The sequence below is a fragment of the Melospiza melodia genome, chromosome Z (genome assembly GCF_035770615.1).
Source record: "Melospiza melodia melodia isolate bMelMel2 chromosome Z, bMelMel2.pri, whole genome shotgun sequence".
NCBI classification, from domain to species: domain Eukaryota; kingdom Metazoa; phylum Chordata; class Aves; order Passeriformes; family Passerellidae; genus Melospiza; species Melospiza melodia.
The window spans coordinates 33,048,876-33,120,964 of record NC_086226.1 but is presented as its reverse complement, the minus strand read 5'-3'; the positions used below and the strand labels follow the sequence as shown (position 1 = coordinate 33,120,964).

General features: G+C 40.5%; 1 protein-coding gene across 4 annotated transcripts; it reads right to left on the bottom strand.

Moving 5' to 3' along the window:
* Positions 1-33,059: 33,059 nt before the first annotated feature.
* GPBP1 (GC-rich promoter binding protein 1) lies at positions 33,060-68,254 on the bottom strand. Of its 4 annotated transcripts, none has more exons than XM_063181513.1 (13): positions 68,093-68,254; positions 66,622-67,666; positions 65,769-65,836; positions 51,449-51,567; positions 47,461-47,584; positions 46,773-46,996; positions 46,076-46,142; positions 43,873-44,057; positions 42,806-42,931; positions 42,177-42,341; positions 38,474-38,658; positions 35,112-35,214; positions 34,032-34,441 (listed from the first exon to the last, which is right to left on the bottom strand). In XM_063181513.1, the coding sequence occupies exons 4-13, from the start codon at positions 51,509-51,511 to the stop codon at positions 34,208-34,210; spliced, it is 1,476 nt and encodes a 491-aa protein (XP_063037583.1). In that variant the 5' UTR covers positions 51,512-51,567; positions 65,769-65,836; positions 66,622-67,666; positions 68,093-68,254; the 3' UTR covers positions 34,032-34,207. The 4 variants fall into 4 exon arrangements, with proteins under 4 accessions (XP_063037586.1, XP_063037585.1, XP_063037583.1 ...); XM_063181512.1 differs by lacking the exon at positions 68,093-68,254 and adding an exon at positions 67,787-67,894; XM_063181516.1 differs by lacking the exons at positions 34,032-34,441; positions 68,093-68,254 and adding an exon at positions 33,060-33,999 and having other exon boundaries at positions 66,622-67,852.
* Positions 68,255-72,089: the final 3,835 nt, after the last annotated feature.

Sequence of the window (72,089 nt, the reverse complement as noted above, 5' to 3'; positions counted from 1 at the left end):
CAAAAAACAACAGTTTTCAACAGCTGCTGAAAATAAATACTAATCATAGCAAGAAGACATAACCACTCACTATGCCCCAAAATCATTAATAAGTCAACATGCACATTCAGAGACAACAGCAACAATAAATGGTATCCTGTTTTGTGTGTGTGTTTTTAACTAAACAGACTTTGCCATCTGTGGTTAATTATTCTGGGATCATTGCCATTATTTTATTCAAGATTTGCTATCCAGTTTTAATAAATTAATGAGGTGTTAGAAAAATCCTTATGTGAATGGAGAGAATGCATCATGACTGTTTATGTAGCAGTCCTAAAATCCCAATATTAGCTGCTGTTCCTCTCCTTAGAAGACATCGTAAGTGACTACTAGCACACCATGTACTTAATTCCCTTACTAACCCTCCTCTAGGAAACAATGCCTGCTTATGCTCCCCATTTCAGCTTTCCCAGACAGACTGTTCCAATTTAAATCCTCAATACTGGATAACTGTTACAGTTGTTCTGGAATTTTTCAGTAAAACCCGCCATTTCTGTTTGAGAAGAGAGGTCAGGGTAAAAGAAATCACTAGAACTTGGTGAATCATTCTTAGAAGACACCTAGGATCGCAGCCAATTATGAGAGAGAGATAAAGAAGAGAGGATGAACCTTGGTTACTTGGAATGCTTTTGCGGTTCATGTGGACATCTGTCCAGACTGAAGCAGCTTGCAGACCAGAGGCTTGCTGTGTGCTGTGGCTGCTCACATCTCCAGCTGCTGCCCTAGGAACAGCTGCCCTCTCTGCTGCCTTCAGCGAGGCTGGGTCAGGGTGCTCCCTGGTCGGGATGGGGCATTGGACTCCTGGGCATCAGGCAGAGGTGGCAGTCACCAGTGGAACACCTTGCTGATCCTCACATCAACTGGAAGAAGCAAGGTTTGGACCAGCCAGCTGGAGAGGCCCCATCAGATGAAGGGCAGGGGACCTGACCAGGACATGTCTGGCCTGTTAGACATCCCCTAAAGCCATGTAAATAAGGCTGATGCTAGAAAAAGAAGCCTCATCTGGTCATCTTTAGTGAGTATTCAGAGCATCTGGGCTCTCCATACTAGAGAAGGCTGAGTGCCTGAGTCAAAAGCAGGATATGTCTTCTTGTAATTAAAGATTATGATTTTGTACTGCGTGTGCTAAATAAGGCTGCTGAAAATACTGCTCAGTTTGGTGTACCTTGCATTGTAAATATTTAATCTTGCAACCTAGGTATTTCCTAATATCTCTTTTTTACTTTGTTTTTGTGTCAGTGCACTGTTACATGTAGAAAATACATTGATGTACTACTATCTAAGTACTAATAACTGAGGTCAGTGGCATCACCTGAAAATGGGGGAATGGAATACAGACAACAGGGCTGGTGACCCAAGGAGGAGATGGGAATTACTAGCAAAGCATGAGTTACCTTAGAAATACTTTGGAATGAGGTTACCATTTCTTTAGCAGGGATGGCTGTGAATTTTAACATTGGGGGTCTGGTTGTAATCTGTACAGCGTGGAGAGAGGAGAATGAGCCCTGCTCATAAGCTTGGTGCTATGAGAGCACAGAAGTCTCCCAGTATTAGGCAAAAGCAGCAGAAGGAATTAGACTTTCTTGTTCAAAAATTATAAGCATGTCATTCAGTCAGATCACCCTTGAGCAGAACTGAGCATCCCCACTGAAGCAGCAGTTTTTCTCAGGCTGGCTCAATTTTGTGTAATCCCCTGAATCTATTCAACTAATACCAACTGTCAGACATCTTTCAACATGTTCTGCTCTCTACATGCTCTTTTTATGCTTGCGCCTAAACAGTGTGCCATCTAGGGTATTGTTTACATCAAATATTTTTGCTTTGTACCTTAAATTAATCTGAGGCAAATTATGTCAAACCAATACATTATTCTACATCATGGGGTTGAGTTGTACAGTCTGATGGGGAAGCCAATAGTCCTTTTTTTCAAGTTAGCAGTGGAGAGCAATTAACCCAAACTCTTGGACTGTCACGATGACTTGTTCTAACAGGAATAAATGCAATATACATTGATGATGCCTTCTATGCCACAGCACCAAAAACAGAGTGCTGTGCCCAGTTCTGATCCCCAAAGTTCAAGAAAGACAAGGAGATATAGGAGAGGGCCCAGAGAAGGGTACAAAGATGATGAGGTGTCTGGAGCATCTCTCTTATGAGAAGACACTGAGGGACATGGGTCATTTTGCTCTCGAGAAGACTGAGAGGGGATCTTGTTAATGCACATAAATATATCAAAGGCAGGTGCAAAGGGGATGATGCCAGATTTTTTCCCTTTTTGATGGTGTCCAGAAACAGGACAAGAATCAATGTCCATAAACTAACACACATGGAAGAATTTTACATTGAGGGTGGCACTGGAGGAGGCTGCCCAGAGGGGTTGTGGAGTCTCCCTCTCTCTGGAGACACTCCACACCCACCTGGATGTGTTCCTGTGTCACCTGCTCTGGGTGACCCACACTGGCACAGGGGTTGAACAGGATGATCTCCTGACGTCCCTTCCAACTCTTAACTGTTCTTCAATTCTGTAATTCTTTAAATCAAGACCACAGAGACTTTACTGCAAGTATGACCATACTCAAATGGAAAACAAATAGAATAAATTTTAGTTCACCTCACATGTGACTTAGATGAAGCTTAATTCCTTTTAGAATGAAGTGAAAAAACCATGTGTTTTCCATGTAATTTCACCATCCTCCAGAGCAACTCAGAGTTAGAGTGAAGGGAAATATTTACATACTCCAAAGTCTGAGTAAGTGTATTACTCAAGACTGAACTTCTATAAATTAGCATAAAACATGAACAAATACTAAACTCTGAGAAATTATTACTGGACGAAGCTAATGCATAGTAAAGCAGTTTACTGGCAGGAATCAACACACACCCAAACATGCACTCACATGTACAAAGAAATGAGTTGGGTATCAATAATTTCATAGTTAGTCAAAGAAGCTGGCAAGAAAGAGAAAAGACTGAAGAGGAAACAATGTTTTAGAAGTAAATATGCATGGTAACGATGTGAGAAGTTTTGAGTTTGGGTGTGACATTTGAACTGCAATTAAACTGGCTACTTTCAGCTACATAAGTCAGAAAAGTTCTAATACTACAGGGATGAATAGATAGGACCTAAAACACATTGAAATCAGAAATAAAATATTGATTAAGGAAGATGCCAATATAGGCAGCAATGAAGATAGGACTAAGGGTATGAACATTCAAATTATCTCAAATAAAGTGGAAGCACAACTAAAAGATTTTGTGCATGCTTGATTGAAGGAAACTATTGACTGAAGCAAACTGAATCCCAAAACTCTTGAAGGCTTTCCTCTATGGAATCTTGGCTTTGATAGCAAATATTTTCTACAACTTCTTGAGTCAGTGAAAGCACAATATGAGTGGATAATATGAAAAAAATTGTCCATGTTGAAAGAAGAGGGAGGCCTAGTGAACTAGGAACAACAATCTGTATTCACCAAAGCTCAATGGTATTTAAGGTTTATAGAGCAAATTAGAAAAAGCCATCTAAGGAAGACAGAGTGAAAGAGAAACTGCAAAACACAAAAGACAAACCCAGGCTGAAGTTTTCTTTTTCCTTAGGAAGAAAACTAAAAGCTTCTTAAAAAGCAAGCAAAGGAAACAGACTTTAATAAACACCAGCTAAAAACATGTGCAAGACTACATGCTCAGATGGAGGAGGGATTATTACAAGAACCCTTAAGTGTGTAGGCAGCTTCAGGAGAGCTGACTGTAAGCTGAGCTGTAAAGAGAACTGTCCCTCTGGAGGGACTGTCCCCTCACTTGTGTCTTAGGGCATCCATGTTGTTAATTCACAGTCTCCTTAATGACCTCGGGATAAAATTATGCAGGTAGGACTCCACTGGTCAAACCAACACAAACCTGAGGAATAGGAGAAAAGCAACAGGATGTGCTTCAAGCAGGAGGTCTCACAGCTTGAGTAACCAAAACTGACCCTTCTAGCTCAGCATTTCCTTGAGCTCACGGTGTTGAGGATGCCTTCCTGTTTTGTGAAGCCAAGATTCCATAGAGGAGAGCCTTCAAAAGTTTTGGGATTCAGTTTGCTTCCATCAATAATTTCCTTCAATCAAGCATACACAAAATCTTTTAGTTGTGCTTCCACTTTATTTGAGATAATTTGAGAAAATTGAGAAAATATCTGGAATCAAGGACAATGGGTGTACACTAACCCAACATGGAAAGAGAGGAGATGATTTGGAAAACATCAGCGCTGTTTCACAAAGGTACACCCTCCTCTACAAACGTCTCTGAGTTGTCTGGACAGACACACAATTGTGTGGAGGTCTATGTATGATTGTTAGATCGTACATAATTACTATATAATAATACATCTCTGCATTTATAACACTATCAGCAAGGTCATCCACCAAGGATTCCTAGACATTCTCCAAGGTTTTGCACTGGGATTTGTGGCATAGAACAAATTTAGAATGATGTGGAAACACCAATGTGGTGATATTACTGATGTTTATTTTTCAGGGTAGTTGAAAAGGGCAATCTTCAACGATTTCAAGAGAACCTCATGAAACTGAATGACTGTAGATAATAACAGCAGAAATTCAGGACACATAATAATAAAGTCAGTCTAAAGGGTAAAAGACGATATATCCTAGTTTCCAAAGTAAGATGAAGTTTTCCAAGCTAACCATTACCACTAAAGCAAAATTTTGAGATTATGATAAATAGTTACATAAATACAATTCAGTGCTCAGTAGAAGTCAAAAGAGCAAACTGAATAATAAGAATTCTTGGAAACGGAACAGAGACCAAAAGCAAGATCATTATGTCCCTATATAAATCCAGGGTTTATCCATAAATTGAATACTGTGTGCAATTCCATTACCCTCATCTTCAGCAACCCATAATAAAATTGGGAAGGGTTCAGAGAAGAGGCACAATGTTCAAAGGTGTGGATTATTTCCAGCTAAGTAGGAAAAGTTTGGGGTTTTATGGTTTCAGAATTCTGAGTCTGAAAAAGAAACAACTGGGGAGGACAAAGATAGAGGCCCACACAGGGATGACACCCCACAGGGACACAAGCACTGCATCTGGCAGGCAGCTCAGAGAAGGCATTTGGGGCTGGCTGTCCTGGAGGGGCATTGTAGCATTAATCATAAAAGAAGCAATTTGGCTAACCAAAGTCTGCAGGGAGAGATAATGCCTCATTAAATCAAACACTATACTTGGGGAAGAGATGACAAATTTCTGGGTATGCCCATCCTTCAGGTTATTTGGCATCTACCACGCTACACATCTGGCAAGAAAATATCTCTTTCAAGTCCAGTATTGAAATGTCTTAGACCTTTCCCCTTTTCTAATGACTTGATTGCTATTTTGTTCACAGAGCACAGCACATATCAGTTGTTTTACTGTCCTCACAGTGTCCATGTACTGGCTGAAGCCCACATGATTTAGCTGAGGTGGGAATGGGAGCTCACAGAACGGATCCCCCCCACCCTTCTCCTGCTCACTGCTTGGGGAGCTGGGGCCTGTGGCTGAACATTATATACTACTGTAGCACCTACATTAACATGAACACTAGCCAATTCAGGAAAACCTTAGTCACCTCTGAGTTTTGGTTCCTTAATTAGAGACCTTTTTTTAATGAAAAATAAAACAATCCAAACAGGAAGGGCGCTTCCCACTGTAACAGGAGTGTTTAACAGGGTGAAGATAGAAGGGCAGCTGTACATTCTCTTTTTTTCTTGCTGGCAAGACAAACATGTAAGTGATATTATTCAGCAGTGTCAGTGCATCTGCTCGTGCCGCTGTGTTACAGGCTGATAAGGAAGAAATGCCAGGATCTAGGAAACTGCTGTGGCTGAGCACTCATCTGGGCTGCACGCTGTGATGGTATCTTCTCTGATGTACAGTCCAGAGTATTCAATTTTTATTATACACAATCAGGAAGCAGGCTGCATTTTCTCTCCTCTGTAGTAATCCAGTGGAACAAGGGCTTTTTATCTTACAATGTCTTCTCTGGCACTCATGGAAGAGAAATCCTTAAGGTAACAGAATGATAGAATATCTGTTAAACGCTAGGCTACTGAGTACAAGTCATTTGTCCTCGTGGTTATTATTCCATTATTGGAAGTTAAACACGTTTGCCATGCCCTGTTACCTCAATGACCTAAAGAACACGTCAGCAGAGCCCTGCTCACGCTGCTGTCACCTGTGACCTCCCTGGAAGTTCCTTTCAAAAGCAGCAGCAGCAAGACAAGGAAACAAGAACGGCCCAATAGAATCAGTGGAACTCCCACAATGCACACTGGGGGCAGAGTCATTAAAACGCTGGAGAATTAGTTTCAGTCTGGAAATTGTCCGTGACCTAAATGCCTTTTATAGATTACCAATCCTAATGATGTTTTGCCCATTGGCACATTAAAAGCAGTTTTCCATCATTTGTAATTAATTGTTGAAAGCAAACAAATACCCATATGTTGGAAAGCATAGCCTCAATTCTGTAAACCAAGGTAAGAGTTTAATTTTATTCACACAAGTAGCTCTTTTAACTTTGTACATACAAAATTCCAGGAAAACAACTACATTCATCTGCACTAGCAAAATCAGAGCCAAGGATCATTGCCAACCTTCTCTCCTCAAAAAGCAAAACACATACTTTCTTTTTGTTCCAGAGCACTTGTGGTAGAGACTGGTTAATCTCTTAGTTGTGAGGTCACAGTGTGGGAGTGGGAGTTGGGAGGGAATGTGTGGAAAGAAGAAGAAAAACAATAAGGTAAACATTTCACAACAATCTCCAATAAAAACCACCACAAGACACGCCAGCACTGCCAGATGGATTGGGTAAATATGAATTTAAACAGATTTTCCTCAGAGATGCTCTTCTAGCTTGAAAAGCTACCCTGTGAGTTGATTGTTTATGGTTTGGATTTATTGCGTCTCAGCAGCTTCAGCCTAGATATATTCCATTTAACTGAAAGAACACAAAGCTGAAAAAATCCCTTTCTTAAGAAAAAATTACATCCCAGAGGAACAGAATGACTGGACTATCTGACACAAATTTTTCATATTCTGCCTTACAAATATTCATGAAGTTTTATTACTTTTCTTCCTTTCACATGGCCATTCAAAATTTAGTATTGCTCTACAAGTTTAATCAGCTGCTGTTTACAAGGGTGAATACAAATCAGCAGGGTGCAGTGGTTTCTGTGCATACCATGCACAAGCAGCTATACAGCACTGGCCCACGAGATATGAAACTGCAGGCAAGTAAAGAATGCATCACAGTTAAGCATCACATCTATATCTGGGGTTCAGCAGCTGCATGCCTCGTCAGGGCTCTCTGGAACCACAGCCCAGCAGATGAAAGCATACACACACTGAAGTATTGCCTGAACCCCTGCACCAAAACCAACCACAGTAAGTTTCTGAGAGCAGACATTTCAGAGCTGCTTCTGAAGAGCTGAAGTGTCCTTCAGACCTGCAAGCTTTTATTCTGGGTTCTTACCACTAATTAACTATGTCAAAACTAGGTCCTTTCAGTAGAACAAATATAAACATAGGCTTATAAAAGAAGCCACAGGCCTATTGCTTTATATGTTATTAGTGAAGGGGCATAGTTTGGCAGCCTGGGAAAACATTTCATTAAAATACCCAATGCAAGCTGAATGCTGGGCTCAGTCGAAACTGCTTTGCTACCAATTATTATGGCAAAGCAGCTTTGGCAACAACAAAGTCTTCAGACATCTCTGAAAGTAGTCTCCTGCCTGTTCAGCTGCAGCTGCAGGTGCACCATGGCATTCTCATGGGTCCTTCTGCCCTTTTCAGAAGGAGCTCATTAGCCAAGCATCACGGCCAAGTCTTTATCACCTGCCATCTGCCCTGGACCAGAGGCTCCCACACAGTGTTTTCCACCTCCACTCTGTATTTCCATTCTGTTCCTGTCTTTCACAGACAAAAGAGATAAGCAGACCTTTGCTGTGAAAAGCTGAAGGCAGCTGAGCCCCACAGTTTCAGCATAACCAGAATTACAGCCCCCGGACTTCCATCTGCACAGTGTCCTTCCAGATCACACTGAAATGCAGCAGAAGACTGTTATTAAGAGTGAAAAGCCATCATGGGAAAGGTAAAGAACACCAGAATTCGAGTTGCATTCAAAATGCTGTTGGGACACAAATGTTTTTACCTAGCCAAGACAAGACTGTTGCTTTGGAATTGGTTCTCAGCTTGATTTCAGGGTAAAAGTTGGTGTTCTGAAAATTACTATTGCTTTATTATTTGTTTTGTTTTAATATTTTCAGAACATTTTGTTCTAACTTTGCCGTTTTCATTCATTAATTCTTTCATAAGAAGTAAATGCTTAGGGCAACATTGATTTGGACTTTAAAAAAAGAAAACAAATGAAAAAATCCAAATGTAAGTTTTATCTCTAAATGAAAAGAAAAAAGTGGAAATTGTGGGCAATTTTTTAAGTTTTTACCCAGAACTATACAATTCGAAGATGCTGTAAACTAGTCCTTTCCCTACAAAAATTTTTGCTCAATCCGTATTTCTGGTTGTCCCTGTGGATGATATTATTTACTGACAACTATTCAAACCATACTCAGACAACATAATTATGTTGTTACCCTGACACTGAACTTCACTGTTCTTCACCCCCACTGCCCCTTCCCAGGCTCCACAGGAGTGTCCTGGACCTTCCTGCATGACCTTGTCCAGCTGTGACCTCCCCTTTTCCTACCACAGACAAAATATTCTTGTCCCAGTTATATATTTTCCTTTAACACCATTTCACAGCCACTGCTTCACTTTTTCCTGCTCACCACAAAGTATTTTCATTTCCCAAGCCAAGCTAACCATCACTCACTGGAAGTCTGCAGAAACAGAGGCCGGGATGGAAAAACAGAAACCTGGAAAGGTGGAGCTGTCCCCAGACACTCGTACCTCTCTCCATCCAGCATTGCCTGCCTGTAACATTCAGGTAGCCGTGGGCAAAGCCTTCTACACACTCCATCAAACCCCTTCAAAAGCACACACACAGTTCACCTGAGGCACACTCACAACACCCACTATTTCAACCCATGCAGTCAAAGTCTACTGAAGTAACAAGAAACTTAGTTAAAAAGAAATAAAAAGTCTTCTAAGGGAAACCATTAAACAACTTAATAAATAAAGCAAATTTTTTCTGCTGAAGGAGGAGACAGCATTTCTACAACACGAGCCTGACTCCTCTTCTTAGGGGATATGTTCCCACATTTTGCCTCTCACTCTACCTGTGTTTATTGTGCTTCCTCCCACTCCTTTAATCTCTCATGTTCCCTCCCATGTTATCAGCAAAATCTCACTGAAACAGACCAAGGCCCAACTCATTCTCTTCTTTTGTGGATGAGAATTCATTGTGTCATCTCAAGAGCAAGCTTGGGTATCCATGAAGTCATGGCAACTGATGTCAGCTCTTTTATTTATCATTAGTTCATGGCTTTTAGGAATATAAACTAACATATTTTACCTGAGCAAGATAAAAATTTCCTTCTCCTTTAAAGTGAGGATTAGAAGGAAGCTCTGCCATTTCTGGAACACAGCAGCGCACACAGCACAGCAAGACTGGTGACCTGCTGCTAGCTAGGAGGCAAGGCTGCTCCAGCATCTTCAAATCTTGCTTTTGTGTTCATTAAAAAGTGTCCTTAGGGGTGTTAGATTAGAAAAATACCTACTCTGGGCAATTAGCTGTTATCTGATTTAATTAAAGGGCTGTGTGCTGATAACTGCACAGACAATGGTAAACATCCACAGAAGTTACTCATTCACCCATCTTTTTTCCCACCTTAGAAAGTATTAGAAGCACACATGAACCAAACAGTTCATCATCTCCAAAACAAAAAAAAAAACATACTTTGCTCCATGACCTCAATTAACAATTGCAAAATAAAAGTGATCAAAAAAATTCTGAGACCCTGATATATCTACCAAGAATCTGAAACTCAGAAATCTGGCTTGAAAATAATTTCCCATGTGAACTAAAGGACATCTAATAATGAGAGAAGTTATTGTGAATTTAAGGACTCAGATACAGTACATTAAGAAGAAAAAGCTAAATAAATCAGCATAAATAGTGGATTACAAGAAAAAAACCTTTAAGTGTAGAGACCCAGGGGGTGCAGGCTTTAAAGCAAGATTAACACTCCACCTTGAGCCCAGTATGTATCAGAATGAACTCAAAACAAGAGAAGAGTGCAAGTAGCATTTGCAAAACAAGGTAACCTTTTTGCACACAACATTTGCAATAATTTGTTTTCACTAAGCCTGAGGGCAGTGCTCTGCTCTGTGGAGAGCCAGCCTCCAGGAGAGCAGGACTTCAATCCTGTGTCCAGAAAAGAGGATGTCACTAGCACTGACCCCTGCACGTCCTCCACCATCTGCTCCCTGTCCTGCCAAGCTCAGCACAAGGATCACTCACAGGCACTGAGAGGCTTGAGCAGGGTCACATCATCACCTGGAGCCCCATAACAACAGACTGCACCAGGCAACTGACAGGGAAGTTATGGAAAATCAAAGGAAGATTATCAAGTAGTCCTGATCCATTCCACTGTCTGAGAGAAAACTCTCATTGACCTCTATACAAACCAATTATTACATTTAAGAAATTACTATCTGCTGTCCTTTTGTCCTCTGCCTTCCTACCACACACTTTTCCTAATAACCCCGATTGCACAAATTGCAAAGAGCTTTGGAAAAGTGAAGCACATAAAAAATTGTTGAACTGTGTTTGCTTTGTTTGATTTTAACTACTTCATTACATAATATTAAAAAGCCTTTGTGTCCATTAGCTTAAAACAGCAGAAAACAAACAGTGATGAGCTTTGTCAGGATGAGATGCACAAGAAAGACCATTTTATTTCCATCAACCATTTCCAAACAACACACTATTTGTGTGCACTTAGTATGCTTCCTTCTGGCTCAGCTGGTTTCAGATACATTGGTGATTTATGAGATGCTGCACTGACTGTTCATGCTAACGTGAAAGCATTTGGAACAGCTGCAGAGCTGCAGCAATAACCTCTTTTCTGAAGAAAAATAAAGTTCAGCAGGAACTGCATGCAAACAGATTGTATGAAAGCCAGGGAGACATTTTAAAAGATGGGTCAAGCAAACACCTCATACTCACCAGAAGACAGCATTTCACTTTTCTCAGAAAGGATCAAATAGACTTAGGTGGTTTTTTTCCCAATTCAAAGTGCTGAATCAGCTTACCAAGGGATCAAGGTCATCTGAGCCGATTCATGGGGCGCTGGGGTGTGGAGAACCATGTAGCCAGCAGGCAAACGCTCCAGAGCTAAAACCCTTCCCTGACAGCAGTGATCTGGTCGATGTGCTTTGCCAGCGCCAAAATCACACCCCCATTTGTACCATAAACTCAGAGTAGCAGAGATCATTTTGGCCAGTAAATGGATGAAAGATAAGGGGCTGTCTTCTAGATGGCAATGTCTGGCTGATCCAGGAGGATGGTTAATCACGCAGCAGCAGAAGTTCCCAGGCAGAAGGATAAGCACAAAGCCCGCATTTTCCTGGGCAGTATTTTATGTAGGAAACTTCAGAACCACCACTGCCACAAAGCAGAGGCATACAGCAATAGGTAAAGTATTTGCTGCCTCTCAGCAAAGTGTCATTTTTGTGAAAAAATTATGAAAAGGCAAAATTAATTAGAAAATACAGTTTTTGAAGGTGTCTGTGATGTGCATGATTAGCAGCACTAGATTGCAAAACCTTATGGTCCTTTGTAACTCACTACCTTAATCAGTGCTTTTTTCCTGTTTTCTGGTATAGAAGATCTGGACCACAGACAAAAGGAATCACAGAGCACACATAAGCATTGATATGCACAAGAGGACCTATCTGGAAAAAATTACACTATGAGTTCTCAAATTAACATAACAGAAATAAAGTCCTTTCCAAACCTCAGTGGAATTGTCTTTGCAGTTGTCTGAGGTGTCATTTTCCTTTCCTAGGTCCACTTTTGCAGAAATTAGGGCTCACTGATCAGTCCTTGAGAAGCATCCAGTAACAAATCATTAAACTTTTCAAATCCAAAATTATCCTTTGATAGGCATATGAGACTTGACTTTGGCTCTTCATAATCCAAGTCTTATTGAAACGGAAAATTTTAAGTCACAAAAAGAGTCTTTCCAGAAAGAAAGATTTCTCACAAACTGCAAGAGCCTCTTTTTCTAGCTGGAGTCTATGGCATACACCTGTTCCCTTGAACACACAAACTTCGGGAAAAAAGGTAGAAAAAAAAAGACCTAATTTGAGTGCAAGCTCTTCAGATTCATTCCTCTAATCCTGAAGACAACCTTGATATAGCTCATATTTCACAAATAATTTAATGTGGTTTCTAGAATTCACTTACATAAATAAGAAAACTCAAATATACAGAACTCCCCTGCTCCCACCATCCCAGGAAGGATGATAGAGTTAAAAAAAAATAACTTGAAGTTTCCTGTGGAGATCTGATCATTTTTATAAATGCAGTGGAGAAAAGCTCCATTTCTGTGTCTCTATTCCCAGGTTTTCCATTGACTGAGCATGTGACAACTCTACAAGCAGGATTTTCAGCTGCTTACATCCACCCTGTGATATATTTAGAGACCAGAGAGCTCTCAGTGTGCCTGCTGTGACGACCAAACTGAAGTCCATAACTAAACAAATAGGCCTAATGCTGTGCTTCACACTTACTTACTTACTTCAGACTAATCCAGTGTCCAGTTCCTGCTATCCCTTTCAATTCTGTGCTTAATTTGGAAATTAGAGGAGCTATCTTTTGTAGCTAAATTTACTTCAAGGAGAAAGTAGCAGGGCAGGAAAAAAACTCAAATGAAAGCATCCTAAAAGCATTATTGCCAGGATTATCTGATTTCAGTTTTAAAAGCCAAACCAAACATGAGCTATTTTGGTTCAGAAAGATCATCAATAATCTTTGAACTCTTTGGTTGTCCTGTGGGTTGGGATCCACAACCATATTTCAAACTCCTTTCAACCATCTTGACTTATGAAAACAGAGGTCATATAATACAAGAGTGTCCAAAAGGGAGTAAACAGCAGTAATGTAAAAGGAGAAAAAGGCACAGAGACTGCCAGAAGCTACTACAGCTGAATTTGTGAACTCAGCTGTACAGACACTGACACATACTGACATATCCTTGCACCCTTTTACTCTATACTCCCTAATGCATCTCCAAATAATTTTCTTCCATGGACTTCACTGATCTCTCTCCTCTTTACTTGCCTTCATACTGTGCTACCATTTTGCTAGGCATTCATGCTGGCTTTAATACCAAACAAACTATTTTAAGAACCTCAGACCTTGATATAGTTGCAGGATGCCCGAAGCATAAAAATCAGTGCCCCCTTCTAAATCCCAGTAATGCTAGACAAAACATGACAGATTTCAAAAATGCCATAAAGTCAACTAAGTACACAAAACTCTAGTCATTTTTATTAATTTAAAACTCACCAAATCTACCCATATGAAAAACTTCATGTTTGGACTAGGTCCAGCTGGGCACTCTGGCTCCCCAGCAGCCAGGAACAGAAACATGAGTGCAAGAATGGCACCATTGTGGTAATTTCAGTGGACATTGTACCTACAGGCTTCCCTGAATCAGAGTTTGTGTATTCAGTCTACATCCATTAATTTTACCAAGGACTTCTTGAACCATTTAAGCTCAGCAGTTACTTGTTTTGTTCCAATCTAGCATCAGGTTGCTTTCCTGGTGCTGTTACAGAAAACAGAGAGCAAATCTACATTACTGTGGCGTCACTTATAAAGCAGAAAAAAAAGAAGCATAGGGACCAAAATAGGAATACACAGCCAACCTCAAGGTGAACCAAACCAGCAGGGTGATTTTGGATACTCTATTTTATGTTTTAACTTTGGCATCTTTCTGCTTCACTTTCATGTGGGGAAGAAACCTGGCAGGAGAAAAGAGAGGCAATGACTCTCACTTCACTCTGAGATTTGGTTGAGTTTTGTCGCTCCAGGTGAAACCTGAATGAAGGGAGGGGAGTCCCAGATCAAGTTCTCCATGCACTTCAGACATCACTTTTACCCTAACCAGTCTCACAACAGGACTGTTCAGGCCTGGTATTAGGGGATGGGATCTCCACTGCTTCAGGCCATGCTTGCAGTTAAGGGATGTGGAAGGGGGGTTAATACCCACTCCCACAGCTCTGACCCTTGATTCTGTGTTGCTTCAAGCTGCTGTTATCACCTAATTTGATACCAGTGCACTTTGATGAGCACATGTTGGTAAACAAAGCGGCAATGGAAGGACAGCATCCTGTTTATATTTCACTGCAGGATGATTCATTTACAGTTCTTTAGAAGGGCAGAGTCTGTAATCATGCAAAAGGTCAGCAGTTTCTGCTAGGGCTTTTGCATTTGGTTAGATACTGTTTAGGTTTAAAAAAAATCTGGTGTTGATACAATCCTGCTGGACAATCTTCATCTTTCCTGGAAATCAAGAGTTTGACGTAGATAGAGCTTCTTTAATTTAAGGTATGGAAAACTACTCCCAGTGTTTCAAAAGGAAGTTGATTGTCTCTGAGTACATTTAATGTAATCTGCCTGCAAACTGGCAGGCACTGGCAATGTGCCACCTCCCACAGATCTCCAAAACCAGCACTGCCAGACTTGCAATGTGAAAGAGTAAGAAATCACCCTAAGCATTAATGTCTTCTATTAAATGGAGCTGGGGGGAACTCTGCCATTGGCTGGATAAATAATTACAATAGCCAAATAATCTAAAACACTTGCACTTCTGTTATAAAGCACATGGCCTTCAGGATCAGCCACTGAACTTCAGCATCAAGATATGGAACACAACATCCAGCACAGTAGGAGCACATCCATTTCTGATGAGCTATGACTTCTTCACACTTAGCATTTGCCTGGAATCTTATCTTCCACCCCAGTCACTGAGCTGTAGCTTTCACATTCATTATGTAACATCTTTTCATGGTGAGACCTTACTGTGAGAGCAACATATGTAGTCAGTGCTCGTCCCCATCTCTGCAGGAGCACGCTTCATGAAATCCATGCGCGAGCTCCCAGATAAGTTATTGATTTAGAACTTGACACCAACTCCTAAATATAGCAAACCGTCCAAAGGTGTATCCTCTTCAAACACTAATCTTAGCTCCCCTTTACCAGAATACACACAAGGAATAACCTTCCCCAGAGTCTGACCTTAAAATGCTGCATTATTTATGTTACAATCAAATAAACATGGCCTCTGAGAAGATAGGAGCTACTTGTTTCTTTCCAAAAAGCAACCCTCACATAAGCACTTGGAAGCCAAAGATGTCCTTAAATCAGTAACTACTTCAACAAGCCCTCGAGGAACTAGGATGTAATTATTACAGCACTAGCTCCTGATTAAGGACTTGTTTGAAAAAGAGTTCATTATCTTTCATGCACATCTGATTGACTGTGTTGGAAGGGAGTAGACAGAGAGCAAGGCACTGCTTCCCCTGCACGTGCTTGGAACATCAAATACCTGTCTCTTAGAAGAATTCTAAGTCACCTGTTCATTTTCCACCTCTGTTATACCATAGCCCCTAAAACCTCAGATCTCTCCTTTTCTTGTTGACCAAATTACTATTAATAGTTCAGTGCAGGTCTGTCCAGATTGTAAAGATATTCACAAAAAACAGTGTTTCAGGAAAGTCTGACCTGCTTCCAAAGAGTGCACAACAGGAGGGAGGGACACCAGCATGGCTGTAGAAATTACCTGCTGCCTGTTTTCCCCTTCATTCCACTGCTATGTAAAATACAGCCATCTTATAGTGACACAGGAAGTGACTCTGTGCAACTGCTAATACCATATTAAGGATTGCTTGAGAAAATGTGTATATAGCTCCATTTTATGAGTACATTTTAATAAACAGAAAGATTTAACTGCAATCTTACCTCCACTGTGAGAAAGGTATTAACTCTTAAAAAGAGCGTATGAGCTTTATAACCCAGATCTCTGCAACTGAATTATTACAGACCAGTTGGCCAGACTTACCCTGGAAACCAGAAGGAAGGCAGCTAAAATTACCTCACTGCTTAAGCAGACAAAGGCCACTGAGGCAGGAACTACAGGAACAATGAGTACACGGGAGTACACTGGCCAATTTAGCTGGCAATGCTCCCCAGCATCAGCTGACAATGCTGCAAACCCAGGGGAAGGAGGGAGCCCCACATGCAGGGAGCCCAGGTGCCAGAAAACAGTCTCCCTCTCAGGTTCCACCCCTGCACACATGAGTAGTTACTTTGCCTCCAGTTTCCCAATACCTGACTACAACCTCACTTGGAGTACCCTGGAGCTGGCTCTATTTTGATGGTGCATTCTGTGAAAAAATGGGAAGAAATGCTGTAGGAATGTCAGGAAGGCTCATTTTCTTCATGCCCTGGAACAGCTGAAATGCAGAGCTAACATGTTTGTCCTTCCAGTTACTTATATACTTCTTCAATTTTTATGGTATTCAGTATTTTAGGTCAGACACTAATGCTGCTTTCAAGCAAGTGGCACAACTTACAGACAAAATTCTTCATGTTTTTAATTCTAGGGAACTATGCCTTGAATAAATAGTTGCAAGCTGTCTGGGAGCAATACCTGTCCCCCGCCCTCGTTGAACAGTGTTTGACATTGTCAGGCATTTAGCTTGTTTTAACACACAAGTTTTTCACCTGCTGCTGATTCCAGCCATTCATAAGGGGTTTTTTTCCCAAAATCCAGAATTTGTTTTGGTTTTTTTTGTTTTCTGAAATATCCATTTGCTTGTTTGCCTTAGCAAAACCGTACCTGTGTTCACAGTTGAACTTTCAAGAATCTGGAGGAATCTAAGAAACAACCACCTTTTTCTCCATGCCCTGAAAGTGATCACATTGGCAGCTCTTACCACGCTGCTGGGCATGGGATACATCTTCCCAAGGCCTGCTTCTCTCTAAGGATCAATTCTCACACTCCTGACAACACAGAACTATTGGATATCTTGACTCTGGAGAACAGCTTCATCTCTAAGAGGAGGTGCTCAAATGCCAGGTATTCAGGCCTGCTAAAACTTTTCCTCCAATTACTGTACAAAGGCTGTTCCTCTGCCTTCCTATCCACTGTGCTTCAAGTCTGCCTCCCCTGCTCTGAGTGCCTTTGCTGCCAGTGATGAACACAGAGGATGGACAGATAGCAGTGAACACAGGCAGGCTCCACTGTCAGTAGTCATCCAGCACTTAGCAATCACGAAGGGCTTGGCAGGGTGGCCAGAGACACACAACCCTGTCCTGGCAAGGAGCCCTTCCCCGGCACTGCCAGGCTCCGCAGGGCGGCAGCCACAACTGACACACTGTGGGCAATCCCACCTGAGGAACTCCAGAGACCAAAGAGGCTGGCAAAGATGACCCCAGCAGTCCCTGAAAGCCTCCACCATTCCACGATTCTGAAATCTGAAGTTCTGTCAGTTCCTACTGAAGAAAGCTGTGTAAATCCTGCTTAGCTATGCATAATATTAATAAAAATTATGTGACCAACTCCACCCAGTACTTTTTTTGAGCATTGTAGAAGCAGAATAAAATAAGACTTTAAGACTCATAAAACACAAATCAGCATACTTACATGAACATTGCCAGCTGGCCTTAGATCCAAGAAAATCTTGATTTTCAGTAGAAAAGATATATGGTTTAGTCAAGTTGTCCCTGTATGGCTGCAAATTAAATATTATTTTGGTGCATGGGACCTTTGCAGTTTATAAAACCTGTGTATGGAAGTACTACAGAGATCCAGAAAGAAAAGTGAAATTTGTTTAAATCAATATGAAAATGCTCAAAATCAATAAGACATGAAGTCAATTACTTGCATTTCTGAATAAACAGAAGAAAATGAAGATTTAAGACCTACAGGTAACAAGTCATATAAGTATTGGTTTTTAAAAAATTGTTTTGCCCCTACCCTTTTATTTTATTCATGTGATGGTTTAGAAAGAGTATAATAAATAATTTCAACACAAAGCTAATTACTACAAAAGTGTACTTGCATTCCATTTAGGAAAAATCTGATACACGAAAGCCAAGAGCTGCTGATTGATGCTTTTGTTTCCCAAATGTAAACCCAAGCACACTGTAAGCTCTACAAAACCAACAAACAAACATGATGAGTTCATTGGACCAAGTGTTCACTTTAACCCCAGAAGATATTAATCTGCATGCACAAACACCGTGTGAGAAGAGTTCTCTGTTTCTCAATTACACACCATGTTTTTTAGACATATGCTAAATAACCTTTGGAAAGGTTGCCTCTGATTTCCCTGCTTAGAAAGTCAATTCACTGCTCAAACGTAAATATTAATCACATACTCCTGCAAGAAGAAAACTGGTTTTCTTGAAAAGTCCTGAAGAGGGGAACCATTTCTCCTGTGCTTGGTGGGTGCCCTGGCATCAGTGGGCCCCCAGCAGCAGCCTCGTGCCCTGCAGTGCTCCTCACACTCGGGAACGGCCTGGCAGAGGGACAGACCACCCTCCCTGCCCTGAGGGGAACTGCCTGCCACATTTAAAAGCCAACGTGTGGTTAAGTAGTACTGAAAAATGAGTGGCCAGCACAAGAACTAGCCATTGAAGAGGTGCTTTCAGAGACCTGCAGACATTATGCCTGCACAGGTGCCATCTGCAGGTGATGGAGTAGCTAGATCAGGAAGGAGACAGCATAGTAATACCCAATCTTCTCTTCCAGATCCTCATTTAGATTTATTTGTTCCATACCTACTACACTTGAAAATAACCTGTGAGTGTTCAGGCCTTAGAAGAGACTTTATAGTTTGGTTCATCAAGGCAGGATTTTTATCAATAACAAACATAAACAGTAACTTATTATTACTCTCAAGAGGTAGTCCCAACCTGGAGGGAGGATAAGGATGTATTCTGCTTACACAAAGCAGCACAAGCTGCAGTCAGGCACTCCTCTGAACTTTCTCAGGTTGTGGAGTGAGACACCTTCAGCAAAAGCTGCAGGTTTTCCCACTACAACCACTTATGTACCTTTGGGTACCTGGGGCTTAGAGCCTACAGCACAGCTTAAACTTCTAAACTGTCCTGTAGCAGAGAAGGCAGAAAAAATGAAACATTCCACAAAAAATGAGATTGTTCAAAAAGGAACTAAGGACTGAAATACAATCTGTTCTCAGAGTCGTTATACAACTAAAGAATTCTACATATGTGCCTATACACACATACTCAGATGCATTGGTTTTAAGAGTTTTCTATGGGATAAGAAAATAAAATTAGAAAACTCAAAATGTATTTTTAATAGATTTCATATTTTTACTACAACATCTCTAACAGAAGGTCATGGAAACTTTAACTAGAAGAAAACTTCAATACTTCTGCTGAAGAAAATTCTATTTCCTACTTAAAACTCTCACCACCAGACCCAGCTGCACACTTACATCACATCACAGAGTGACGTTTGTGAGAGGGTTAATTACCTCTCCTGTATTTCACCTTGCCCTACTGTCCATCCACTTTAAGCCCAAATGTCCTCCTTCAAGCACCTCCTGTCTCAGCAGCCTGATCCCTCATATTTTAGTGTGCTTCGTGTATTCTGCCTTTATCAGCACAGCAAGATAGACTCCAAAATGTTCTTTCCTATAAAAAAGAATGATTTGGGCCTGTCTTAGAGGCAATGAAAATGATTTTATGGGTCTGGAGCTGTTAGAATTCCCTCTGCTGCACAGCTCTGCCTCAAGCACTGCGGCACAGCGATGCCATCTGCTTACAGCAGCGAGATGCACCCACCGTGCAGAGCCCAGCCTCTGCACCACTGCTGCCACCACCAACCTGTGAAAGATGTAATCTGCTCTGCCTCTGGCATGGTGGGGAGGAATCCTCAGACTTGAAACACTCGGGGTATTGCTGCTGAGTGAAGGGAGAACTGAAACGCCCAAGCTCTTCTTAGGGGCAAAAAAAGCAGCCGAAGAATTGGAAGATGATGAGGCAGAGGATTTCTTTCAAATTACCATTTGAAAGTGTGGCTTGGGTTGGTCTTTTTTCAAAGGTGTGAAAATCTGGGCCCTGATTTGAATGGTGAACAAAGAGGAAGTTTGCATGAGAGAGAGAGCAAAAACTCTTGTGTGGACAGGTGGGGGATTAATTCTTCCAGTATAGAAGTAACATGAAAAAGGTCTATGGATTTACTTTCTCATTCTTGGATGGATACCTGCTGTTTTCCAAGATAGAGTGGGCACCTTTATTTCACTTGGGCCTATATGAATTCCCAAAGCCCTATCATAAAAGAGATTTGTGCTGTGTAAATGCTTGACCTCCATTATATATGTAGCCTGTGGTTTTTATTTATAAAAATGCTTAAGCAGCTGTCTGGCCCCACAGAGAAGGACATGTCCACAACTACTGACAGATGTGATTGAGGGACTGAAGGTCATTTAACCGAGGACACAAACACCTGCAGCATCTCCTTGTCCAATATTTTGATTAAAGAAGAAACTATGGAGGTGTGTTGCCCATCTCCCTGAAGAAGAGAGGCAGTATCACCTCATACCTGTAAGGACAGGCTGGCACATTAACACATCATATTGCTTAGCTCCCTTAGGTATGGATAGCTAAAGGAAAGTTTCTTCTAATTAAGAGCCTAAAATCAAGTAATGAAGTATTGTTTTCAGTCATTGTATCTATTACTGCCGTTGCTGGACAGCAAAGGATTTGCTCTCCATCTCTGAATGAGGCAATTACATCTCCAATTAAAGGTGTCTCAAAATTGTTAGCCCCTCAAAATTGAAGATTTTGTCCAAAGATTTCAAAATTGAAGATTTTTGTCCAAAAGCTACAAAAACATCTTATAAGTGCTCATGGCTCATTTCCAGCAAGCATCTTCAGGGCAAGACAGAGATTAAGACTTATAAAAATCCACTGGAAAAGAAAACTTCTACAAGTGAGCTTCATGTTGCAGGCTACAGAAAGCCATATCATCCCTCTCCTCGTGCTCTGAGGAGAAGGCATCTAGCTGCAAATACAAATATGAGAGCGTGTTTCAACCACATCTATTCTGTCCTCTAGTGTCAGCTTTTACTGATTAACAGAATCAGAATAAGCCTTACTCTGTGGTCCATTTTAACTGGCTTTTTTAAAGCAAAATAGTACCTGTCCTATTGTGAATTGGCAAGCATACATCTCAAAAGAGGCCAAGTTTTAACTGGAAAACATCAGCTTCACCCAAACCTACCTGCAAACTTTTAAACAGCATCATTTCAGTACATAAGACAGCCTGAAAACCACAAACAGGGGATTTACCTCAGGGGAGAATCACAGCAGAACAGAGAACACAACTGATTTTATTTCCAACAATTTTTCTTTAAACTAATGCTATTGTATGCAGAGAGTTTGTGTAGCTAAAAATATGTCAGAATGGTCTTTCCCTCCTTGATTTACAACAGACCTATCCATGCAGGCTGTTCTGCTTAAGAACATGATTAGCCAAATTCCCCCTTACAGCAGACTGCCATTTCATGTATTTTATGAATACAGCATGTATTGTATCAAAGTAGTTCCATGAACAGGGTAATTTTCTTTGCATTTAGGTGCTGCCACAGTAAAGTATTTTTTAAAAAATCCTAGAATACTTAGGTACACTAGTTGAGGAAAATAAAACCATATTAATAGTAGTTCCACGAAAGCTGTAAGCAGAGCAGGAGCCGAACAAGCAGAAGATCTCCAGCACCCTCTTCTGGCGTGTAGAGCCTGCAGGCACCACTGCAAAAACCTTCCTTCTGCTCGAATTACATCGACAGCCCTCGGTAACTAACACACAAGTAGAGGGGAGTGACGGGGTGCTAGTGCCCTCCGCAGCACTGACTTATTTATGTCATCCTATTGTTTTGAAAATTTCGGGAAGAAATTCCAACAGTAATGGTATCCCACAGTAGTGGGATCTTTCCTCACACTCGGCATGCATTGACGCACGATGGCAACAGCTGCCAGAACATTGCTTCTGCTGGGACCCCAACCTTAGAGCTGCTATGAAATACCTTTCCCGGGTCCACAGTGCTCCTCGTAGCACTGAGCCCACTCAGCACCCAGCTCCCCCACCACCAGGTCCATCAGCTCACCTCCCAGTGAAGCCAACAACACCGTGCCCCCTGCCCCTCCGCAGCTCTGCCAAGGTTGCCACCGTTTCAGAGATCACCAAAAAGGTTTCAGCTTTGCTGAGGCTTGATACATTAGTTAGTAAATGGAATCTGTCCATCCTGGTTTGGTAAATCCTAATAGCTACCTCGTCCAGCAAAGTGGGGTTCTATCATCTTTTTTTAAAAAATTAACAGTGAAATTGTGGCAGTACCGGGTTCCTTTGCTCAGCTTTCCTGCCTCCCCCATCCACATACCACTGAGCAAAATTCACTGCTCAGCCGGTGAATTTCACATGTTTCCATGATTACTCTTTGACAGGGCTTAAACACCCTGTAAAGTACTCATGCATCCACTTGTCCCTCTGCTGGCATTTTATGCCTGCACCAGATAGTCTGCTCCATACAACAGTCACTCACCTTCCATCAGTCACAGAACCACAGAAAAAGGCTGAGTTTAGAAGGACCCACAAGGACAAGTGAGTCCAACTCCTGGCCCTGCACAGCACCATCTCCAAGAGTCACATCATGTGCCTGACAGAATTGTCCCAATACTTCCTGAAATCTGTCAGGTTTGCTGCTGTGACCACTTCCCTAGAGAGCTGTTTCAGTGCCCAAACACCCTCTGGGTGAAGAACCTTTTCCTAATATCCATCCTAAACCTTCCCTGAGGAGGCCATTGCCTTGGGTCCTGTCACTGGTCATTCAGAGAAGAGATCAATATCTGTCTTTCCTCTTTCCCTCAGGAGGAAGTTGTAACTGCAGTGAGGTCTCCCCTCAGTCTCCTCCAGGCTGAACAGACCAAGTGACCTCAGCTGTTCCTCATCAGGCTTCCCCTCCAGAACCTTCAAGATCTTTGTTGCTCTTCTTTGGACTCTAATATTTTAGTACCTTTCTTATACTGTGGCCCCCAGAAGTGCCCCCACCAGTGCAGAGCAGAGCAGGACAATCCCCTCCCTTGCCTGGCTGCTGATGCTGTCCCTGATGCCCCCAGGACACGCTTGGCCCTCCTGGCTGCCAGGGCACTGCTGGCTCATGTTCAGCTTGCCATGGACCAGAGCCCCAGGGCCCTTTCCATGGCACTGCTGCCCAGCCTCTCGTTCCCCAGCCTGTCTGTACATCCAGGGCTGCCCCATGCCAGGTGCAGAATCTGGCATCTTCCTTTGTTGAATTTCATATGATTGGTCCTTCTCCTTGCAGCTTCTCCTCCCCCAGGCACATTTCTGAGCTGGGGTGTCACTGTCCTCACAGCTCTACCCCTTCGTGCCCCCACAGCCCCGCCAGGCAGAGCAGACCCAGCTCCTGATCCACAGCTACAGCCAAGATGCTGGATCCACTGCTGAATCTCCTCTACTCAGCACAGCCAGGCTGACCATCCTTCATTTTGCCCAGCTGTTTCCACCCCCCAGACATGAGAGCTATGCCTCTGCAGAGTCCTCTTCACCCCTGGCTATCACTATTTCTTCAGAAACTGCTTTCCACTGCTCATTAGAAAATATTCTGCTCCAGCCGTATCTCTCCACCCTCACTCTGTGAAAAGAGCTCTGCCTGTAGCTGCCACCTGCCTTTAGGCATAAGGGAAAGAAGCCAATTAGTCCTAGGGCGTGAAGGTGCCTTGTCTGTGTCCTGCTCCCTCAGTCCAAGCATAGCAGGTTTTTTTGCTACCAGTTGGCAGTCTCTGCACCACAAAATCTACTAAAAATTCAAAGGTGAGGCCATCTGCCTTTCAGAAATTTTAACAGCAGCCAAAAATTCAAATACAAACCCAAAAAATGGCATCCCAGGAAAAATCAAAACAGAAACAAACAAACAAAAACCCAGTAACAGAAAGCAAAAACAAAAATATATAAACATAACCACAAACACAAACAAACCACAAAAAATACAACCCAAACTAAAAGGCGAAGAAAAAAGAAGGTTTAACCTATATTGTGGCTGCCCAGTGTTGACCTAGGCCAGACTGTGCATAATTTTATTTTTTTTTTACTCCATTTCAGTCAAGTACCAGTTCCCCCTCCTCAGAGAGCTCTGGCCTCTCTCCCCACTCCCACCCTACCCCTGCAGTGATGCATCTCTTAGATAGGTGCCCTCCTACACCCTGGGTCACTTAGAGGATGCCCTCTGAATCTCAGACCCCACAGAATTGTGTCTGCTCCTAAAAATACCTTAGCAATTTTACAGAAGCTCCAGCTTTTTTCTCATCTTTTCTTCAGTCTTAATTTTCCCATTCATATGACAGGAAACCAACATCAGGACCACCTTTGAGAGTTCTTTAAACTAGGTTTGAAGGGGAAGGGGATGCAGCTGGGCTCCCTGGAAGCAGGCCCAAAGGTGGTAAGCCTGAGTTAGGGGTGAAATCAGCAGCCCAGCTGAGGTTCATGTATACCAATGTGCACAGCATGGGCAACAAACAAGAACTGGAAGCCCTGGTGCAAGAGCAGAGCTATGATGGAATTGCCATCACAGAAACGTGGTGCGATGACTCCCACAGCTTTGCACCGGACAGGTACAACCTCTTCAGAAGAGACAGGAAAGGGAGAAGAGGTGAAGGGATGATCCTTTATACCAGGGAGGCTTTTGATGCCGTGGGTATTGAAACTAATGATGATGAGGCTGAGTGCCATTGGGTAAGAATTAGGGGGAAGGTCAACAAGGCTGGCATCCTACTGGGAGTCTCTTATCATCCACCCAGCCAGGATGAAGAGGTGGACAACTTATTCTGTATGCAGCTGGAAAATGTTTCAGACTTCAACCTACCAGACATCTGCTGGAAACTTAATACAGAGAAAAGAGGCAGTCCAGGAAGTTCTGAGAGTGTGTGGAGGACAACTTTTTGTTGTGGCTGGTGGGTGAGCCCCACCAGGAGAGGGACTATGTTAGACCTGTTGTTTGCAAATAGAGATGGGCTGGTTGGGAGGTGTGGTGGTTGGAAGCCACTTGGGGCAGAGTGATTGTGAAATTATAGAGTTCTTGATATTTGGTGAAATCAGAAGGAACATCAGTAGGACTCTTACACTGGAGTTCCAGAGGGCAGACTTTGGCCTATTTAGGTGACTTATTCAGAGAGTTCCTTGGAAAGCAGCCCTTAAAAACAAATGAGTCCAGGAAATGTGAGTGTGCTTCAAAACAGAGATCCTGAGGGCACAGGAACAGACTGTCCCCATGTGCTGAAAGATGAGACAATGAGGCAAATGTCCATCCTGGATGGGCAAGGAGGTTTTGAAGGAGCTTAGGAATAAAAAGAGGATGTATTACCTTTGGAAGGAGGGTCAGGTCTCTGAGGAAGAATTCAAGGGGGGTTGCTAGGGTATGTAGGAAAAAAATTAAGGAGGCCAAAGCCTTTTTACAAATATATTAACAGCAAAAGGAGAGGTAAGACCAACCTTTGTTCTCTACAGGATGTGGAAGGGAACTCAGTAATTGCAGTTGAAGAAAAGGTAGAGGTGCTTAATGCCTTCTTTTCCTCAGTCTTTAGTGGAAAGACGGCTTGTCCTCACAACAGCTGTCCTCCTGGGCTGGTAGATGGTGTCAGACAGAATGGTCTCCCTGTTATCAGAGAACAGCTGAGCCACCTGGATGTTCCTAAATCCATGGGATCCATCCCAGGTGATGAGGGGGCTGGCAGATGAGCTTGCAAAGCTGCTCTCCATCATTTACCAGCAGTTCTGGCTCACTGGTGAGGTTCCAGAGGACTGGAAGCTGGCCAGTGTGACTGCCATTCATAAAAAGGGTGGGAAGGAGGATCCTGGCAATTATAGGCCAGTTAGCCTGACCTCAGTACCAGGTAAGGTTATGGAGCAGTGTATACCGAGTGCCAGCACACAGCACTCACAGGATGGCCAGGGTGTCAGACCCAGCCAGCACAGGTTTAGTGGGGACAGGTCGTGTTTCACCAACCTGGACTCCTTTTATGACCAAGAGACCTGCCTGGTGGATGTGGGAAAGGCTGTGGATGTTGTGTACCTGGACTTCAGCAAGGCCTTGGCACTGTCTCCCACAGCACACTCCTGGAAAAGCTGGGAGCCCACGGCTTGGACAGGAGCACTCTGTGCTGGGTTAGGAACTGGCTGGATGGCCGGGCCCAGAGGGTGCTGGTGAACGGTGCTGCATCCAGCTGGTGGCTGCTCACCAGGGGTGTCCCTCAGGGGTCTGTGCTGGGGCCAGTGCTGTTCAATGTCTTTATTGATGACATGGATGAGGGGATTGAGGCTTTCAGTAGTGAATTTGCAGATGACACTGAGCTGGGATCGTGTGTCGATCTGTTGGAAGGTGGGAGGACTCTGCAGAGAGACCTGGAGTGACTGAATGGATGGGCACAGTCCAACAGGATGAGGTTTAACAAGTCCAGTTGTCAAGTCCTGCATTTTGGCCACAGTAACCGCCAGTAATGTTACAGGCTGTGGATGGTGTGGCTGGACAGTGCCCAGGCAGAAAGGGACCTGGGGGTGCTGGTGACAGCGGCTGAACACGAGCCAGCAGTGTGCCCTGGTGGCCTTACAGGCCAGTGGCATCCTGGCCTGTGCCAGGCACAGTGTGGCCAGCAGGAGCAGGGAGGTCACCCTTCCCTGTACTCGGCACTGGTGAGGCAGCACCTTGAGTGCTGTGTCCAGCTCTGGGCCCTCAGTTTGGGAAGGACCTTGAGACACCCGAGCAGGTCCAGAGGAGGCAACGAGGCTGGTGAGGGGCTTGGAACACAAACCCTGTGAGGAACGACTGAGGGAGCTGGGGGTGTTTAGCCTGGAGAAAAGGAGACTCAGGGGTGACCTTAACACTCTCCACAAGTTCCTGAAAGGTGGTTGCAGTCAGGAGGGGGTTGGTCTCTTTCTCCAGGCAACAACTGACAGAACAAGACAGACTTAAGCTGCAGCAAGGGAAATATAGGTTGGATGTTAGGAAGAAGTTTTTTATGGAAAGGGTGATAAAGTACTGGAATTGTCTGCCCAGGGAGATGGTGGAGTCACCATCCTTGGATGTGTTTAAAAAAAGACTGGATGTGGCACTCAGTGCTGTGGTTTAGTGGAGGTGTTAGGGCACGGGTTGTATTTGACAGTCTTAAAGGTCTTTTCCAACCTCATGATTCTGTGATTTGTAAAGTGGCACAAGAAAGGTACTCAAAGAAAATTAAAGTCAAGATTATAAACAGAGAACCTTGCTGAAAGCCAAGAAGCACAAGCATATGCAATCTTCAAGCCCTCCTAGGCATGTGTTACTGTTACATTTTTAATTGCACAAGCACATACCACTCACCTGGCAGGACATCAGGACACCTGCCTAACTCAGTATTTGGTTTTGACTTACTTAACACATCATCCCTGCCATGCACAAAACACAGAATTATTCCCCTCCTCTGGTACTTTGGTGCTGAGTCCTTCAATGTTAACTTACCTTGTGGTTAGCAAGCAGTATGGTCCATTTTCTTCAAGTCAATAAATTACCAAGGTTAAGGTAAGAATTTGCACAAACATCCACTAAAATCAGGATCTTGCTTGCTCATTGCTAAACCTGGCATATCACTATCAGCTTGTTCTCTCAACACTAATCAAAAGAAAAAGGAACAAGAGAACCACATCAAAACTCTACATAAACTAGTCAAGACATTAACCTTCTTACAATGAAACAGCATAATCTGGGATCATCACATACAACAAAAGTTGGCTGCAATCTAATGCAGAACCAGCCACTAACAGGCAGGGAGAATGCTTCTCTGTCATCAGAAGACTCACTTTCCAACTACACGATCAGAACAAAATTATTGCAGACCTTTATTTTTCAAAATTATGAGACTGTTTGCTCCCATTTGCCCTTATCACTGAAAACTTTTCCCCTCTTTTGTCCCTGAGTTCTCCACAACTATATCTGCCTTTGGCACATCTGCTAGGCTCTGCCAGCATGCAGCTGCATGCTGAGGGGCTTGGTCAGCCTGGGAAAACTGGTCCCACGGCATATTCAGCAGTAAATGACCAGGAACAGGTTCTTCCAGTGGAAACACAAGGTAACCATAATCACAGCCAGTGGAAACATAAGATAGCCAGTACTACCAGTTTCATCTACAACAATGTGCTTGTTTTTTCAGCAGTTTATAAAAGGAAAGACTAAAAATCAAATAATACTCAGTTGTAATTTATCTGGAACATTAAGATACTTACAAATCGCACTTTCAGAATAACTAATTCCTTTATCTCAATTATGAAAATGCATTTATTCTGTACAAAGATTATTTGTGCATGCCCACTTTGGAGGTGGACAATAAAAAAAAACTGAAGCAAAGAAAAATAAATGTTCACACGAGGATTTAGGAAAATAAAATTTACATTCATACTTGAGCTTCTTTCTGAAACAGCCTTCCAATGAATAAAGTAGTGTTTCTCAGCTTCTGGTAATGAAGCTTGGCATAAACAGCGGCTTGACTCAGCAGGCTGTTTATAGTGTATGTCAATTCCTTACAGATCAGCTCATTTCAGACAGCTTTCATTTTCATTATCCTTACAAACAACATGAATTGTTACCTAAAGCAATGTCATAGAAAAATAAAAAATTACCCAGTTGTTGAGGAAGAGGCCCTTCAGCCTGCCTATTATTTAAGGCAGGAAAAAAAATGTGATGCTCATGACAAGAACACCAGTAAAACCAACCAAGCACAAATGGCAGGCACAGAAAATAATTACTGCTAACAATTCTACAATGTCCCCTTGTATTACATTCAAATTCTAATAGAACACATCCATGCAACACAGTGCATGCACATGTATTCTAAACAACTCAAAGCTCTCTTTTTTACCTATCCATGATGCAGTCACTTAAGTTCAAACAGGAGGCACCTTGACTTGCTAAAGATGGTTCTGCAGCAGTCCTCAGCAGAAAGCAAGGGGAGATGGAATACACAAGAACAGCACAGAGCCCCCAGACTTTAAGTTATCACACAAAAGGAACAAGGAAGCCACAATACTAAAGCCACCATGCTGGATTAAGCTGGATCAGAGCTGCACACCATCTCCTGTACTGGCTACACCGAGTAGCTGACTGGAGGAAAAGCCGCACCACCTTCCCTGACACAACTCTGGTAACGCTAAGGCAACACCAGGCACCCTCTGGGTTCAGGGACAGCCAGGAGCCCTGTGTTGGTACCTAATGCACAGCTCTGTTTCAGGACCTATAGGCTTAAAAGATCACAACTCAGGATAGTACACCACCAGCCTGTTAAACCAGTAAAACGAAATAGCTCAGGTCACCAGGCTGGTCCAAGTTCTCAAGCATGTGCAATTTCCTGAAACAGTTCTCAAGTCTGACACTTCCTGGCAGAATGCGTTTGTTTCCCTTTGCTTCCCAAGCTGAAACTTAGTATTCACAGAAAGAGTTCTCTCCCCTCATCTCCTAAGGGGAACTCAAGTTCTCCATACTGACCCAAGCTCCATCAGTCTGTTAAGCAGATGCCTGCCTGGACATCAGCAATCATCACTTACCAAAAATACTCTTTCACTTCAAAGCTGTATATTTCATCTCCATAGAAGACAAAACTAAATGAGCAATTGCTCTGCAAGTATGGAATGGCATTTCTCTACGAAAATCATGCCAGTGCCAGGGAAATAAATAGCTGCATATTAAGAATATCCAAGAAGAATGAAGTCTACATAACAAGCCTACTGTTGGGTGTCTTTTCAGGAATTTAAGGAATGCATGCTGCTGTGGCCCTGTGAGACCTTCCACATCCATCAGAGGATCTGATCTGCACAAGGGACTACGGCAGAAGCTGACTGTGGTGCACACTGAACTCAGCAGTAAACTCCACTGACGCACTGGTTGAAGGAGTGAGTTTTTCTTCAGTCTGAAGATCTCTTCCAGATGGCAATCCAGTAAGAGAGACCAACCTCAGAATTTGCTTACAAATCTCCTGAGGAAGTGCAAACCTCCTGTGAGAGAAGAGTCTTTGGCACTATCCTGTGCCCCATCCAGAGCCAGACTGCTTTGTAGATCACTGCCAGTGCTGGTTTAGCAAATGCATTTCCAGGTACCTCTAAGGACAGCTGCAGAGTGATCCAGGCTACAAAACAAACCTCAGTTTGCAATAAAACTCCCCGATGAGCAAGAACAACAGCACGAGGAAAAGATGACCAGCTTGTCAGCACATTTATTATCCTAATGAGCCAGTAATCCTTGGTGTTCAAGTGCAATAATCCTTAATCAGATCAAAAGTTCCCTGCAGCTCAGTAAATTACCTCAGCTGCTGCCTAGCAGCAAACTGAAAATGGATAAACAAAGGCATCCTTGACTAAACTATACTTCCAGTTTCTAGCAGCCAGTAGTTTAAATGCATTTACTGAAAAATAGATATTCTTTTAAAAAGAAACACTGAAGTTGAAGTCCCCAACCTCAAATCAAGCAGATGTTTATCCCTCACAGGCAACTGTAGGAGAATAAAAATTCATTTCCTTCACACTTGGTAACATTTCTCAAAGACTGGGATGACCATTAAAATCTTCTTCAGACTCTTGACAAGGTCCAACGTGAATCCATGGACAACTTTACTGTAGTTTTAACAATTTCCACAAAGACAACTAGCTTCTTTTACACCTTAAGAGAGATAAAGGCCCTGTACAAGCCAGCGAGGGAGGCCTCTGGTCTTTCTGAATGAGGTGAAGGATCCCCAGCTCCCCATCATAAACTCAGGCACCCTCCATGCCAGCAGCAGGCTGAGAGTACATTCTCCATCAACAGCAGATCAGAAAAACCAGTGAGTGAGTGATCACTACTGTTTGCTTTTGAAGAGGGTTGGAACAGGGAACCAGGAATACATGGTTCTCCACCAATAAAGCCAGGAAGATGAAGAGAAATGCGACTTCAAATCATGTCTGCATACAGCCACCTGTGATTAACACCGCTGAAGTCAAGCTCTGTTAACCCAGCACTGACAAAGTATCTCCAAAGCTTACTAGTGCCCACTAAGGATATGGGCAAGTTTAGTCATCAACTTCTCAATCCTTTAACACAGACACCTGGTGAAGCAGAAAAACAAGAGAGGACTTATTCTGGGAATGGATCATGGTTTATGTATGAGAGAACAAAAAGGCCAATGCACTACTTAAATTGCCCTGGAAAAGGAACAAAGTCAAAGATGCATAAGGTTGCACTGTTAAATACTAGAGAATCCAATTTCATTCTTCTCTACATCATCAAGCACTGAAAAAAAGGAAGACGAACTGTACAATAAAATGCTTTCATACATTTTATGGAAGTATACTACAAAAACCAAACATTGTTTTGAGTGACATTTCGCAGGGAAAAAAAACTAAAAGAGTTCCCACAGTAAGTGACTAAAAGTTTCTTAAGGTGACACAGAAGATGATGGATACTCTACTCAGCTTTGTCACAAGCAAGTATAACATAAGGGAATCTAGTTCCTCAGTGGAAATATCAAATCTCACCCATTGCCACACTGCCATGAAGGGCCAACAGAAGTAACAGAGCAGGCAGATAACCATTTAAGCCAGGGGCCACACACACTTACGAGGAGTCTCTGAACTGGTAGAAACTACCAGAAATTAATCCACAAGTATCAGCAGACACAAGAGGAGAAACCAGTTCAGAGAAAAGTTATGAAGGCCATAAAAGTGTTTCACTCTACAAAGCAAAACCACTGCCCAATTCCTGTTACCTGCTTTGCCCACAGTTCATTATAATCAGTGCTTCCATTACCAGTTTCAGGATATAAACTAGCAAAGAAGAAGTACCAAGTATGACTAGTACTCCCACTTCCTCTAAAGATAATTTTCTCAATTCCAACTTGTAAATTTCCAAAGTCTATACAATTTTAACACAACTCTTCTATAATTACATTAACTTCTCAGAGAGTTAATTCCTGAGGTGACTGAAATAAAGTAAAACTGAATAAAGAAGGGGGAAAAGTCTACACCCTACTTTGAGAAATGTCAAGGAAAAACATTTTCACTTCCTATTAAAACAGTGCATCCACATATCACTATATAATTAAGCTAGGCAGAAGATCCTGTTTATAATATGTGAAAACCAAAAAGTGAACAAACTACAACCATGTGTCAAAGTCAGTAAAAAAAAATTCAGGAGAGGGATAGGAAAAAGGTGTATAAGGCATGCAGGTAGGAAAAACATCATTACAGATATGGCAGTTTTCTTTTTAAAAAAGAAACATTTTTATCCTCTTAAATTTAGATTAGAAACTGAGTATTTAAATACACCAGGCCAAAATTAACTACATCAACATTTGCAAGCAGCTTCTAATACAAAAAGTGACCTCTTGAAAAGAAATATCTATTTAAATTAACAATAAATAAAAAAGAGAAACATACCAAATTTGGCCCAAAATTGATGCCGCTTAAAAAAAAAAGTATTTTCCTAAAGAAATATGGACAGAATCTCAACTTTATAAATATTTTTGCTTTCAAGTTCTAAACTGCAAATAATTTACTATAAGAAGTAGTAGAATTCAAAAACATCTTGACAGGGAAGTGTCTATATATATATATATATATACACATATATATATGTGCTATATTATAAACTTATGCAACATCCCCAAGAGCAGTTGTGCTTATGAATTAATGCTACACAGGTTGCACAACCGTGGACAACATTTAAAGAACTAAAATAAACCAACTAAAACTATAAATAATACAATATTGGTTTTTAAATGTGAGATCACAAAGAAAAAGTCTTACACTGAGTAAGCAAAAGAGGTGGCTATTGCACACATATACTTCTGCTGCTATAAAAGCAAGATCTAGTGATGAAAGTATTTTTACCTTGCACTGAAATGCACAACTGCACTGCTGCCAGAGTACATGTAATATAAATGCAAACAAACTTAGCTGTTTTAAAAACAATACCCGTGATGCTGTGCAGTGAGGCAATACTCTGTAAATCATTTATTTCCCATGTAGTGGGCAAATCCAGTCACTGTAATGATTTTTCCACATGTTGAATAGTAAAATCAAACTGCTTATTTTCCCACGAGTCACTGTGAGAATAAGGATCTTGCTATACTCCTTAAAGCCTTCAATTTAAAAGTTAATTCTAGAAATTTGGAACTGTAACATCATGTCTTTTGCCATTAATAACAACGATAACACAACCAATGGCTAAAGAGCAGTTATTTGTAGAACAGTTCAACAACTCACTTAAGAAAGAGTTTTAGTGCACTTTGCTCATTTTAGCCAACATGCTACATTGCCCTTTTTGCATACAAAGCGGACTCATTGATTTCCACTGTAAGAAAAAAATGACTTGGCAAGCAAAACACTGTGACAAGCTACCCTTTTCTTCCTTAGATATTTTAAGACAGAAGCTTTGCAAGATATTACACAATCCTTTGCTTTTATTATTAAGTGAGAAAGTCTGATTTGTAACATTGTCACATTGCTAGTCAGAAATGCTTCAGTGATGGAAGTCAACACTGGGTTAACACAAGGCCTCGTTCTACGACATTCGTTTACAGAGAACTTATAACGATTTTCAACACACCCAACAGAAAATTCCTTGCTTCCTTCAGAAGAAAGTCCCATTATTCTTTCTGTAGTGGGCATGTTACTACATAAATGACAATTTTTGTTTTTGGACAAAACATCCCCAATCTTCACGAGAACAAATGGACTTCTACAGGTGTTACAGAAGTCTTCACACATCATCATCATCTGATGTATCACTGCTGCTTGTCTCAGAATCCTCATAATCCAGAGCAGGTTTGAAAGTGCTGTTTTTCCAGGGGCTAAATTTAAAATTACAGATGAGGCCATTTTTCAAAATGCCATTTTTCCGAAGGCCATTTTTTTGTAACTGAAATGTGAAAACATGACACATTTAGAGAAAGAAAATGCCAACACAACAATCTGTTGCAATTCAATACTCTTTGCATCTTCCCCTCTGGGCTACACTGGATCCACAGCTTTTCATATGTACACAGAAAGGATAACTCCCCTGTGAGCCTTCACCTCTGGCCAGCCACCAGTATCCCAGTGTCTCCAGCTGTGCTGAACTCCTGCAGTCAATGAGAGCTCACCCTGCTCTCATCCATGTCCCCACATATCTTGCCCCAGAGATCCTTTCTCCCAAATGGTCTCTCCCTGCAATCCAGTCCCCTTTCCCACAGTGCTGCAAACATCTGTGCTAAGAAGGACAAAGGACAATAGAGAAGGGGCCCAGAAGAGATGCTGCAGACAGGAATGGGTATCTCAGCAATTGGAAATTCAAAGATACTGAAGAAAGGAAACAGCTGATTCTGCAAAAAAGAAAGGAATTACTGCATTTTCAATGTCATGCAGAATGCGTGCACTAAAACAAGCACTTGAAATTTTAATATTCCAATATTAAATTATTAATATTTCAAATAATATTGGAATTACCAAATGTTTACACTATTCTCATTTCTGACTTTTTCTCACTGACCCCACCAGGTATACTCAATACTCCTAATAAAAAAAAAATAAAAATTAAAAAAAAAAGAAGGAAAAGTCAGAAAAAGATTACTTTTTCATACTTTGTTACTAGTAAATTAAATGTCTCACAATTCAAAAAAAAAAAAAATTGCAGCTCTCAGGGTACCATGAAAACTGCACAAAAAACAAAAACCTTGAAAGAATGAAAGAAGAATCTCTTTCCTTAGGCTAAGCTAAGGAGCTTGAAAGCCTGTGCACTTCTACCTCCAACAATACTTAAAGTACTCAGAAGTACACCCTAACCTTCCCTTGATGCTTTGTGAATAGGCCTGAGCTACAGTCAGCATTGGTACCCAATTTTTCTGAAGCAACTATACTTCCAAAAGCACAGTACTGAAATGGTACTGCAACAGCAACATCCCTAATGATCAAAATTACTGCAGATCCTCCTCAAAGGAAGGCATCAAGGGTAACTAACTGCAGGTTTATAATGGAAAATTAACTTAGTTTTACCTGTTCACTAATGACTTGAAACTCCCTCATCTCATCCTCAGTTAGTGGAGCACATGTTTCATCATTTTCACTGTCTTCCTGCCAGCCCATCTCCTTTAACAACCTTTAAATTAAGAAGGACAACATTAGGAATTTGCTACACACACTCAAACACTTCAAGCTCTGCCTACATACATGTCTGAAGACCTGTAACAAATGCATTGATTAATCAGCCAGTATTTTTTTTAAACAAACTCTCACATAAGTGTGAGTTCAAAGTCTTGTAAAAGCTATGTAAAGCAGAGAAGCTGAGTTTTCAGGTCCCTTAAAGATGACCCTATCCAACCATCATATGTGGTAAAAACTGTACTTTCATTCTAAGGCAAGAGATCTGTGTCAGAACAGTAAGAATGTGTTTTCTTAACATAACTTAAAGCTGTCAGTGAAGCAGCAATGTATTCACTCCCCTGACAATAATATGAAGAGACAAAGACACACTGATGGAGTCTGCAGGTTTTCCTGAATAACAAAGCAGAGGAAAGCATAAGGAATATTGGTGGTGTCCCCTCAATGGAATGCAATGGCCTCATGTGATTTATTTTTTATAGCACACGCTAATATCAAGAGCTGTGTCAGGTTTCTTTACAATTGAGTCTCAGCCAACAGCACATGGTGGTTTTTCAGCTCAAACAGCTAGGAGTGGATTTTGGGATAAGGGGAAGAAATGAGGAGAAAAGCTTAGTTACGAGAGGAGTCTAAGATATACAAAGATGCAATAATCAGCATGTTTTGGCTAGTTCCTAAAGAAGGATGGCAGTATCTGAGCAGGAAGAAAGTGGTTTTACATTTGAAGATGGCATAAAAACAGGGATTATCTGAAGGTGAAGATACTGTGACATTTAACAATGAAGGCATTAAGTTTGCTTGCTGCAAAGTTTTTTCCAAAAGGATTAGCACCTTCTTCAGGTAAACCAGGTATCTTTTGACCTTAAACATTAAAACAGACTAAAGTTATTTTACAAAAAACAAAAAGGTTTCTAAAATGTATGCCAGAACTGACACTTAAGAGCTAAAAAACAGTGAATATATTAAAATAGCAAGACAAACTCACAGTTGACACCACATACCAGGCACTTCATTTAGGCAGACAGCAGCAAAAAATGTCATCACAATCCTCCCCACAAAGAACTCTATATCCCAATACAGTGAGTGGATGCGCACTGGGAAAACTTGCATTTTTAGAACTGTAACAAAAGCCTGGAATGGTAGAAGGAGAAAGCTACTCTGCTTAAAAAAAAGTCAGTAGGACAGTAACAGAAATAGAAATTGTATCCTCTGTTGCATTTGGACCAAATTGGAAAGCACAACAGGCAGGAATAATCAAGTCATCCAAAACTCTAAGAGAATATATTGTACAGAAAAACACAATGCTCAATGCAGTTCAATGACAGCTGACCTTCAGTTTTACTGCAAGCAAGCTCAGACATAAGCATGGCATTCAGTGAAGTAAACAGCTACAGAGCTTCTGTTAATGTAAGTAAAATTTAGGCTAATAGCTAACTAACTTTAAAGCAACAGTCTGTAATGTTAGCACCACTCTCCCTTTAAACTGACATCATTCTAGAATGGTTAGAAGGATGAACTACATTAAAAAATTACTTTGGATTAGCCAACCTGATACCAACAGGATTGCTGCACGTTGGAAACTTCCCCAGCAGGAAGGAAGCCCTTTTTGTACCAAATGTGCCAATACTTTTACTAGGCATGCAAAAGTAACCTGGGAGCTAAGGTGGTGACCCATTGTGCAATTTACCACAAAAAGGTTTACCACAACATCTGTCCACATGTGTGCTGAGCTCACAGCCAAAGCACTGTGGCAATATGGACACACAGCCTCTCTGGAATACCACAGAAGAAAGACATTTGCCCAGAAATCCTAACAAGACTATTTAAAGTAATTTGAATTGAAAAACTAAGAGTTAGATTTGACTCCCACCCGCCAGCCAAAAAATCATGAGCCTCTAGTGGCCATAGATTTCCCAGACTCCCAGAATATCCTGAGTTGGAAGGGATCCACAAAGAACGTGGCATCCAACTCCTGGTCCTGAACAGAACAACCCCAAGAATCATACCCTGTGGCTGAAAATACTGCCCAAACACTTGAACTCTGTCATGCTTGGTGTTTTTTGGAATCCTGTTCCAGTGCCCAACTATCCTCTGGATGAAGAACATTCTGTCTTTCTCAAAGTCACAGATTTTCTCCCTACAATGGCAAGCACCATTTTCCATTTTTGCTATTCCAAATTAATATCTGGCAAGTTGAAGTCCCCCATTAGGACAGCAGCAGTTGATTCAGAGGTGTTCCTTAACTCCTTAAAGGACAGTCAGTGTCATCATCCTGGGTGAGTGGCCTACAGTGGACTCCAACAATGACATCTGCTTTTGTTTGCTCCTTAATCCTTATCCAGAGGCCCATAACCATGCCATCACCAGCCACACGCTCCAAATATTCCACTCCATCCATTAGATACAACACCACTCCCACACCTCTCCTGCTGTCTGTGCCTCCTGAGGAGCATGCCCCATCCACAATGCTCCAGTGACAGAACTCATCCCACACAGAGTCACTTATGGCAGTGATGTTGCCAATGGTGGGGAAAAAAGGAACAGAGCAGGGTGCCTAGTACTCTTCATCCTCAGGAGGCACAGAGGAAATGAAAGTTTCTTCTACACGCACTACAAAATGAAGTGTTGTCTAGTCCAATGTATAGACTATCACTGAAAAAAAATCTCTCTAAACTATAAGAATCTGACAGAAGACTGGGCCATGATTATCCAGCAGCATAATTCTCATATCTACCAAATGCTACTGCAGTTGGATTACTGGGATAATAGAATTGTTTCAACCATTTTCATGAAATTACTTTCTCACCTTCCAGTGGACTGTCTTGTGATATCACCAATAGTGTCAACAAGTCAGCTACAAAAATAATTAACTACTTTAATAATGATTAAAAGCTCACTGAAGTTTTATATAAGATGCAACACTTAAAATATTTTAATTCAAACATCAATTACATGTATTGTTCCTCCCAGACACCTAGACCAAAATCAGAGGGATGAAATCACTATGTAGTTTGCTATATTCTTTATTAAGAAATAAACTTTTTTTACTTAAAAATTGGATGTAAATCAGTACACAGGTCTAAGAAACAAAGTATATCTCATGTTAAATCAGTACATGTCTAAAAGATAAATTTTACATTAGTCAAGAAACATTTTATGCTTTCTCAGTTTTCAGATTCTGACTTCTGCACTAGCAAGAACTTATGAACATGCTCAGCTATCATGAAGAAACACTCTATGTTTTATATAGTACATACCTATGCTCTGCCTCAAGTGAGCTTGAAAGAACATTTGCCTGAGGGAAAGCTGAAGACTGAATGATCTGCTGAGGTGTAATTGAAGCATTGCCATTCTCCTGCAGAATCTCATTTTCAAAGTTTTGGTTTATATCTCTCTCATGATGAGAACTGTTGTTGTTACGGAAGCTGAAGGACTCATCATCCTAAATACAAAAATAATTTTACATTAAAAATGTAAAAGTGAATTCCATCCACAAGTACATATCCAGATGTGCTGCAATTCAGTAGTTCTGTTTAGTTTAAATTAAATTTAAATGGAGAGACTCTGTACTTCACAGGTACTTCACTTCTGTTCTGGCATTTGCAACACCTGCATGCTACAGAATTCCTAAGATACACTACTGATTAAATAATGCAGAAAGCACCTCACAAGCTTTTCCCCAAATTTTTTTCCTTCAAAGTTTCATACGTATATTAAAATTCAAATGTACTTCAGCTGTTCTTCATACTTACAGAAATAATGGACTGTTGAATTTTTATTGTTCCTAAGTAAATATCAGAGCTGTATGTGGCAGAAGTAGTCTGAAAATATATGAGTTCTCAAGTTTACTTGGTCTAAGGGACAGGTCACAACACCCATACTGCAAATTCTCTGCCATGAATTCAGAAAGACTGCAGAGTGCTCTTTGAATTCAGACGAGCTCACTTACACACATGCACTCAACCCTAGCTTCTCAGGCTGTTGTGAACACCAACTGGAAATTACTAGACATTAAATACAAATCAGGAAGAAAATTTATTTACAAAGACAACTGTTCAGGTTCACTCAAAGATTAAAAGGTCTTTAGTCTATAAACATGAGGTATTTCTTTCTACTCTACTCATTCAGCAACCCATAATTCGTATTTATGAATGAGCTGAATAGCCTCAGAAGTCTTACCAACTGTAAAAAAAAAGAAGAGTAGAATCATTATTAGTTAAAACCTTCTCAATAACAAAATCCCTAAACTGAGCATATAACAGCATTACCCATAGCAGGAGGAAATAATGCAATCTTCTGCACCTGTAAGAAATCATACTTTAGAGCACAGGATCAACACCACCATCGTTTCCCTCCCACTCATATGCTGTCTGCTTTCAGAAAGATTAGAACAGTCAGCAAGATATTGTTAATATCCCAGTAAACACACATTCAGCAGTTACATTATATGCCTGAAGAATATGTCACATAATACCAAGAAAAATTTATAAATTTACTAAGCAGTTCTGTAGGACAAACCAGCTTCTTCCAAGTGTGATTCAGCTGCTGAGTACAATTTGCCTCATTATTTCATAATTCTGAATCTCTAGATGGTTCCTAAGATCTTTATAATCTTAAATCAAAATATTTGTGTATTTCCTGAACACATGAACAAAGCTATCCCCAATATCCATTTCAGGGTACTCAGTCACAGAATACCTAATGAAAAGATGTAGGACTTTCTTAGCTGACACATACAGCTAAGTTATACAGTCCCATTACAGCAAATTGCATTTTGCTTGAAAAAGGATCAGGGTCAGTAAAGTCAATTTCACTTTTAACAGCAATGTACACTGGCACTGTTTCCTTTTTAATATCTCAAAAGCCTAATATCACTTCCTCAAAACCATTTGTTTATCTGGCTGATTTCTAATTTATGGGATTTTTTGTTTTAATAAGACATTTTAAACCACTCATTTATAGCAAACAGGCTTGTAAGCACCTCATTCTGAATAATAAAGTACTTATCTTCACCTGGACTATGATAACTGGTATGATAACTTGGTGGCTGGTAGCATTTGACACAAATATTCTCTAGTATCAATCGAACACTGCATAAATCAATTCAGACTGAGAGAAACCTGATGCATATTATACCCAGCCTTATAGGTCTTCAAGCTCTCAATTAGTTAGAACCAGTGGTTTATGCATATAGTGAGCTATTGCTCCTTTGATTAGATAAGAATAGAGAACTTCTGGCTACCTAAACACTAATTAGAAAGGAAATGGTTTGAGAAGCATTGAGAAGCAGAACAAACTTTTTTGTTTTGTAGGATAACTAGCAGCCAGGGTATGAAATACTTCACAAGTCTGTTGGGACTAGGTGGGATTCACACAAGAGTACAGAGGGAGTCAGCAGTTCACTGAGCTACTTTCCATCATTTACCAGCAGCCCCGGATTACCAGAGAGGTCCCAGGCAACTGGAGGTTGGAAAACACGATGCTCATTCGCAGAAAGTATTGGAAGGAGATTCCAGGGAACTACAGGCATGTCAGACTTGTCGTGGTACCAAGGAAGGTAGACCTTCTATGACCAGGGGATTGCTTAGGGGATGAAGAAAATGTGGATGTTTTCTGCTTAAACTTCAATAAAACCTTTTCTTTCACACAGTATCCCAGAGAATTCTGCAGAAGCTGTCAGCCCATGGCTTGGAGAGGGGCACTCTTCACTGGGTAAAAACCGCCTAGGATGGCTGAGTCCAGACAGTGGTGGGTGGCGAGTGGAGCCATATTCAGCTGGCAGCCGCTCATGGGTGGGGCTCCCCAGGGCTCTCTACTGACCACTTTATCAATGATTTGACAAGTGCGCCTCAGTCAGTTTACAGGTGACACCAAAATGGGTGAGAATTCTGATCTGCTGGAAGGCAGGAAGGCTCTGCAGAGGGGTCTGGACAGGATGGATCAACAGGCCAAGGCCAATGGTGTGAGGTTCAACAAAGCCAAGTGCCAGGTCCTGCCCTTGGCAGAGTGGCTGGAAAGGAGCTGGGGGTGCTGGTGACAGCAGCTGGACATGAGCCAGGCTGTGCCCAGGGGGCCAAGAAGGCCAATGGCATCCTGGCCTGGATCAGCAAGGCTGTGGCCAGCAGGGCCAGGGCAGGGATTGTCCCCCTGTGCTGGGCCCTGCTGAGGCCACACCTCCAGTGCTGTGTCCAGGGCTGGGCCCTCACTGCAGGAAAGGCCCTGAGGGGCTGGAGAGAGCCCAGAGAAGGGCAATGGAGCTGGGGCAGGCTCTGGGGCACAAGTGCTGTGAGGAGCAGCTGAGGGAGCTGGGGGTGTTTGTCCTGGAGAAAAGGAGGCTCAAGGGAACCTCTCACTCTCTACAGCTGCCTGAAAGGAGGCTGTGGCCAGGTGGGGCCAACACCCTGACAGGACACAAGAAATGGCCTCAAGTTGTGTGAGGGGAGATTCAGGTTAGACACCAGGAAGACTTTCTTCATAGGAAGACTTTCTACCACAGGAAGGGTAGTCAAGCACTGTAATGGGCTGTCCAGGGAAGTGGCTGAGTCACCATCCCTGGAGGTATTTAAATGCCATTTAGATGTGACACTTGAATACACAGTTTACTTGCAGGCTTGTCAGTACTGTTAATGGTTGGACTTGATCTCAAAGGTCTTTTCCAATATAAATTAATGCATGATTAGTTTACTAAGCCTAATGTATCTTTTTGTATTGTTGCTAAAGACACACAAGTACTTAAGTCATCAACATGCACTAAAAGATACTGCAGAAAGACAAAAAGAAACTACAAACCAGCACTGGAGGAAGAGTAGTACTTGGAACAATGTTTTTAAATTAATTAAAAGGTAATTCCTTTCCTTCATTTAAGGATCTATAGACCAACAGCTATTTACAGCAAAATTAGAAGTAGTTTATCATTTGTCTGAAACCTACTGGATCTACAGCAAGTATGAACAAAATTACCTTCTCTTGTCCATCATGATTCTCATCTTCATGTTCCTCTTTCACTCTATCTCTTTTCAATGCTTTCAAAAATTCACTCTTCTTATCAGTCCGCATTCTTGTCAATTTTGTTAAACGAAGCTGACCACATTTGTCAACAGGGGATGAAGAATTTGACCGATTGCACTAGTAAAGGAAGTCAGAAAAAGAAAGAATGTTAGAAACATGTTCATTCAGAAAAATTTTAATTAAAGACACAGGTACCTGTTCTTTCAGATTTCACATATATTCACAGTCAAAAGTAGAGGGAAGATCGGTATTTTGGTATAAACAGTTTGCAGATGTAAACCCAGAGATGCAGCTTTATGGAGCACTGCTAGTGAACAGTGGGCCTTCTGAAACATGTAACACCTTTAGCAGTTTTAAAGTCTAAAAGCATCAGGCTGTATTTTCTGATGTGGTTTTTTATTCTAAATCAAACCTACAAAGGAAACGGCAGTATTTTGAGGCCAGTAATGCGCATTTCACCTTTTCTGAACGTTAAGTTCCAAAAAAACCCATATTTAATACAATTCTGTATAAAATTTACTGGCCATCCTCACTTAAGCAAATTAAATGTTTTATAAATTTTATTACAGCTACTACTTTACCTCTTTCACTGAATTTTGTGTTACGGCAAATGCCTTGACAGTTGATTTGAAAGGACCATATGCAGATTCATGAGGAAACACATTCCCAAGTTTATTTTCTTTTGCTTGGCTTTTCCACTGTGTGGGCTAAACAGAGAAGTAAAGAGTAATTAACTACAAAAGGATTCTTTTCAAGAATCTTCAGAAAAATGATTAAGCAAAAGCAAATCATAACTGCAACCTTAATGTAGTGCAAACATCTGTTTTCTTGTGGAAAAGAGGCTGTTTATGAGCAATTCATCTGCTCATAAATATTGTTCACGCTGTTTATATAAAAACTAAAATTTCAAAACAATTAAGATCCTTATATTTGAGGTATCGAAAATGAAATATGGGACTTCAACAGCTGAAAGTATTATTTTAGATTCAAAAATGTTACAGAGTTAAGAACTAATCCACCATATGCTCCCAAGAGCTCAGAAAAATTCCTGAAACAAAAAAATATAGATTAAACCAGTGAGAATAGTTCAGTTGGTTAGAGACTGGTGATAATAATGCCAGGGTTGTGGGTTTGAAGTCCATATGGACCATTCATTTAAGAGCTGGACTTGGTGCCTTCCAACTCAGAATATTCTGATTATGCATATGGAAAGTTGCATTTGGAAACAGACCAGAATGATACTACTAAGTTATAATGGCATCTCTGTCTATAACTGGGATAAATTCTGAAGGTAATATTATGCTGACTATATTTCTGTACAATGTACCTAATTTTGTTCTGCTGAAATCATACATACAAAAGGGACTGCTATTCCTTAAGTTTAAACCAGCATTTTTACTCTCACTTGTACAGCTGCTGCACTTCTCAAAAGTGGCAGATGGGAAGCAAAGAGAACGAAATTATAATTTAAAAAGAAAACTGCAAAAAAAAAGTTATTTCTATTCATTTTTGGGGTGTGTTGCATTTTGCAAGTGTTGAATACATGATAATCTAGGAACAGTACTGTCAGGGATGAAATAAACACACTTGGAATCACAGCATGATTTTTCTAGGCATGTTTTTTGTAACACTGGTATCCAATACTCACCTTTGCAGGTGGAGTTACAGGTTTGGGGACTAATCCTTTATAAACACTTGTGCCAGTTCCATTCCTTACCGGCTGCGAGTGAAGAGTTCCCACTACTGGGAATCCAGACATCCGCAGTTCTTTTGTACTGCCCTTTTTAATGACCAGCATTCTCTGAGATCTAGATTTGGGATTTAAAGGGTACTCTGGAAGAAAAAAAGAAGTGTGTATATATATAGATATATCTCTGTGTGTGTTTGTGTGTGCCTGTGTACACAACTCACTAGTTTTTATTTCATAAGGTACTGGAACAGCCATATAATTCAGAGCAAACAGGCATAAATCAAGAACTTAAATCAGTATTAGCTCCACAAATAACATACTGTGAAAACCTGGAAAAACACAGGTTCCTGTTGCATTTTCTACAGTCATCATTTTAAAAATATTTCACTTGGCAATGCAGGAACTGCACTTTTCAAAAGAAAATATATTCTTCAAAGAAACCTGCTACACATTTCTAGAGACTCCTGTGTAGTAATTCTACAATCAAAATACTGTTAGTTGTTGATAGTTACTCAAACTTCACAAGAGTTTATGGCTTTCATATTCCCCTTAAGACTTCCTAAAGAATAATTAGTTATATATTTATTAACAGCTCAATTTAGAGCTCTGCACTGAGGTTCTATAAACATGAGGCAAGATGTGCACTACACATTAGACCATGGCAATGACCAGTTTCTCTAGCTCCATGCTTCAGATGGACATAACAGGAAAAAAATTCCATGTTCATTGGAGAACAAATGAGGAGACAGACAAATTAGTCAGCTATCAAACTAGAGAAACTGCCATTTAGCAGTATTAAGGAACATCCATTAAAAACAGTTCTAAAATTTTCAAAAAGAAAAAAAATCTTTTTTTGTACATGCATTCCAACATTAAGAGCCTTTTCAAGGATTATCTCCTCTCCCTGCAAGCAATTCTACTTCACTATACCCTCGGTTTAAAAAAAAAACCAACAAACCCTATCTTAAAAGAATACATGACTTTTGCTTTGTTTAGCAGATAGATGCTACAAAATAGTTATCATAACTGTAAGTTTAATTCTCATTAAATCTCATAACAAGATTTTTCATAATATTTACAGGCTCCCATCACATATACACAACGTAAAATGGAATCTAAGAGATGTCTATGTTTTTAACAGATATTAGAAGGGATTGTAACACTCCTCTATCCTGAAAAATTTTTCCTTCTAAAAGGAATAATAACAGCCTTCAGTTTTTCAATTACAAAACAAGACTCTTTTATTGAAAGATAGGTTATCACATGAAAGCTGCTAACAACACAAAACCAGAAAGCTGTCCAATTATTTATGATGCTGTAAAGGTCTGCAGCCACTGGATATTTACATTGAGGGGGTTGGCCTATATCTAATATTACTTTAGCATGCAAAAAATACTGGTTAAGTATGAGTAAAGAATCAGCAAATTAAAATATCTTTAAAATCTCAGTATTAGCAGTAGTCTAAGTAGACAAGTAAATTGATGTTTAATTAATTTTTTTAAATAAAGAGAAATATCCGTATTTTGGGTACATTTACTTTAAAACCCTTGCCATCTGAAGCTACCACCTTCTTGGCGTAAACAACTGAAAACATAAAGCCCATCAGAATTGTAAAGTGTTCGCCACATACTCAGGTGTGTGAAAACAATCCAGACTACCAGTCTCCTCAATGCCCCTGCCCAGGATTGTATTTGTCATACAAACAATACACAAACAACCAACAGCATAAGACATTTGTTTCCAGAAAGAGACCTTAAATCTCTGCAAGCTAAACTACACTTCCAGCTCTCCCAGGTTTCTCTCCAAATTCTTCCAACTCATTTTACAAAGCCTTCAGCTAGCAATCAATACCACTTATTTAGGTGACCAACCTTCATTGCACTTCCTCTTGAAAATAAAGGTGAAGATTTCTTGACATCTTTACAAAAAAAGACGTATACTTGTTCTGGGAAAGAGTATTAGTTGTGGTAGCATCTACAGACTAGCTAACTGATACGCATATGGAAGTGCTACCTGTTAACAAAAAGATACCTACATTGTAATAATATTGAAGTCTTCTCAATCTATACTTTTAGAATTCTAAAAAGAGGCTTGTGTTTCAAATAAAACAGCTTCAGATATCTGCTATGTTTTTGCATTTAAAAACATCAAAAATACTCACCCCACACACCTGCAGCTAGAGATTTATTCTGGTTTGGTTCCCTCTCATAGTCAGGATTTAAAGATGGCTGAAAGAAAGTTTTGTCATTTTTAAAAAAAGTAACCCTTGAACTGTGGGATGAATGAACTAAAGAATCACAATAACACCAGCAGCATGACCTCTGCTGACAGACTAAACACCTCCCCCAGGAACCAAACAGGAAAATGTTTACTTGTTTCTCCTCTCCAACAAAATATCTCAGGCAGCAGCCAATGCCATTATATGACAGCAGCAGAAAAAGCAAAAAACCAGCCATGTATGTTTCTTCAAAGAGTAAGATCACCCTTCCCCTTATATCCCAACTGCAGGTTAAAGCATCAGAGCTCAAAGGCCACAGGCATGAAAATTACTTTTGTTACTATTTCAGATTCCAATAAGGTAACTGTGTAGAATTTAATACATACACGTACCACAGCAGATAGGAATCCAACTGTAGTTTCACTTAAATACACAAATAACAATAATAAACATATAGTGAAAAATCTGGTTATAAAATGAGAAACAAGTTATTAGACAAACTACCAACACTCCCTTACCTACAGAAAATTCCTTACATGATGATCTGAAACTGGTGAAATCTCATGAAGCGACTTGTAATGGACAAAATGGTATTTGCAGACAAATGAAACCTTTTGAATTGTAATTACAATTTACTTACGAAGTCCTCAGCCTCAAACTGGTTGGTTACTTCTTTTACTTCCTTTTTCTGGGTTTCATTACCAAGTACACTGTTTTCACGCAGTCCCTGGCCTTTTCCACAATGGAAGGTGCTGCTACGAGTACGGGAACCTCCACCATGGTACCCTCCACGTTGGTTTATATTTTCTGGAGCATTTCTGCCTTGTGAACGCCAGCCATTCCTCTCTTTTCGCCCAAAATGCCCTTGGATTTTAAAATTTTAAATAAATGTAATTACAAACCATTTAAAAATAATATTTTACTCTGCAGAATTGTTTAAAAAGTTGAATCACAAGCTCTATACACTGGGATACAATAGCATAGGAAACAAGTTTTCATTCACATAAGCAGCAGGGAAGGATCTCACAAAACTGTGCCAGAGAGAAAATAGCCAGCCAATGCTACAACAAGTCAACCTCTTTTTCTGGCTACTCATTTTATATGTTGTTGGCTAGAGTATTAGCTCAACACTCGTATTCTACACCTGGAATTGCATCACTTTAGCCAACCCTTATGCTCACATCCTCTCCCAGATTAGTCTTTCCATTACCTCTCTTTCACTGCAGAAAAAGCATTTAGCACACATGAGCTGTCATCATCAGACTTCCTTTTAGCTAGTGCTACAAAGAAATGACACAAACATATTCACAGTGTTCCATAAATTATACCTCCATTTGGCCTTCCAGTGTTAGGATCAAACCCTTCCGAAGAATTGTGTCTTCTGCGATTTGCTTCATAACGATTCTCTGCCCATGAAAAATTTTCAGAATGTTTCTCAAAATTCAGTGATGACTGCAAAGGAGCATAAATGGTAGACCTGGTTGCTAACAACTTAATCATCAGAACTGTAACATGCACATTGTTGACAGTATATAATTCATTCTTACAAGAACTTTGAATGACAGACAATGCAGCAGTGCTCTCACGCAGAGCTGTGTCACCATCTCTCAGGCTAACAAAGTGGAAGCTGCATCTTCTGATCCAGGACACTGAAACAGCCCTTAAGTCACAAGCCTGTGACACAAGGTAAGAAGTGTCTACTTTGTTTTGGCAGCAAAACAGAGCAAAAGTGACATGTGTTGCAGCAGAAGAAATTTTTTTTTAAAAGATAAGAAAGGACAGAAGATCACAACTTGGAAGGCTGAGAAGAAGTCTGGGACCTTAATCTGGATTTTCAGAGACTACATACAGGCATTCCATAGAAAGCAAGGAATCCCTTCCACCCCAGGCAGCTATACTCAAACAAAACTTAATTCACTAATCTTGTCATTATTACAATTTAAAAAGGAAAATACAAGTAGTTATGAAATACTAATAAAATCTAGAATCAGAAGTGCCCAGATTCACAAAGATACTTCAAATTTTCAGCTTATAAGCACACATTAAAAATTTTTAAAGAAATAAATCTTTAATATATCAGTAGGAAGTAGTAAACTAAAATCTTATCTTGAAAACAGCACCAAGAAATCAAACTACATCCTGACTAGAATTCATACCTAAAGGGATTAAACCAAAAAACATTTTTCCTTACACAACCCATATCTTCCTTATAACTTCTCTCTGAGTGTACCTTTAAACTTACTTCCTTCTTCCCACCTAACCCACACAGGAAATCACACACACAAAAAAATATCCCCAAAGCTCTATGGAAAACGCCCCTGTAGAGCTCAAGGTGCTGTTCAATATTCACTGCTTAAAATTCAAACTCAAATAAGCATGTCGACAAAAATCAAAGCAGGTATTTTTAGACTGTTAATTTTGAGAAGTCAAATGTACAGGGACTACCCTCTCAATCAGAGACATGGGACATGAATTACTTGACAAACTCTCCTTGGAGAGAGCAAGACCAGAAGACTGCAAAAAATTGTTAAAATAAAAGTACTTTAAAAATTAAATTTTTTATCTAAATATTAATCTAAATATTTACGTGAAAGAAAATCCTTAAACAGATTTTGACTGAGCTGTCAAAAATTTCAGAAAGCACTAGATCTGCCAATCTTAGGTGAAATTTTAGAAGATACTTCATGTGTTCATTTACATACAACAACCTCTAAAGATTGTTTTTGGAATTCAACTTTCTTTTTTGTATGACCTTCAAAACAATCAACGTTTTTACACAGTATAACTGACAGCATTTTATATGTTGTGTTTGAGACGTACATGCTACCAGGAATCCGACGCTTCTGAACTGTGTGCAAAGATCATGCAGTTTGCATTTTCCCCACATGATGGAGATACCTGCCTATGAAGCCTCTCGAGGCAGAGATGACAGTAAGCTTCGTAATCAAAAGGAAATGTATTGATTACTTCTGTAAGTTGAGAAACTATCTGACTCAGTTCAGCCAATCAAGAAAAAGGGATAGAAACAACATAGATTTTAAGAAATACAGGAAGTCTAACTGCTTAACAAGAAGTAAAAGAGAGCTGTAAAACTGCCTTTATCTATCTGCAATGTTCCCATACCCTTTTCACAGCAATATTTTCTTAAAAGTTCTGTCCATGTCCCAAAATGGTTTCACTATTCACAACAGCTTCCCATTCCAGCTGCCCATCTGTAATACTGCACCGACACAACACCTTAGCTCCAGACCTGGACAAAACCCAGATACACACCTATTTAGGTGGATTTTGCTGTGTAGTTGACAGAGAGATGAGAAAAGCTTGCTGTTAAATGGAAATCAGAAGCAATAGAGGAGATGGATTTTCAATCAAGCTACAATCTGTATATCACATTAAAAAGTTCATTCACAATCACAGTTTCCTGGTAGCAGGTTTCTGTAATGCCAGCCTTGACCTATGTAAAGAAAAACATCTCAGCTACCAAGGGCTCAAGGGGAAAACCAGGGTCCTATAGGTGTAATCTCTGAAAGTGATCACATCTCAGGTATATAAAAATTGACTAAGCAGAGCTCAGATTCTACTTCTCAAATGTTTAAATGTTGCTGATACCATAGCCTCACCCCAGCTCCATTCTGCATGAAACATGAGATACCTTGCCTTCCTCACCCCTTCCTCTTCATCTCCAGCTTTTCTCTTCTGCTTTTTTGATATACAGCAGAAAAAAGTCTATTTTAGGAAATAGAAGGGACAGGGAGCCACAACACTTGTGACCTGCCTTGTGGAGGAATCACAAGTCTTATTCTGCAAACTAAGAACTACAAACAGACTTTTCAAGAACTTAAAATCCAAATGGGCTGTGTATCACAGAACGCTCATCATTGAGGGAGCAGGTAATACAGGGAAATAAGGTGCATTCCAACAAATATTACAACAGAGTAATACATACAACATGGAGTTTCTGAAAGAGGAGAAAATCTAACTAAATTCCATGAGACAAATAATCATCGAAGAGGAAAGGAAAAATGCAAAAAGATTTCACACAATTCAGAAATGAGGTGACAAATATAACCCATACTTCAGATATATTCTAGTGGTGCTAGAGTACTTTTGAAACTTTGTTTTATCCTGCTATATTGGCACATAAAGCATGCAGGTAAAGCTCTTGCAGCAGACTCTCTAAATATGTAGTGAAGATTGTTTTGCAATAAGCTCCAGATACTTTTCCAATTTAAAACATATTACATTGAAAAAATCAGATCAAAAGAGTTGAATGAATCAGAAATCATACAGAATGAAAACAAAGAGGCTGCTTCTTAATTTGGATTTTCAGACACTATGTATCCAGGAACAGATAGGCTTTATGTTCCCAGAAACAGACTATACTAAACAAAGAATCTAGCTAGGTCAGGGTAGAAGAGACTTAAACAAAGTGATATAAATAAGGACATTCAATGACCTGACTAAAAAAAATGTGTTTATGTTTGTGCAGACATATAGAATCAAAGCATTAGGAACACAATTAACACTGCCATCTCCCCAACTTATTGCCCTAAGTTTCTCAAGGCCAAGCATTTTCCATGGAGGTGACAGACTGCACAAAGTTTCTATATTTAAAAAAAGCAATTCTCATAGCAGCAGTTATAAATATTGAATTCAAACTATTATAATGAAGATAGGTCTACAAATAGGGAAACAAATAACAGGAGTTTTAATCTCCACGGCTGACTCTGCTTCTGCATTTGCACAAATTAAGAAAGAGTAGAAAAAACATTTCTGAGATAGACTTCCAGGAATATTTACTAATTCTAACAATTAAGAGATTATTATTTCCTATTTCCAAGCTGTCCCATAGTAGTAGTCTAAACAGTGTGGAGATGCCTAACAGTATGAAAGTACCACACTCCACCAGCAGCAACAAGCATTTCACCATCAACTGCAGAGCCACTTCAGAGACTCCAAAAAAGCATAGTTTTAATCACTTGGATGACACAATAATACTCCCTTAAAATTTAAAGGACACAATTAAAAATCAGAAACAAGAACATCAAGAACATGCTTTGTCTTGGTACTTCTAGCATGGAACACAAAGTATTTAAGTTTAAACACCTGAAGAAGGCAATCTTAAACCAACCACAGCCAAGGCCAGATATGCACTTCTCTCCATGAACTAAGCTGCTGAAGCAAAAAACTCTACTGCAGTCATCTGTCACCACAGTATTCATGAAGAGATTGGCTTTTTTACTGTGATTGAGGTTATGACATTTAGATTTCCCTAATAATGAGAGTGCCTTTTCAAAACAACAATACAAAACATACCTTTGTTGATGATGGTGGAGTAGGAAAATTAAGCCAGGCTGGAGCAAAGTCATGCTGCGCCATTTAGGTCCGGTCTCTCCGAATCAATGAAAAAAGGCTTAGCACCTCATGGCAAGTCCCTGTAATCAGAAGAAAATACAAGGGGATTACACTTCTTGTCTTTTGTTCAGTATTTCACTTCTGTTTTCATGTATTGTTTTCCTCATAGATCTGATTTAGAATCTATCATCACATCATTTACAGCATCAAATCTGTGTTTTTATTACTAAAATGTCACATAAATCAAATATATCACAGCAATTATGAAAATATAAATGTAACATTTCTTTATTTCCTTCTATAAATGGGATGAAGCATCTTGTGTAAGGTCTGATCAAGAACACTTTGGCAAAACTAGCTTGCTGAAATACATTCTGGTACTATCTAGAAGGGACCTGGCAAGCTATTTTATTAGCTTCCTAGAAGCTGATATTTTTAATTAATCCCTAACAGTAAGTCTCAGTGGCCATATGAAAGTTCCTTATGAAAAACCTACATACTTGGGCTCATTACAAACCTCACAATGACTCTATGTCTCCTCTCTTCAATGGAAACAGAGTCTATATGTCCAGAGTAGCAAAATCCAGTAAAATTCTCTAGCTTGAAAATGGGCCAAAGAACATAATGGTTTACTATTAAAACCCACAAATACTTTTTCTACCCTACCGTCTTATTACAGGTAAGAAAATATTTCTCAATAGGCAAGAGAATACAAGGTAATGTGAACTATATTACCTGAAGCTGAACTGCAGCAGAGACAGGAAAGAAATGGATTAAACACTTCCTGAATTACACTAGGGCAACCAAACCATGCTCTGCAGCTAGTCACAGCAAAATGGTCAATGACTCAAAAAATTTCTAAGTATGATATAAATGCTATTAGAAATCCAGCTAGTGAAAACATAATAAACACCCACACACATTCTATAGGGAGGCCCAAATAAACATGTATTCCACATCTCTGCACAGCAGAGTGCAAATCTCTTACTGAGCACAGATACAATTCACTTTAATCTGTGGCGGCTGTAATGTATTGGTAAGAGATGTGGAATCTGAACTTGGTAACTCATAATTATGGTTGTTCTCCAGCCTGAACTTGAATATTGCAGGCTGCACATTTCCATCGACAGACAAGACTGTTCCAGCTCCTAAAAGGAAGTCTAATAGATCTGTTAGATTTGACTTAGTGTAAGACTGTACTTAGTTGAGCTGCTGTTTGTTTTTAATGACGTGAGCTCATGTCTAAGTTTTTCGGAACATCCAATACCATGGATAAACTGTAGGGTAGGACGTACAATCAGTACAGTTAAACACGGACAAGGTTAAAGATATGTCTCACCCAAATAACTAACTTAAAATTACTCTGCTGAAGTCATTCAACTCACTCCTACACCAACTTCAGCAAAAAATCCAGAGAAAATTTCTAAGTATTTCCAGTTATATCAAACTAGTAAAATATAAATGAACAAAATTCTGGAGTCAATGAACCATCATAGAAATGGCTTCTCTTCCTAAAAGGAACTACATTCACTTTTACTGATGTATCCCATGCAGCAACAGTATACGAAAGGGCATATGTTTACAAATGAACCAAAAGATGTTAAATTAAGAAACAACAAATCTGAGCAGATTCCAGCAAGAAAAAAGTTTATTCCCCTTCACTTGGACACAGTTCTCTTCAAGCAGAAGAATCATGATATCTTCAGAAATTATCAAGACAGATTTTCAGTACTGAAAGATTGACACAACAACAACAAAGTCTTCAGACTGAGACACTTACAGTCTGAATAGCAGTAAGTAAGATTAGGTTTATACTAAGTGAGAACTTAAAGATTCCACAAAGTACCACCAAGTTATTTGTGCATCAGCTATTAATTACAGCACAGAAAATCCACTAACAATGTGACTTCATAGATTTATATTAACGTTTTTAGAAAACTAGTCAAGCTTCCTAACATTATTTATGCAACTGCCACAAGAAGAGTTTGTTATTAACTCACTATCATACTTACCTTTTATCCTTTGCACAAAAGACTGCATGATCACTAAGTAACCAAGGTCTAGAAAAAGTATTTTGCAAAATAATAAGCTTTTCCCACAGCTTACCAACACTGGCTACCTATTTCTTCATGCAAAAATTTTTCTAGAAGCAGATTCAAGTCTTCCTCATGTTCTCAGCTAAAAAAGTTCTGAAAAAAAATTGATATTGTGCTGTGTCGTATGAGTCAGCCCTTTTCTTAGAAAGAAACTTAAGTGGTTAAGGCAGAGACCTGCACCAAAACTACACAATACTCAGAGCCAAGTCAGCAACAGAATATATATGTAAGTTTCAATAAACCCATAAAAGACAAACTTTTAGGGCTAATTCTTCCAAATAGTTTTAACAAAAAAACAGCAAGAAAAAAGGACAGACGAAGTTCTAGAAACTATCTGACCAAACTCAGAGGTTTGCAGTTAGGCACTAACATGAAAAACAACTCCTGTGATACTCCACGCCTAAGTCAAGAAAACATTTTCTTTCACCTAATTGTACATATGCCTGGTCCAGCAATTAGACATGGGAACAGAGAGTTCTTTCATTATTAAACCTTTCTAAATTGAATAGGCACAAACATCCCAGACATAATTAAACTGGGAAACAAAGGGCAGGTCAGGAAAAGATATTTTAAAACTGTATTAGAGGACATAGTCTACCCAGCTTAAAGTTACTGGTTCCATATTTTACCAGGTTTCATAAACATTCTTACAGCTGCCAGCTTTCTGATGTTGCCAACAAGTCTGACCTATATATAAGAAAAAATATTTTAAGTATGATCTCTGTTCAAATGATCTGACACATATTTGATAGCTCTAGGGTACTCTTCATTCTCAGGAAGGTATTTTTGAAAGGTGAAAATGTGAAATCTGAAAACAGATCACAAAACATAAGAATGGGATGTCAGCAAGGCACCCCCACTGCCACAGGCAGGATTTACTAAGCTTAAACCCTTTGTGATCAGCTTGGCTGCCAACACTAGTGCATTTCTTGCTTGTTTTCCAACTTCAGCTGGACCAACAACTATCAAATTATACTGCAACACATTCTACCATTAAAAAGGTTCTTTCTACCTTCTTTCCCTGCTATTCAGGTCCATACCTAAGCTATGCCAAAGAGTCAGAGATGCATCTACATTCTGTGTCCACGAAAGCATTTGCACCCTCTCTTCAGGTTGCATACATACTATCTACTACTTTTAAATTAAACAAAAACAACATTTAAAGTATTTTAATAGAACAAACGTCAGTAGCATAAAATTGCTTTTATTACTGACATGAAACTATACATCTACCAGGAAGTTTTCTCTTCACAAACAAACAACACAAACACTGTTCAGTAACTAATAAAGCAGCTGATGCACTCCCAGCATTAACAGAAGGAAGCCTCGTGAGGTAAACACCACAGAGTCAAACACAATTCCAGTGCTTTCAGAAACTCTCCTGGTAACAAAAGAGCAGGCCCAAAATTCATAATGAATGTTTAAGTCACCATTCCCTATCTGAACTGCCATTCTCTAACTGAACTGTGGTAAAAGCTAACTTGGCTCAGACTCTCAGCTACTGAAGCAGAGCTGCACAACTCTAGAAAGAAAAAGATACTGAAATATGGCTATCCTCATACTATTAACACTCAAATTCATTTAAAAGTCTTTAGTCAGACTGGTCAAACTATTGTCTCATCTCAGCAATAGCCTCTTGTGACCAATTCAAGTATAGTGACCTTAGTGACCTCAATAACAGAAGTGTTCCATAGCTCATAAATTTAGATAAAAGTGATGTGTTGCTGTGTTGTGGATAATAGAATAGTTTAGTGCAAAGAAAGAAATCCTGTTCTTAAGTTTTACATCTTGAGGGGAGGATCTGAAAGAAGTCTGTAAAGAATTTTGCTTTAAGTAACATGCAGTAATTAATCCAATATTCAATTAAATAAAAATTAATTCTGACGTTTTATGAAGTATGATCTTCAATAATAAGGTACTGACTGCAAAGGAATAATGAACAGCTGATTCCAGATGATACACAGTGAAGAGATTTATCATAAATATTACTCAGTCATCTGCTTTGAGCCACATTTGCAGCTGAAATAAGACTTCACCAAATACACCCAACCAACGCACAGAAAAGGTTAGGCTGGACTTTTTTTATGATTGAGTCAACAAGGTCGTTTTGTGACAGAAACTATTTCTTACCAGTTGTAAACCAGTAGGAAACCCTATATTCTAAATGAATTTGTGTAACCTGCATAGTATCTGGGGAAAGTTGATGCATAGTCTCTGTCTTACAAAAATAAGTAACATGCTACAAAACGGGAATCAGAAAGCTACTGCATGAAACAAAGTCAAGACTTCTGGGAAAAGGCTAAGAAACAACTCTTAGGGTCAACACCCAAACCTGCAAAACCAACAAAAATTAAGTCAAAACAAGTACCATTAGTTTATCTTGTACTTACCAAATTTAATTAAGAAATCAAACAGTAAAGACTATAGTCAATTTTCCTCACACTACTACATTTTTCTTTTTAAATTCACATAAAACAAGTGAAATCACACTTAAGAACAACAACAGAGAGATTCAACACTTTACTTGATGCAATAACAAACTATTCCAGGGATCAGGGACATGAAATGTCTAAGGAATCTGGCTTACTTTGCCTCACACAATGAAGACATAAGACTTATTTAAAAAGTGGTTATGAACATCTAAAGGAGAAAATTTCAGCAAGAAAGGAGATGCGTTAATCCAATACACCACCAGAATCACAGGGTATCAATCACAGTAGATTGAAGGTGGACAGACACATGGTCCTGAAAATCATAAGAACAATATTCTGAAATAGCTTTAAGACTTAGACAAATATTTGAACCTGGTCCTGAAAATCATAAGAACAATATTCTGAAATAGCTTTAAGACTTAGACAAATATTTGAACCTGTCAATTTCTATTATACTTCTAAATCAGACCCCAATAATTGTAACTAAAGAGTTTAGCATGCAGGATGGTGCATTACACAAAAGTAACACTGTAAGAGCTAATCCACTTTTTCCCTATTTTCAGTGCTAACCACGCAAGTGTGATGTCTCTCCAGCAACTTTTTTCTCTCTCCTCTGCTATTTGAAATAAATATACAGTTTAAAAAATGAATTTTTTAAGCACAAAGAACACCCATTACAACTAAAATGTAAGTAAAATTCTGGTTTTTCCTGCAATAACATAAATAGAATTCAACACAATACAAAAACAGAGAATACCCTTCTATTCATGAATTTTTATATTAGCCTGCTTTCAGATTACTTTAGCAAAGTGCTTCCTCAAACTTCATCTTAATACTAAAATTTTCACCTTATCTGCAACTATTCACTATTACTGGTACAAGCAAACTTACTAGCATTTAAGTTTCATTTGCAAAGCTTGTTCATAATACACAGATCAAGGAGATGCAGATAAACAAACTAGCTGAAATAAGTGTTAGGGAGTACATCTTGGCTCTAACAAACACAATTTGTCGCATTTTAATAAAGTTCTGTAACTTCCTGCAGTAAAGATTAATTTATTATTTAACAGTTGGGGTTTCTTTCTCTATTTATTTACCAGGGGGAGGGGGGTGGAGGACATAGGCAGAACAAAATGCTTGCTCATTCTCACACCATTTGTGCTAAATTTGGGACGGCTGCCACCACACCCATGCTAGTCATGGATTTCATGCTGTTCACTCCGGGGCAATTCCACCAAGCAGGCGGACTGGAGTACATAGCACTACTTTCCAACCCCTAGGGAAGCCCAAGAGCACCACAGGCTATGCACAGTGCAGAACTCCTGCAGGCATCTGTTACTCCAGATTGTATCTCTGTGTAGCACAAAAAAATGGGAATACACTGCAGTGACATACCAGTCAGTACAGGGTAACTGCAGAGCCACTACAGACAGAATCTGTGTGAATGTACCACCTCACTAATGCTGCAGTACACCAGGAAGCACTTCTGCTGTCAAATGTTATGAAGAAAAAGGGTAAGACATGAACGCAGACCTAGACTATTTTTCCCCCATGCCAAGCATCTGTAAAACACTGAAAACAGCACAGACAAAGCATTAAAATAAATAAAATGAAAAATAAAATGAAAAATAAACTAAACTAAACTAAAAATAAATTACAAATAAAGTAAAAATAAGATCTTAAATAAAAAGAAATGAAGTTTTTTAAAAATAAAATAAGAAAGTCTCCAGCTCATACTGTAGAAAATTTACTGTGTAAGCAGACTACTATCACATTGTAGAAACTCATATAACGTCTTCTGCACTGCTTTTAATGACACAGTAGAATACCAAATTCCTTGACAAAAGTATTTAATCTGGCCTTAAACGTATAATGAAAACAAAGGCTACTTACACAAAAACATAATTCACCTGATCACTTGTGGTCCCTTTTAAAGACAACTGTTTACCCAGAATTTCTTCTAGATTTAATTGTATTAATCAAACCTTTACGGCGTTAAAAAATAAATCTCCCTTTAAGATTTACACAACACTGAAACCCGCCACAGAGCATCTCTGGAATACAGGAATCAGAAAAGTGACTGTTGTGAGAATTGAGCTGGAGGCAATCTCTGCACTGTCTGTGTAAGCGGACACGAGAGCCCATAGAAGGCAGGGCAAAAGAAATCACCTTCTGAAATACTGCAAGATGGCAGGGCAGAGAAAGCAGATGTAATCAAAGCATTTGGGATTTCAGTTCTCTTGTACCGAGAGTCTCTAGTCCCATTAATAGTATTAACAAAACTAAAGTCTCCCTCATCATTTGCATCTTTACGCAGTTCTACATGAGAAGTGAGTTTAATGGCTTACTAATTTTAAATTTGGAAAGGACTTGAAAAATTAAAACATAACATCCAAAGATAACTCTGAAAGACTAATGGCCATCTTGTACTTCCCTAAACTTCAATCTAAGACTAATGGCCAACTTTTACCTCCCTAGAACTTCAAACCAAGTATCAGCCTCTGCCGATTGGAAAGATACTGCAGTCTGTTTATTATCTTTGTACTCTCTCTCCGCCAAGCCTCACCTTTTCTTGTTTCAGGGAGCCTGTAACAGTGTTACACATCCTGGAAGGGTGACACCTCCACACGTGGCCTCACCAAGTCTGCATACAGGACAAAACTGAACGCCCCTTGACGCACCCGCAACACTCCTCCTAATGTTGCACAGAGATTTTCACTTTACCCCTTACAAAGACACATTGCTGGCTCCACGTTGGCTTTCTGTTCAACAGTACCCCCAAGTCCTTCTCTGTAGCTGGCATATGCAGCTGCTGTTCCAGAAAATTCACACTTTCCCCTTGCTTCATGAGGATCCTCTACCCACATTCTTCCATGCAGCAGACCAAACATCAAGTGCTTGTATCAGCCAGTTCCCCTTTCTTATATTATCTGCAAACTTGTTGAGGGTAAACTCTACTCCACTGTCCAGGACTTCAATGAAGATGTTCAATAGCAGGGGCTTCAGCAGTGAATCCTGGGGTACACTGGAACAGCTTCTTTTTAATGGCCTTTGTGCCACTGATTGCATCCCTGCGGACCTGACCATTCAGATAGTTCTGGATACATCTCACTGCTCACTTCTCCACACATACTTGTCACCTTTTACCATAGAACACAATGTCAAAAGCCTTACTGAGGTCAAGATAAATACTATCCATTGCTCTCTGTTCATCTACCAAGCTAGCTGCCTCATTGTAAAGGGTTATTAGCTTGCTGAAGTGTGACATCCCCTTCATAAAGCCCTTCTGACTGCTCTCACTCACCTTCCTGTCCATTACATGTTTGGAAACACGTTTCCAGGATCAGCTGGTGCACAACCTTCCCATGGACTGAAGAGAGGCTGACTGGCCTGTAGTTCCCTGGATCCTCCTTCTCATCCTTCCTGATGACAAAATTAATATTTGCTCTCTTCTCTTACGCAAGAACCCCTCCCAATGACCATTAGACCTCTCAAAGATGGCTTTGCAATAACATCAGCACACATGGCAGAATGGAACACCCATCATGCAACCATCCTGTCAAGCCCCATGGGCTTACAATAGTATTTAAGTGTTCCCTAACCTGATTCTTTCTTCACTGAGGGTGGAGGAAAAAGGCACAGCAGAACTTGAAGATGACATGAGACCAGAGACAGTCTCCACCCAATTTTAAGGGCGTTGCTTAACTCGTCTAACCAGTATTCAGCTGGAAGAGAGAGTCCCACAGGTAGTGAACAGATTTCCAACCTCAGAGAAGCCTCTTCCAGTGAACAAAAAAAGTATTTCTCTAGCTCAGAAACTCATCTTCAGTACTTAAAATAGGTTTCACTACTAAAGATAAGATACATTTGGTAACACTATCTGTCTGAACTGTGAGAATAAATAAAAACAGCTTTGCTTTTTCATAATGTTCTAACATGAAGAAACAGATAAAAGAGTGACGTTACTATAATAAGAAAAAAACCTAGCCAATAATATAGTAAAACAGCCAAAACTACTGCATTTTAAAATTTTAACCTAGAAGTTATAACTAAAAGATAAATTTAACTAAAAGTTTAACTAAAAGTTTAAAAATTTAACTAAAAGGTATGTGCTTTTGGAATGGACCTACCATACTACAGGTACACCCTATTTAAATGGAGCTGACCAGAATTTTGTAGGAAAAACAAATTTTAAAATAAAGCCAAAATCGGGGAAAAAAAGTCCTAAACAACCGTGTCAGCTGAACACATCACCAGAAGACAAGGAAAACCACAGGAAATCAGTTTTGTATCTTCAGGTCCTATACTTAAGCTTTCTGTGTAATCTGTATCATTTCTTAGGAAATAGTGTCTGTGACACTTAGAAATTTGAGAAATTGTCAAAAGACCACTAAAACAAAAGGTAATACAAACTCAAACAGCAAGGAATACTTGAAGCTTGTGAACAGAATTTCAAATTTAGCAACAACAGGGGGAGGGCAGGAAAGGTTCAAGCCACGAATCACAAAAATTAGAAAAGAGATACAAATTTCTTGATGCTCCCTGAAGACCAGTTTACAAGTTCAGACAATTGATTTGCACAGAGAAAACCTCAAGCAGAATAAATGTCAAAAGCACTGACATGATATACAAATTTATATTTTCCAAGGGAATCTAAAAATAGTAGAAATGCATATCTAAGCAGCACATTCCTAAGAGCTTTAATCCAATGCCTCATAGATTATTATCACAGTAAGTACAGCACACCACAAATTACATAGGGGACCCTTAACTTCACTTCTCAACTACACGCATCTGCCAAACTACTCTCACTCTGTGAATGTAATTTTTAGCATACTATTTATAAATGAGACAGAAGAAGGTTGTAAACTGTGAGAATTAAAGTACAGTACAATGTTGTTATAAGAGCATGGAAAGAAAAGGTTATATGCAGTGTCTCAATTTGCTGCTACTGCTTTGTTTCCTTGATAAGGAGCTCCAGCACACATATCAAATTCTTATTTCATCAGAAGACAAAAAAGAGCATATGTATGAACTTCAGAGTATCCAAAAAAATAGTTAGAACACTGGCCCTTCAGCCCTCCCACAATGGGCCAGCTTCAAATTTTGGCTTCAACTCTGCACCATTAGCCAAAGGAAAACTACCAATATTGGTCTGAATTAGGCAAAGAAACTACATGCACAAGACTCAGCCATCAGCCTACACACTCCTTCTTCAAATACAGGATCATTCAGGACATTTTTCATACTAAGCAGATCTTAAAAATAACCCACACTACCAAAAGTTTTTTCTTCTGCCATAAAACACATCTTCTTTTTCTTTTTTCAAAAGAAAAATTTTCAGTGATAGCAGATTCTTCTCTGTTATCCCTCCCTGCTATCTCTATTTATGAGTAACACTAATTTGAAATCAAGTTGCTAAATGTAAGGTCTAAACAATACTTTTATTTAAAATCTATAAATCTCAATTTTCATTAACCTTTTGAAGACACAGTTTACTCAATATCTTCCTTACTATTCTGTGATCCATGTAGTTCCAACAAATCAAAATAAGCTAATTTTAAGTTATTTTGCTATTCAAAATTTGTATGTCACTAAAACAGAAAATAATATTCAAACCCTTACACAAGCTTTATGAGTTTTTGAAACTGGAAGCATTTCTACTGATCACAAATTGCTGCAATAGCATGACAAACACTTCAACTGAAGATTCTTTCTTTCCTTCTTTCTTTCCTCTCTGTGTAAATGAACAGCCATAACAACAGAATAAGTTTACACCTTTACAGTCAAATTTCTAACACTCTGAAGGAAAAAGTATCATGCCACCCCTTGTGGCATTTCAATGAAAAACTATTTTTAAAAAAGATTGGGCTTGGGTATGGTACTTCCCTCAAGTTTTTTGGTTTGCTAAAATTTATTGCCTAAGATTCATACCTTCAACAGAAAGGAAAGGGAGCTGAACTTTTGAAGGTCTCCTCCACTAATTAAACAAAAAACTCTGAAACAGTTCAACTGTAGCCTCTTATTTCTCAATGATGCTACTGGTGAGCAAGCAAAACCTCTAGTCTATTTTTGTTATCCCCATCACCCAATACAGAACTGTCCTCATATATATTCTACCACTGGACAACACAGAAGAACAGAAGAAGATATCCATACAATTTGTAATTTGCCTTCTTGCCTCATGTTTTAAAAAGAAGTATAAAAACTAAGGTTTCCTGCAGAGCACTAAGGAAGGAGCAAGGTGCTCTGCTAGATCTGAGCACTGACACTTACATATGAGGAGTATGCAGAGTCAAAATATAATGTCAGTTTTTTAACCAATTAAAGCCAACACATTCTTTAGTACAGCCACAGACTTAATGCTTACCTTTACAGAGACTTAGCACAAGTATAGAAAACCCAACAAAAAAAATCCACCTTCATTTCTACTTTATGCTTAAATTCCTTATGGGAGAATGAACCAACTAAAGCACACTGTGTTTTGCATAAGGATCTAGAATATGAGCACTGCTTTTTATCATACGGTCCCCTTTACTATATACAGTTATGGTTCACAAGCAACCGGTTTTAACATCACCTCTGCGAATCAAATATAAATGCCACAACAATCAAAATGTCTTTTAAGAAATGTTTTAGATATAGATGAAGCTGCTAAATCCTTTGGATAACATAATGATGACTTTTTAACAAAAAAAAAAGTTTCTGTTTGTGCATTTTACTGAAACATAGATTTTAAAAAAATGCAAGCTATTTCATAACATGAAATAACTTCACATTTACAGCCAGGTTCAACTGAGTAACTTCAATTCACTACAGCCATGTTCCTTCTCCTTGAGAAGAAACATTTGATGTGTAATGATTCCACTAAATGGTACTGACCATTTAGCAAAAGCCTGATAGATGCTCATTTCTTGCCCTTTAACAAGGTTCAAATTCAAAAGCTAAAGTGTGAGTTGAATTACATCACAGCCCTAATCAGCATATGTTATGTAGGAAATCACAAGAAATGCTTCAGCACTTGGGAATTGTCACAAGAAAGAAGTAGCAGCTGATAAAGGCAGAAATTTTGCCCTGTGCTGAGCATATAAAGCAGGTAACAACTTATTTCAGCTGCTTCCCTGACTATGTCTACCCAAGACATGAAAGGAGGAGACTGTGGAAGAGTTGACAGCACCACACAGGGTATTATCATCAGGTATCACGTTCAGTTACTCAAACACAGAGTAAGAAAAAACAAAACAAAAAATGTGACAAGTTTTGTTCACATCTGTTTATAATAAGGTCTGCAAATAGTTGTCTTTGCAGGACAGAATTTATTCCTAGTACTACAAAAAGGAAATAAAAGCAACTTCCTCAGACATTATTGATGAACTGTCACTACAACAGTTCTAGCCACACAAGTTAAACAGATTAACCTTGTTAGAATAAAAATGAAAGGAGCACAAAGTACATTAACTTGTAGAACACTAAATATCTGCACAATTTGCCTCTATCATTTTACTGATGTAATTCTGTTTCAGCTTGCTGCAGATTAAAGCAAAGCTGAAACAAATAATTATTCTCAAAAGTTTCCACCAACACTTTTTTCACATAGTAGAGCAACCTGCATCATTCTGAAGAATTAGCCAGTACAAATGTACCCATTTTAAGAACCTACCAGAATAAACACATCAGTAAAAGACACAACCTGCTGACAGTTATCCCTCTACAAAAGGTATGTTTACATCAAGGTTTAAAGTATAAGCTCTCAAGAGCAAGGACATTATCTTCATAGTTGTCTGTAAAACATTTAACAGACTGTAAGCACTTGAAAAAAAAAATCTAGGGAAGAAATTAAAGTGGACCAGCATGCTTGGCATTCTCTTCTCAGTAGGCATGAATTATGTTTAGGTTACAAGGGCACAGCTGTAAAACACTCCTGAATTCTTGTCAAACGCAAATGGTTCACAAATAGGAAAAAAAATACACTCCTATAGAATCCCTGAAGATAAGGAGCTAACGCGTATATCTCAAACACCAATAGCTGGATAACTGCAGAGCCAACCAATGGTTTGAGGAAAATGGGATATGGCTGGAGAAGGGGCCATGCAGGGGTAGGACAACACTCTTCTGGGACAAGCATCCTCATTCTAGTCCACAGAGACACAAAAAACAACAACCAGCACAGAACCAGCACAGAAGCGAGCATGAACTGTTGACCAAAGCCCAATGCCGCAGGGGGATAATGAGATCATCAGGGATCCCCCCAAAACCCTCCAAGCCATTTCCAGAAAGGCCTCAAAGAATGGACCATACAAGATAACTGATCTACATAGAAAATTAAAACCTTCGTTTCAGGACAAGGAAACTACCTCCAAAAAGCTACCCCACCAAGCCCTGCCTGCACATCCCAGGACATCCCATAGCCAGATCAACAGTAGGAATCAGGGCTGGTGATCTCTTTTTCTCTCTTCCTTCCTTTTTCTCTCTCTCCCTCTCCTTAATTCATCTCTTCCCTTCTACCCTATCCCTACCATGTAAGCTGTGTGCTTATACAGTAGGCCAGGGACTGACATACCCATTTCAATGCCAAGCGTGCAATTTATGTAAAAACCCAGTGATTTTTTGTGGACCCTCCAACTTCTGTTGTCCCTTTCAACCACAAGCATTTATGAATCCTGGGTGCTCCTTTCCCCTACTTCCCAAGTGTAAGTACTGTGAAAGGATAAAAGAATTATCCAAACAGAGAGGCGTAAAAACAGAATTAATTTAATGAAGCTAAAAAGCAAACTTCTCAAAACTTCCAGAAGAAGAAGAGTCTAGAAAAAGATGCCACTCAAAATAGTAAGTGGGGGATGTAGCTCCTTGATTTCAGTGAGAGCATCTTGAAAAGAAATAGAAGTATTTCAGCACTGAAAATTAATAGCTTGGAAAAACAAGGAAGACATCACTTTTTCTATGAGTTAAGAAGTGAATATTTCTATTATTCTCATGCACATACAATAAACAATCAAATTAAATGGCAACTCACACCAGAATTCTCCATCTATCAAATGCTTTCAAAAAATCATAGTCATACAAGTAGAGGAATATACAAGATCATTCTTTTCTATTGGTTTGGTTCTTTAATAAGCGGCTCAGCTCCCCAGTCAACCCCAGCCACACCTACGCTCAATACACAACAGCCACAAGCCATAGCCACAGATTACAGCAACAGAGTCCTACTCCCTACTCCTGTTCCATAGTTTCCATATTTTCAAAACAGCAAAACTGAAACAGAAGTTAAAATAACAAAGCAGCAAGACCATCCAAAGCACAAAACTGAAGCTAGTTCAACTTTTAGATATTGACAACATAGAGATAAGAACTTTAGTGAGACTGGGAATTTACAAAATTTATGTAGATGCAAGTCCTTCATTTGTGGTCAAAATAACAAGCTACAGGAGTTAAAACACACTGTAGTAATTTTTAAGTACAGTTTCGCATGCTTAACTACACTTTTTCTACAAGGTTACAACATATGTAATCTTCCCAATATCTTTGCACTGCCCTTAAGGAAAACCTTTTTTTTTTCATTAGTTCACTACTGCTAATAATTCAGTATTGGAGAAGCTTTCAAAAATATTTTAGAATGTGACAACTGAGGTATAAGTGTAACCACTACCAGATGCTCAGTTTAAAGTCTACCTAATAATGCTTTAATTATTTAAAGCCTTATGAATCATCAGGGTGGGGTAGGGGATAGAGAACTTCAGTAAAATTACCACTGACTTTTGAATTAAGTTGCTCTGTCCATCTTAATTTTCTTTCAGGCAGTAGCAGCTCTGTTGAATGCAAACCTACAAAAAATAATTATAAACACATTAATGCCAAAATTAAAAAATATTGAATCCCTGTGGGATGAAGAAAACTACAATACATCTAAAAATAACAAGGAAGATAAGCCAATTCACCACTAGATTTAATTTTGTATCATTCCAAGGAGAAGGTGCTCTTTCTGAAGTGCTACACTTGCAGACCAGTCAGTCCAATTTATTGCCATTACAGAACAGGAAAAAACACTGAAGCCAATCTTACAATATCAACACAGATAAAAGCTAGACTGCATAGCCAGTAAAATAATTTTTGGTTAAAAAAAATCCTCTGGCTTTCATATGTGAGAAAGAATAGTGGAAAGGAAAAAAAAGAGTGAAAATTCCTCTATATTATTACTAGCCTGATGCTGCAAACACATCTAACACAAATGGAAGGAATGGCACAAGCAAGCTGTCCAGAAGACTTGGTCAAAAAGATACATTTACTCTTGAGACTACAACATTAACATAAAGGCAAAATTCCTTATGGATTTAGTCTAGCTATAGCTACTTTTTAATCACACATAAAGATCACACTCTTATGTACACGTTTCTCCTTGTAGCTGTATTCTTCAAAGTCTTAAGGAATTATTCCATTATAAAAGCCAGCAAGTAAAAATTAACAAGCCTCGACATTCAACATTCTCAAAAAACAAAACAAAAAACAACCACCAAAGAACCTCTAACCAGTAAAAATTACAGGTTTAACTGTTCTACCGATAAAATGTTTTTTCAAGTGAAAACTGAATTATGAACACTACAACACTTACCACTAATCCAAGAGGACCACACAAGGTGCTAGTACTGCGTGATTTATATTTTTCCAGTTTGTTTTCCTTGAGATAATATCCCCAGCTCCTGTTGATACTACATTCGTGGCAGTTTGACATAGATTTGACCTCACAGAAATCAGCTACCCATCCTTCTCGCTTACAGATTCTGCAAGGCTATTTACAAAGTCTGCCAATGTCTGTCTTAAAAGCCTTTTCTTTTCTCTGACAGCTTCTTCTCTTGTCTATTGCATGTAGATTCCATTATATGCAGCATCAGCTCCAAGTGAAATAAATACAGTTTTTACTCCACGGACTGTGATGTCAAAAACTCAAATTTCACATATGAACTGAAGGACATTTCCTACCTTCCGGTAGCAGAGGCATTTGTAAACAGTTATCTGGATACCTCCATACTGCTTATGAGCAACAACATTTTTCAAGAAAAATATTAAATAAAATACAAAAGAAAATAGTATAAACAAACACCCATTAAATTCTTCATTTATAAAATCGGTCTCACTGAAAAATGAAAGAAGACTATGTCAGAAAATCCAAAAAATGAAATAAGGGGGGAAAAAAATCTGCCATGAAACTTTTCAGCAATGTCCCCACAGTGACTCAGGCCACATTTAACCTGCAGCCAGTTAACAAAACTGGTTAAGCCTCTGACTCAGAATGTTGCCGAGAAGAAAAAGAGTACGTAGAAAGAGGAAAGCACTTTATTTTTGCAGCTGAAGTATTCAGAACTTCATAAATTTAGCTATGTATCCATGCCACGCGGACAAAAGAATCCGAGGGTGATGTGCTCGACACTGCTAGAAGAAAAAACCTCACGATTTCTTCAGTTCTCTTCCCAGATGTCTACTGCTTGTTTGAGAGGCCTTTTCTGGTCAAAGCACGCACAAGTTATCCCAGAACAGTGTCCGATATTTCTTCCTTTCACAGGAAGAACTGCTGCAGGTCAGTATCCACCTTTTCTCTTCTCTGCCAGCTGAAGCAAAAGGCTACAAACATCAAGGACTGACTCTATCGTTCAAGCAACCTAAGGTAAAAAGAACCAGAAAAATCAGTTCTCCCCTACGAAATCCGGACTGGCGTTAGACAAACACGAAACAAACAGAACCCAAACGCCTGAATCTTAAAACCAGAAGCAAACAGGAACCTGGATCGCAAAGCGCACACACGGACGCAGCCGCGGAGCCGAGCCCGCGGGCGGAAGCCTGGGTTACACCTCCACTCGCAGGCACAGAGGGCGACGGCAGTGTTTGACGGGGGGCGCAGCCTATCAGCGGAAACCTCCTCCTGCCGGCCGCGGCAGGAAAAAACAGGCTGGGGCGTGGAGCCATGGGCAGTGGGGGCTGGGAGGAGAGAGTGGGGGGAAAACAGGCAAAGAAAGAAAGGGTCATGTCTCGTTTTATTGGCGAAGCTGTACAGATGTACAGAAGGCACCCGGGCGGGAAGCGCTGACGTGGGCCAGGGACATTTCCCGGAGGGGCAGCGGGAGCCGCCGGGGGAGCCCCAGCGTGGCCCGGGCCATGCTTCCTTTCCCGGGCTGTGGGGACAGACAGACAGACGCGGCTGCCGGGGTATGCGGACACAGGCCGCCCGCTGCGGAGTGTGCGGGCACACAGAACCCCGGCTCTCGGGGCGGGCGGGCACACGGAATCCCGGCTCTCGGGGCGGGCGGGCACACGGAGGCCCGGCTCTCGGGGTCCGCGACCTCCCGCTGCACCGCCGAGCACCCTTCCTCGGCCCTCCTGGCGACAGCCCCGCCTCCGCCGCCGGGGGCGGCTCCCCGTGCCGCCCCCGAGGGTGGTCCGGGCAGCACGGCGGGGTAAGGAGCGTGGCGGCCCGGCTGCCCTGAGTCCGCTCCGCGCCCGTTCCCGGGGCTGTCCCGGGCTGTTCCGAGCGCCCCCCTCGCCCCAGCACGCGCGCGCGCACACCGCGCGCTCGCCTCGCTCCTTCAAAATGGCACCGCTCCGCGCCGCAGTGCTCCCTACGCGCACGCGCAACCTCCGCGAGAGCCCCCGCGCGGGAGCCTGGGGAGGAGCAGGCGGTGCTCCCGGTACCGCCCCCGTCGTGACGTCACGGGAACCATCCCGAAGGTTCCGCGCGGGACGGGGAATCCCCAGAGCGCGCCCCGCCCTCGCGGCGGGAGTCCCCGGCGCCGCCATCACTAACCGTGCCGCGGCGCGGCCTCACGTGCGCATGTGCAACGAGCTGCTGAGGCCGAGAGTTGAGAGCTGGGGCGGCCGGGGCGGGCGCCGCGGGACCCCGGCACCCCGGCTGGACGCCCGTAGGCCGCGTGTGAGTGCGAGAGCGTCCGCCCAGAGCGGCCCTGGATCAGCCCGGTGTGTGCCGGAGAGATCCCCGCCGCGAGGAAGCGTGGCGCCACGGGCCCCGGGAAGCGCAGGTCCCTTCCCGTGCCCGCTGCCGCGGACAGAGCGGGCTCCGCAGCGCCGGGTGCCGCCCGCACCCGCAGCGCGGCTTAATCGCGGTGCCAGAGGGGCCTGAGGGCAGTAAAAACCAATAACCACGGATTAATAAAACAAAATATCAGAATCTTCGCTAAATCGACACTTCGGTGTTCCAGCGCACGAGTGGAAGTACCCTGGAGGTCGGCATGGTTATTCCGAGTGTGCAGTTTTGAGAGAAAAGTGATGGGCGGATTCTTACTGCCTGGGATCTAAAGGCCTAAATCACCATTTTGCAATTTAGAAATCCTCTTACCAACGCAATCAAAATTATTTTTTCAATTTATTAGGTAAAAAAGTAAATTTACAAAAGTAATATTTTGATATAATTAGAAAGAACACTGGCAAGTGTTTGTAGCGCCTGCATTTGATTGTGGGTTTTCTTTGAAAGTTTCCTCCACAAGTTTTAAGTTATTGTAGAAACTGAGATTATGCACTGACTTTTGACAAAAATTATCTCAAACTGTAGGATTCTCTTTTAAATGCATTTTACAGGCATGTATGTGGCCAATGTAAGTTAGTTTTCGTAACTTGATAAAAGTCACTAGAAAGCAACAATTACCAGAAACTTGACTAAACAATTACCAGACTAACAGCAAACAAACTAAGCAACAATTACTAGAAACTAAAAATCAACAACAGAGAACATAAAGTAGAAAAAGCACATGATAATTTCATCTTTAAACTGACAGAAGCTCTGAAACAATTCAGAAGCTCTGAAACATTAATCTTCAGCTCAACTCTGAATATTTAAACCCCAGTTCCAATTTCTAACACCAGCAGTGTTTTTCTAGGTTCAAGAATTCAAGATTCATCACAGTCTTGAGTGCAGTGAAACCTCCTTTCTCTTCATCCTTGAAGTTGTTTGTCCTATTTGCCTGTGCTGCAAAGTTATTACCACAGCCTGATGCCAAACCTGAAGCCGTGAGCAGGAAAGGCAGGGCAGTGCTCTGCCCCCTGGCCCAGCTATGAACCAACAACCCAGGTTTTGGTGAACCTCACACCACTGGCCTCAGTCCATCAATGCAGCCTGTCCAGATCCCTCCCTTCCTGCCCTCCAGCAGACCAACACTCCCACCCAACTTGGTGGTGTCTGCAACACTGAGGATACCCAATCCCCTCATCCAGATCGTTGATAAAGATATTAAACAGAAATGCCCCCGGTGCTGAGCCCTGGGGAGCCCCACTGATGAGCGGTCACCAGCTGGATGTAACTCCACTCACCACCACTCTCTGGGCCAGCCATCCAGGCAGGTTTTACCCAGTGAACAGAGCACTTGTCCGAGCCATGGGCTGCCCGCTTTTCCAGGAGGATGGCATTGGAGGCAGTATCAAAGGCTTACTAAAGTCTAAGTAGACAACATCCACAGCCTTTTCTTCATCCGCCAAGCAAGTCACCTGTTCATAGAAGGAGATCAGGTTGGCCGAGCAGGATCTACTTTTTCCCACCGCACTGGGTGGGCCTGATCCCTTGGCTGCCCTGCACATGCCATGTGATTGTACGGTAGCACTCAAGATGATCTGTCCCATAACCTTCCCCGGCACTAACATCAGGCCTGTAGCTCCCCAGAATCTCCCTCCAAGCCTTCTTGTAGATAGGTGTCACATTGGCCAATCTCCACTCAAGTCACCTGAGGCCTCCCAGGTTAGCCAGGTGCATTGGTAAATGAGGGAGAGTGAGCTTTTCCACTGGCTCCTCAGTATCCTTGGGTGGATTCCATCTGGCCCTCTACACTTTTGATGTCTAAGCAGCTCAGTAGGTCACTAACTGAATTCTCCTGGAGAGAGGCTCACTTCTGCTCCTTGTCCTTGTCTACCAGCTCAGAGGGCCTTGATAACAGCTGTCTTCTTGTTAAAGGTTGACCCAAAGCAGGCATTAATTACCTCAGCCTTTTTCTCATCTTTAGGTACAATGTTTCCTTCTGCGTCCAATAAGGTATGGAAATTTTCCTTGGTCCTCCTTCTGCTGTTATTTTTTTATAAGAACCCTTTAATTATCTTGCGCAGGAGCGGCCAGATTGAGTTCTAGCTCAGCTTTTGCCTTTCTAACTTTCAGCCTACATGACCTAATACACTTGTACACTTCTTCCTTGTACACTCCTGAGTTGCCTTCTTCCAAAGGTCATAAAATCTCCTTTTTAGCTTGAGTTCCAGGAAAAGCCCCCTATACAGCCAGGCCAGTCTTCTTTCTCCCTGCACCCTCCAGCTCATCTTTTGGCAAATAGGGATGAGCTGCTCTTGTGGCTTTAAGATTTCCTTCTTAAAGTATGTTCAGCCTTATTGGATCCCTTTGTTATTGAGGATTGTTTCCCAAGGGACTCTCTGAACCATTGTCCTGAAATGGCCAAAGTCTGCCCTCTGGTAGACCAAGGCAGAAGTGTAGCTGATGCCCTCTCTTCCTTCACCAAGGATTGAAAGCTGTCATTTTGTGGTCACTATCCCCAAGACAGCCTCTGACCACCACATCATCCCCAGTCCTTCTCTATTCACAAACAGCGGGTCAAGTGAGGTCTTCCCTCACACCATCTCTGTGAGGAAATTGAGTTCCACATGGTCCAGGAACCTCCTAGAATGCCTCTTCTCTGCTGTGCTGAGTTTCCAGCAGAGATCCAGCAAGTTAAAGCAAAGTCTTCCACAATAACAAGGGCCAGTGATCATGAGATATCCTTCAGTTGCCTGTACAATGCTTTGTCTACCTCTTCATCCTGGTTAGGTGGTCTTGAACAGGCTACCATCAGGATATCTGCCTTGTTGGCCATCCCCTTGATTCCTACTTATGGGGACTCAAACTTGTGACATCACCATCCTTGAGCTCTAACAGTTGAAACACTCTCTACTGTACAAAGACACCCCATTTCCTCACCGAATGAGATGAAGTACGAGACCAAAAATGTATTTTGGCGGGCACTTGAAATGTGCTTTCATTTATGGTAGTGGAATATAAGATACTTACATGAATAGAGTACACACTCAGATTGTTAATTGAGGAAA

Bases quoted from the DNA above. Each gene is read 5' to 3' on its own strand.
- GPBP1 (XM_063181513.1), bottom strand. From the start codon at position 51,511: ATGGCGCAGCATGACTTTGCTCCAGCCTGGCTTAATTTTCCTACTCCA. The intron at 44,058-46,075 runs GTGAGTATTTTT...TTTTTCTTCCAG, and splicing joins TCTAGCTGCAGGTGTGTGGG to AGTACCCTTTAAATCCCAAA. The intron at 42,932-43,872 runs GTGAGTATTGGA...TTCTCTGTTTAG, and splicing joins CTGTAACTCCACCTGCAAAG to CCCACACAGTGGAAAAGCCA.